At 48.9% G+C, this 69,223-nt stretch overlaps 2 protein-coding genes across 4 annotated transcripts; both read right to left on the bottom strand.

Annotated features, from left to right (window-relative positions):
* Positions 1-22,523: 22,523 nt before the first annotated feature.
* On the bottom strand, positions 22,524-36,464 carry LPAR4 (lysophosphatidic acid receptor 4). Of its 3 annotated transcripts, XM_027690631.1 has the most exons (3): positions 36,151-36,464; positions 29,952-30,639; positions 22,524-25,315 (listed from the first exon to the last, which is right to left on the bottom strand). In XM_027690631.1, exon 3 carries the CDS (start codon positions 25,160-25,162, stop codon positions 24,116-24,118), a length of 1,047 nt encoding a protein of 348 aa, XP_027546432.1. In that variant the 5' UTR covers positions 25,163-25,315; positions 29,952-30,639; positions 36,151-36,464; the 3' UTR covers positions 22,524-24,115. The 3 variants fall into 3 exon arrangements, with proteins under 3 accessions (XP_027546432.1, XP_027546430.1, XP_027546431.1); XM_027690629.1 differs by lacking the exon at positions 29,952-30,639; XM_027690630.1 differs by lacking the exons at positions 29,952-30,639; positions 36,151-36,464 and adding an exon at positions 35,194-35,758.
* A 27,102-nt stretch (positions 36,465-63,566) lies between these two features.
* LOC113971068 lies at positions 63,567-69,024 on the bottom strand. Its single transcript, XM_027690616.1, has 2 exons — positions 68,703-69,024; positions 63,567-64,791 (listed from the first exon to the last, which is right to left on the bottom strand). Exons 1-2 carry the CDS (start codon positions 68,738-68,740, stop codon positions 64,104-64,106), a joined length of 726 nt encoding a protein of 241 aa, XP_027546417.1. The 5' UTR covers positions 68,741-69,024; the 3' UTR covers positions 63,567-64,103.
* Between the last annotated feature and the right edge of the window lie 199 nt (positions 69,025-69,223).

The raw sequence follows: 69,223 nt of genomic DNA, 5'->3' as shown, positions 1-69,223 counted from the left end.
CCTGCCAACGGCAGGGGGTGGAGCGGGATGAGCTTTGAGGTCCCTTCCAACCCAAACCATCCTGGGATTCCATGATTCTGTTGGGCTGCCCCAAAAGCCTCCAGTGTGCCCATGTCCCAGGTGGCACTGCCAGGTGCTGCAGCCTGCACGGGGTGGCTGCAAAGTGAAGGAGAAGCATGTCATGAGAACTGGAACACAAAAAGCAATGGACTCCACGGGGAATTCCCAAGAGACTGGAAAACACCCTCCTAATGAATACCATCAACCCCCAGCTGTGTTCTTCATCACATCTTCTTCACAAGGCTATGCTTCCCCTTTCACTTCATCTGGGCAACAGCAGCAAAGGTTGCAGCAAGGGGAAAACCTAATTACATTTAAAAACTAGGAGAGATTTAGGTGAGATATTGGGAAGAAATTCTTCCCTGTGAGGGTGGGGAGGCCCTGGCACAGGTTGCCCAGAGAAGCTGTGGCTGCCCCATCCCTGGGGGTGTCCAAGGCCAGGTTGCACCTCATTCTTGTCAGGTTATTCGTAGAATCCCAGGATGGTTTGGGTTGGAAGGGACCCTAAAATCATCTGGTTCCACCTCCAGCCACGGGCAAGGACACCTTCCACTAGACCAGGTTGCTCCAAGCCCCATCCAACCTGGCCTTGAACCCAGTCAGGTGCCATGTGGGACAAACAGGGTGTCATAACCATGAACACAGGGCTGGGCCTAGGCCTGGTATCAAGATGTAAACCTGGTCAGAGAGAAAAATGAGTTCAGTGACACCAACAACCAACACCAAGAGATCAACAGCAGCAGCTGCTTCTCAGGTCTGCTCTGGGAAGCTGCTCTGAGGAGGATGATTGATGGGAGAAAACAGCCTCATGAAACATGTTATCATTTCATTAAGATCAGAAACACTGGCAGCACCTACAAATCAAAACATCTGCAGCACAGATTTCACTGTTGGATTGGAATAATGAAAAGACACGAGATGGTTTTATCTTATCACTGCTTTCCATGACTCTAACAGAGCAGGACAAAGGCTTGGGAGCTGGTTTCACTTCCCTGCCCGAGAGCAGAGGTGCAGGGATGGGTGTCCATGAAATAGAGCAGCTTTATTTCAGCTCTTCCCGAGAAACATTAGCTCAGCTTAATCCATTTGGGTTTTTTTTTTTGCTTATAAGGATCTTTTGTGAGCTTTGAGTGCCTGGATGTGCTTGGACTCCACTGAAGCCAAACACCACCAGTCATGAGCCAGGTCTGTGCCTTCCAGACCTACAGTACAACAAGTTCTGGGCAAACAGGCAAAGGGGAGCTGGGGAGGAGCTGTGACATCCCACAGGAAGGTGGATTTGGTCTCCTGAGCCTGGTGGGAGGGAGCAGAGCAGGAGCCAAGCAGGTCCCCGTGCCAGACCTGGAGAACAGTGTCCTTCACTCCACCCCACGAGGGCTGTTAAACCCAGCTGTGTGTAGGGAGGAATGAGTAAGTCTTTACTCTTACCAGCAGTTCGTTTGGATGGAGGATTCAAGATTTCCTTGGCAGCCAGAGTTCCTTGGCCCTGTTGATTTTTTCCTTCTGCTTTCTCCAGTGTCTCTGGGTTTGGGTTCGCTCCTTTTTTCGATTTTCTCTTTCAAATTTGTCTTTCACTCCTCAGTCACCGGTTTCCTCTGACACCTGGGGAGGAAATGCAACACAATAATATTTAAGTCACATCTGCAGCATTCTGCAGGCCTTTTCACAGAAAAAATTAAGTGAAGTTTGGCCACATTTCAGGCAGAAAGAATCCTTCAGATTCTGGAATGACACAATGGTTAAGCTACATCCTATTTTTCTAATTTTTTCCCCTTGTTTTCTCATTTTTTATTTCATTTTCTTTCCATCTGTATAATATATATAATAATCATCTATAATTTTAATTTCATTTTCTATCTATAATGCGGATTTTATCACACTACCAGTTCCTTAGATGGTATTTCTGAAGGTGAGGTATCAGTTACCTGAAGGGATTTGACTCTGAGTCGGTGTTTCTAAGCATATATGATGATATATAGGATTAATGAGCTGGAAGAAGGAATTTGCTGCCTTTGAGTCAGCCTAAATTAATTTCCCCTCTGTATTACAGTTGTACTTGGACAGAGAAAGTACCAGTTGCACTTCCCTTGAACAAGTACCACAACTTCATTAATTCTGAGCTTTAACTGGCAAAATCCCCAGTTTGTGCCAACATTTGGGGCATTTACCATGAACATATCTCACGAATGACTTGCAGTTTAGCTGAGATACCTCCTTAAGGCACTGGATCCCAACAGTCCTCCCCTCCCTTGAAAAAACAAATATCCCACAAAAAATGGGGGTTTAATTTGATTGGAACTTTCAAATCTTGCTGCTTTTAAATGAAAACCTTTGAGAATCTATTTGTGAGATTGAGAAGAAGCTTTTGGGATTGGGATGATGCCTCTGCTTCTGAAATCTGCTGAGAAAATGGAGAGTGTGGGGAGGCTCCACATGTAGAACATCCGAATTAGTAGTGAAAGAGAAAAACAGTTGAGACTTGGCTTCTTAAGAAATCTAATTTTAGACTGAAAGCGATGTTCCTTGCTTCCCTTCCTCCCTGAAATCAGTGGAAGTCACGACAGTCCTGTGCTGCCCCCTGAATCAAGCCATAGATCATCCCAGTTTGCACTGGGCTCTGACTGGGAGGTTATAACTGGCTGTGAATTAGAGCTGGACTTTGCACTTTCTCATTTCAGGCTGTTACTGGGGTTTAGGCTTTTTTGTTTGAGTCTGGTTTGTGTTTTTTTGGCTTGCTGAGTTTACATAAAACACTTTGGGGTTGGTTTTTTGCTGTTTTCTCTTTGTAAGCAGCACCCAGGTGCTTCCCAGATCCGTCAGGAATTCTCACGTTCCTCTTCCACATCGATATCAGCCCCTTCTCTACTTTTCCCAGGATCTCATCATCTTTGTGTCCAGATAAAAACCATTTTTATCCACCATTTTACATGACAAACCCCCTTGTCTGGAATAGCTGCAGCTCATAAAGTCATGGTGCAATCATTTTTTTTTCTGAGAATTATTATGCAGTTGGAGGGGAAAAAAAAGAAACCACTGGTTTGTGGTTGAGACACCAGTGATGTGAAAGTTTTACTGAATTTTTTAATGGTGTCAGGGTGCAAAAATCAGCCATGGATTCCTTTTTCTTCCTTTCTTTCTAGCTGAAAGGAGAACTGATGTCTGGAAGGAGAACTGATGTCTGGAAGGAGCACTGGGCAGTTGTTGTATCAGGCATTTCAAATTAGCTGCATTAACAGGCATTAATTAGATTTCTGCAGAGCAAGAGACATCAGGCTTCATGGAATAATATCCTGCCTTTTGTCAGATGCTTGGGAGGAAAGGAATATGTGCCTTCCCCAGCAGCTCTTGGAGCAGGAGGAAAATTCCAGCCAGAGCACGTGAGGGCTCAGCAGCTTCACCTCTGCAGCTCAGCTGGGCTGGGGGTGCTCAGGGAGCTCAGGAAAGCAAGAAGTGGCTGAGCCCTGGAAGGAGCTGCCATGGGAAAGGTGTAGGAAAAGGGTGAGCACATCCCAAGCTTGCAGGAGGAGGAGGAGGAGAGTGGCCACGTGCAGTCTGGCACTGTCACCACAGACACTCTGAATGTGGCACCTCTGCAGAGCAGGGGGTTGGTTTCTTGTTGAAGTCAGGCTGAAGCTGCAGCAGGAAATGTCCATTATCTGATGTCAGTGCTGATTCCTGTCTTACCAAAACCACTTTTAAGAGTCCCAAGTCCTCTGTCCAGCTTCAGCCTGAGTGTCTGGGAATGTGCTTGCTGATGGAAAGCTGATCACCAGCAAAAGATCTCCCCATGTAGGTCAGCAAAGACAGCTCGGAGGGAAAAAATGCTTTTTTCCAAACAGGAGAGTAACCTTGGGCCAAAGGCTGCTGAGAGTGGCACACTGGGCACATCTGCCTGGCACACAACACCCACTTGGCTGAACTCACCGAGGCCTCACCTTCCTTCCAAACAGGCAAAGGGAGCTGGGAAGGAGCTGTGGCATCCCACGGGAAGGTGGATTTGATCTCCTGAAGAGGAGATTCCCTTTGCAGTGGCAAGTTGGGAACTGTGTCCTTCTGTGTCAATGTGTCCTGTCCCCCCACGGCTCATCCTGCTCTGTTTGACTGAGGTGTGACTCAGGATCCAAACAACCTCTGGAGTGCTGGATAACCCCGTGGGACACAACCCCCTGTGCTGCAGCCGCAGAACCTTCCCCCTCCGAGCATTCAGCCCCGAGCAGGGTGGCTGTGGGAGCACACAGAGCTCTGTGCAGGAGCTGGGGGGATATTTGAGCAGCTCTGTGGGCAGCAGAGCCCACACGGTTTCGTGCAGCTGTGGCTGAACTGTTATTAGTTCCCCAGGCAGCAGGTCTGGAGGCCACCGAGCTGTGAGATGAGTGTTTGTGTATTTATATAACGACCCTGATCAATTATTTGAGAGCCTCGTGGCCTTTGATGTGTTCAGCCCACTGAGACAGCCAGTGGCATTAGCTCTGTTCTGCAGGCAGGACCAAGAAACCACAAGGGCCAAGATATTTCTTATTTCTTCTTCTGATTTCTCATGTTGTCTTGTCCCTTTGTCCCCAGCCCTTCGTGTCACTGTTTATCTGGCTCTGCCTGCCCTGATGGGAGATCACATCCCTGAGCTCTGTGAATGGATGGACCACGCCAGCCAGTCCACAGCCCCCCAAAGAGATCCTCATGGACTGTAGGGTCTTTTAGCCTTCCTAAAGACCACAGCAGTCTCCAATCCCTTCCTTTTGAAAGAGCAGCTGGTTCTCAAGCCATTCCCTGCTCCATCTGGAGAGGGAGGAAGCCACTGTGCCACCGTCACGTGGACTCTGTGTCACAGGACTGAGAGCTCTCCCTATTTCTGTGCTTCCAAACCCAAACTTCCATTCCTGGGGCTGGTTTCCAGGCTGTGCCATCCTCTCCAGTTACCTGCTGGTGTGGCACTTCATCTAGAACCTTTTTCTGAGCAGTCCTGGAAAAGATTCTGAAAGGGGCAACACGGGGAAAGGCAGATGGATGTGGAGCTGCCACAACCCTCCGGGTCTACAGGACCTACAGGATATCCTGGAGAGTTTCAGGAGTTGCTCAGAGCCCCAGTGCAGAAGGAGAGCACATTCCCAGTCCGTGTCCAGCAGTTATGGTTGTGGTGAGGGGAGGAAAAAGGAGAGGGAAGAGGCCTCCACTGTGCAGACAGACACAGGTTTGCTGGAAAGGGAAGGAGGTTTTAGGGGGCTGCTGAAAGGAAGGTTGTGTGAGAGTGACTCAGTGTCTCATTGTAGAAGGTCTGGAGGCTGCAGGGCCCCACAAACCACAAAGTCACAGCAGAGATATCTCACAGAATCCCAGAATATTCTGAGCTGGAGGCAGCTGCCACACCCAGTTACTAAATCCTTGCAAACTCATTACCCCTTAATGGCCCTGAGCAGCCTCACCTGGGGCTCCTCACACCTGCCTCTGGTTCTATTTAAGCTCAGCCTGGAGCTTTTCCCCCTTTCTTGCCCTGGGCTGCCCAGCTCTGACTCTGCCTCCAGCACAGACCTTCACCCTGCAGGTAACTTCCCTCTGGGATGGGCCCTTGGGTTTACACTGGAGTTGGTTTCCAGCTGGGGTTTTGCCCCTGGCTCTGTTTCCCTTTATTCTTATCTGGAATGCCTGGGTGGGCACTGGGCCTGGCTGTTGATGGGATGAGCTGCCTGCCCTGGGGGGTGAGGGCACTGCTTGTGCTGGCACCACCCTTGGCTCCCAGTCCCCTGTTTTTAGGGAGCAGCCACCCTCCTGCTCCCTGGTGTCCTCCTGCTCAGCCTGAGGTTGTACCCAACTTCCTGAGGATGCCTGAATAGTGTTTTCTCCCAAATAAAGGTGTTGGATCAAATAATGGATTTGTAGCCTTCAAGGTCAGTGTTAGAGTGGTTCATTTTAGGGTTCAGAGTGGATGCAGGGCTTGATGAGGTGTTGGTGCTTCCCAGGGAAGAGTGAAGTGTCTTAAAATGGGCTCTGGAGCAGCCACCAACCCGAGCTGAGCTCACTGAGCCCAGGAACCACTTCTTACTTTTTATTATTTAGGAAAATGTCACCTGTGTGGGAGCTCTGCTGGCTCTGGCTCTTTGGAGTGCAGAAACAGGGAATGGCTGGGTTCAGCTTCTCCAGAGGGTCTGTTGGGTCCTGTGCTGGGCCCCTCCTTTGGGTACCCAGGAGAAAGGGGCATGGTCAGGGTGGGCTTGGGTCAGGCACCTGTTGTAGGAGAGCAGAATTCCAGAGCTTGTCTTGCTCCAGTGACCAAAGGAAAGCCAAGTTGACTCCTCAGCACTCAGGCAGGTTGTGTCCTGGATCTGGAGCCACAGAGGGGTTTTGGGATCAGGTTTGCTCCAGAGCTCAGACTCAGAGAATCTGGGGGACATCAACTGGGGATTTAAGCTCCTAAATTTCACTTTAAGTAAGATGCCAAAATGCTTTTTGCATCTAACCTGGCACGAAGGTCAGAGTAGGGGCTTGGCCCCTTGTCCTGCTTTTCCTTCCTTTCAACCACGAAACCCCCACTAACAGGGTGATGTAACCCCCCCTTCTTCCCTGCCAGCCCCTGTCACCTGTTTCTTGCTCTCTGGCAGTGGCTGTGGAGCTCATCTCAATTCCAAGCAATTGTATTTACAGGGGAAATTATTTTTATAGCAATGATTTTTTAGCTTCTTGGGCTGTCTTGCTATTTCAAGCTTATTTTTCAGCCTCAAGCCCTGGCTAAACAGACTTTCCCTGGCTGAAAATTTGCCTTCAGAGCAGGAAGGAACTTGACTTTGTGAAGATTTATGGCCCTTTTAACCTCATTATGTGACTATTTGTAACAATAAGCTTCAGTTCCACTTCAGATAGTAAAATTTCTGTAAGCCATTATTTGCCCCAGGCTGGCAGGTATTTACTACTGAAATGCAATGAAATGAAGGAATTTATACACATAAAACATGGCAAATGTGCTGTTAAAATCTGGATCCTGTCTTGAATTGTTAGTGCAGAAGTCTAAGGATGTGGAGTTGGAAATGGATGTGGAGTAATACGAGAAAATATAATTGCTAAAAAAACCACAAGACAACAAAATAATCACAAAAAATACCCTATTTGAAGCAGTTTTAAATGAACTTTACGTGGTTTCTGGCTGAAATGAAAACAAGAGTGAAAAAATATCTGCAGGTGTAGGGAAAGCAGAAAATCATTTCAGTGCTTTTGAGAAGATCTGGAATGAGGAAAAGATGTTTTGTTGCAACAAAGAACCTGCTGAAATTTTGACATGAAGCACTTTCACCACGTTTGGTCTGACAGATTTTTTTTCACCCAAACTAAATTTATTTTAGCAGTGAATACACACCTGGGGGCTTTAAGCAAAGGTTCCCCTCAACAGGTGGTTCATCTCACTGCTGTTTCATCCCTCCCTTGCTCTTCGCTCTGTGCAGCTGCTGGGTTTTTATCTTTAATTAAAAATATATCCATATGGGCAGTAATAATGGGTTCCCCCCTGTTGCAGGCAGGGTGTCCTGGCTGTGGGGACAGAGGGAGCAGTGACAACGAGTCCCTGTCACTCTATTCCCATCCAGGAGCAGGGCACCATCCTGAGGGTCCCCCCTCAGGCACCCCTGGGTGCTGTGACCATTCCAGGGCCTGTGAGGGGACCTGCAAGTCATTGACTTATTGACATGAATAAATAATTTATCTTTCTCAGGACGTCACTGACAAAAAGCCTTTGGACAGCACTCTTGGGCACAGAGTGGCATTTTGGGGTTGTCCTGGGCAGGGAAAAGAGTTGGACTGATCCCTGTGGGTCCCAACTGAGGAGATTCTGTGACATGAGTTATCTCTCAGGTTTTTATCTTGAACATCCAACTTTGCTACCAAAACAATGGATATTTAGCTTCTCCTTCCCTAGAAACAGCCAAGGCAGCTGATCCAGTCCCTCGAGTTTCCAGTCAACTGGAAAAACACTTGAGCTGGTGGATGAGCAGAACTTCAGGATGGAGGAGAGCTGGGTCAGTGCTCAGGATTGTGCCTGTTCTCCATGAAAACAGGACAAATGACCCCTCTCTCTGTGCCATCGTGGTGGGCCCAGGCAAAGCTCCGGCGCCTCCAATTTGGGATTAAATAACTTGCTAAAAAGTGTGAAAGTGGGGAGCAGAAAGCCCTTTGTTCTTGTAAACCTCAAAGGAGAAATAACTCTGCTTGGCTGACGCTTGAACAGGTGCTTTTGTTGTGTTGTTTTTTCGGTTTTAACCACTTCAGCTGCATCTGCTTTGAAGGTCAGACGGTTTCACATCAGCTTCCCATGGGAAGCTGAAGGTCTTTCAGGTTGTGTGTGACCCACTGTGGGATTATGGAGACATCAGGAGCTTGGGATTCTTGTGTGACAGTTACTCTGTGTCCATCTTGTAGCAATAATTGTTTTAAAAAGTCTCCTGTGATGTCGAAATTCCATCTGAGGGCAGGGACACTCTGGATAAATGGATTGATAAGGAGAATCACTAGAAACACCTGTATTTCAAGAGCCTCACACTGCCAATTCCCAGAATTTCTATACCATTGCCTGTGGAATTGTGGCCCTGCCATCTCAGTACCAAGGGCTTTTATTGCCCAAGGGTGACTCTGAACTGAAGTCTGAGAGAAATCTGACAATCAGTGAACAATTTCTCATGAGAAGGAGGGAAAATGGTGGGAGAAAAGCTGGAAAACAGGCACAGCTGGGGTTTATTTCACACCTGAGCCCCATCCCTGGGCCTGGGTCAAGATGGAAAAGGTAGAAGAGGAGAAGTTCGAGTGATAACTTGGTTGAATAATTTGATTTAGTCAGCTCTGGGTTGTTTTTTTTCCACTCTCACCATCCTCCTGTTGATTCTCTCAGTGCCATTTGAGGGGAGTGTTTGCTCTGTGCCAGTCAGAACCCTGAGGAAGCACCACACTGTTGGGGAGAAATTTTCTTTATGGAAAGGGGTATTTTAGAGCTCATTTGGGCAAATAAGCTGAGCTGCTCAGGGCAGTAAAACAGGACCTAATGCTGGTGCCTGGGAGTAGCTGATGTTCCAGGCTGGTATGGAGGTTTTGCACAGCAGAGCTGTTCTCTCCCCCACAGAGCTGCCAGGAATTCCTTTCCTTGTCCAGTGTGTCCCTCTGAACGCAGGATGGCAGCACAGCCCTTCCCACTGGGTACTTTGGAAAACTGCAAACAAACTCCTGAGCACAAACTTCACCAGGCTGGGAGAGCTGGGGTGGTTCACCCAGAGAAGAAAAGGCTCCAGAGAGACCTGAGAGCCCCTTCCAGGGCCTAAAGGGGCTCCAGGAGAACTGGAGAGGGAATGGGGACAAGGGATGGAGGGACAGGACACAGGGAATGGCTTCCCACTGCCAGAGGGCAGGGTTAGATGGATATTGGGAAGGAATTCTTGGCTGTGAGGGTGGCGAGGTCCTGGAACAGGTTACCCAGAGAAGCTGTGGCTGCCCCTGGATCCCTGGAAGTGTCCAAGGCCAGGCTGGACAGGGCTTGGAGCAACCTGGGCTAGTGGGAGGTGTCCCTGCCCATGGCAGGGGGTGGGACTGGATGAGCTTTAAGATCCCTTCCAACCCAAACCATCCTGGGATTCTATAATTCTGATTCTTTCCTTTTAGAGTCTCCTGTAAGAGATGAAAGAAGAATTTATTCCCCCATGGCTCAATATCTCCCTTTCCTTTATAAAAAATGTGATCCAGCCTTTATTTTTTTTCCCTTTGATTACCTCTGCCCTTATTCCTGACATTGCTGAATTTCCTCCTGGTGATGATCCCGTGGCTTTGAATCCCAATGGGATTAGTGCAAGATGGGGCTTCCCTGGCAACCCAGGTTTGGGGTTTTACTGACAGTCAATCTGTAGCTCAGGGCAGTGCAGCAGGAAAACAACTCCTGGCGTTGGAATAACAAGCATTTCATCAAAGGAACCTGTCAGTGGTGGAATAAAGAAGGCAGATTAGAGGAAAAGGACCAAAAGAAGCAGCTGGAGGGGGAGAAATTCTCGCTGTGAATACATGGCAGGAGGATTTGCAGTGCCTTGGATAAGCAGCTTTCAGATGAGCTGGTTTGGAGGGGTCCTTAGGAATTGTTTTCCCTTATCTTTCCTCTACTTACAGGGGTCGTGTGGGTGACCTGGATGCTTTTCCTCCACAGACACCCTCACTTTTCTGTGTCAGGAGATGAATTTATGGAAGGCAGCTCTTTCTGCTGTATTTTCCTGGTTCCTTTGAGCTGCAGGACATCTCTGGTGTCCCACGGCTGCCCTCTGGTGCTCTCAGCCCTTCTCAGCTCTGAGTGTCACTCAGCAGCTTTTCATACGCAATTCGTAGCCTGGAGCTACTGAGGGTTTTCTTTCATGTTGCTGCATTTGAAAGTATAATCCAGGACCAGTCTTCAATGAACAGCCCCTAATGCAGACACTGTTTTGTGGTTTTTACCCTAAAATGTGATTTCTTATGACTAGATTTGTGTTTACTAAATGCTTCACAATTTCTGCACCTCTTCCCTTGATGCACATTTTGAATTGTTCTCTCTTATTTTTTTATGTCTATAACCCTTTTGTCTGGGATACAATGAACTTCACACTTGAAAACGTGGCTCTTTTCCTTATTCTTGCAGCAATTGAAACCCTATTCCTTTGTGTGAGAACTTGCTTTTAGTTCAGAAAGCCAAGCAATCAAACTAAGTAATTTGGGAGCACCTTGGACTCACTTGCTTTTCTAAACACCAGAGAAGAACTGATTGTGTGGATGGAATCCTTTGCCACTGGAAAATGCTCTCCTTGTACACAGAACCCAAATAATGTGTAAAACTGAGGAGCATCCTTTAGCACCTTCAGGGCTCAGACTTCCACAAAATCTGCCTTTAAAAAGGGAAGGTCAGCCCAGTTCTGAGAGCTGTCCTTTGGGATAAAGAGCAGGGATTTGGACATGCCTTAGGGAGAGTCCTGAAGACCCAGGAATGCTGGAACCCAAGTCTTAGCACAGCACTTTGAACCCTGAAGAGGTTAATTGAAGAGACCCAAGTCCTAATGACAGTGAGGGCAGAATTCCCAGAGTTTCCTATGGAGTGTGTTGACACAGAGTTCCTGCAGGAGGAGGATCAGGAGAGGAGACAAGTCACTTGTGCCTTCTGGGAATTAGGACAAACAAAGCACCAGTGCTCCCATAAAGCTGTCCAAGGCACCAGGGCTCCCACGTAGCCTTGGCCACCTTCCAGCTCTCCTTGGTGGGAAAGAAGGATTGAAACTCGCCAAAAACTCCTTACTGGCACCACTCAAAGGGGTCTCAAAAAGCCTCTGTGATTTCTAAGGCTCAGTATTAATCTTTCACCTCGCTGCAGAGTCAGCAAGTTCAATAGGATGCAGTTCAGAGAACAAGAGTTTGTGGTTTGCAGTGAATCACAAGACACATCCCTGGAAAATCCCGATTTTTTTTCCCAAATCCAGGAGCGGTGAACAGCTCACCTGCAGACTGCAGCACACACAGAGGGAGGGGGGTGAAATCAGAGTCTGAGCTGTCTTTAAATCATGAGTTGTTGCCTCCTGAAGTTTTACTGAGCTGAGAGCAGGAAGAAAGCCTTGGAGATGGGGACTTCCACCTCCGTGAAAACAGCCCTCTGGATGCTGTGAGGTCTTGGATGGCTGCAGGGGGGATGTGCTTTGGGTGGGAGTGGGGGTGCCAGTCACTCACCCCCTGTTGGCATCAAAACTCTCCTGCCAGATCCAGGCTGATGATGAGGAGTTTGCAGCTGGAGCAGGGGCTGTGCTGCTGCACCACAAACAGGTTCAAAAAGTCTCCAGAAAAAGGGGTCTGGGGGTGCTCCCAGTGAGGGCTCAGGTGCTGAGCAAAGCAGGTGCCTCGGCCCTGAGGGGTTTCAGAGGAAATCAGTAGTTGCCTTCCCCAGAAATCTGAGCACCCACCACATGGATTTTGGGGGCTCAATCGGTTTAATGTGAACTTGTAGAAGTTTGGTGATGTTCTGGTCAACAGAAAACTGTGATGGGATCTCACTGTCTTGGGCTTGCTAATTATTTAGGAGTTAATTCACACGTGCACACAGAGGGGAGGAGGTGGTTTTCTGCCCCCTCAGCCCCATATCCTCGTGTGGGGTCCCACAGGAGCAGCTGCCCCTTGCTGGGCTCTCCTGGCACGAACACTGATGTGGTTTTATTTCCTGTCTTGCTACACCAGCCCAGTCATTTCTGTAGAGGAGGACAGGATGGGCTGCTGGTGTGGATGCTGTTTGAGACACTTGTGTGTAGGAGTTGATAACATCAGTGACTCTGGACCTCTGAGCCTCTACCCTTTTCTCTGGGGCAGTTGCAGCCTGTGATAGATGGGGGTGGCTATAAAAATGTGACTCATGCTGCTTTAACTTATCTCTCCATTTTATGCTTTGTTTAGGGTTTTTCTTTCCTATCTGTCCTACATCACCTCCCCCCTCTGCCCCATTACATCTGCTCTGGACCCAGCTCTCTCCTTCCCTCCAGCTCTTACAGGTTTCCTTCTGCTTTCCCTCTTTATTTCCCCAGTCTCATGTTCCTCTCCTTGTCTTTCTGTCAGTTGTTTGCAGGTCCCCTTTTCATCTCTATTTGGTGTTCCTTGAATCCCCCCATTCCCCTGGGATCATGGAAGGACTTTCACTCTGCCTTCTCTATTTTTTAATTAGGTGGAAGTCCCCAGCCCATATGGGCTGATCCCACCCTCAGCTCTGATCCTTTCCCTCAGGGTCACACCATGAACTGGGTAAAATCCAGCTGAGGGGCAGGTGGGGAGATGTGTTTGGGGAGCAGCAGTTGCCAGGAAATACCCAGGTGGATTTCCGAGGGCAGGGAGATGCTGCAAAACCAGAACTAGGGCTGATCTTACCTTCAGGAGTGTCCCAAGGCTCTGTAAGCAGGACCTGCCTAAGGGTGGGTGACACCCCTGTGCCTGCAGTGGGGCAGGGACACAAACACAGGCTGATGAACCTGTTCCTTTTCAGGGTCCTGCTCCAGAGCACAGGCAGAAAGTGTTGGGATGACCCTCAAACCTGATCCTGACTGATCAGTCCTGGAATGTGCCAGGAGCACCATCTGCCCACAGATACCAGCCCTGATGAGGTCCCACATGGTGCTTTTGGAGCAGAGGTAAGGAGCTGGTGTTCCATGCTCATGTTGTTCATGGAAGCTGAAAGAAAGGATGTCTCACAATCTAGAGCCTTATTTTGAGATGGGATAGTTTGCATTTTTGTTTGTTGGGGTGTCTCATGAACCATCCTGGTGACATGAGAGGAGTGGCAAAGGGACACGGGAGTGTGTTTGGAAATGGCCCTGAGCCCTGGACCAGGCAGGAATTCCGACCTCACTTCTCATCTGAAATGGGCACCAGAGCTTCAAAGGCCAAAGAGAAATACTGACATTGCCTAGAGACTAAATTCTTGGTATTTTGAAACAATTCCACAGATGCTTTCTTAAAAACTAACACGAAATCCAATGTGGCCACAGTGGTCTGGCATCACACGGTCATGTTGGACCACTGACCACCTAAAGTGAAACGTGGCACACCTGGATATTCCCAGCCTCCTTCCCACTGCTGGATTTGACTGAAGTGTTGAATTTTTAGAGGGGGAAAAACACTGTTGTCAACCTTGTGGCTGCAGAAGCCTCGTGCACGAGGCCCCGGGCAGGGGGGGTTTTGCTGCTTCAGGTGTCCAAACTGCAGGAGTCTGCAGGCTCTGGCTTTATGGCTTGGTTGGTTGGACTGCACAGTTCAGTGTCTGGGGGGGTGGTTGTTGTTTTAAGGAAAAATTGCCTGTGTCATTTCCACGGTTGCGGAAAAACACCCTGGAAAAGCAGAAATACAGAACGTGGGGAACAGGAGCTCGGTGTGAGCCCTGAGCCAGGGCTTCTCTGACCCTGGCACAGCTCAGGGCCAGCTCAGCACGGCTCTTTGAGCCTGGTTTTAACCCTTTGGGTTTGAGGATGGCTTCAGGAAGGTCTGCACAGTCTCTGAGGGTTGTGTTGGGGTTCAACCTCAGTCCCACCTGTGTCACAGCCCTGAGCTGGAGCCACTCACAGGGTGGGTTTGCTCAGAAACAAATGAATGTGGGCAGCACAGTGGGCTGGGTTTCTTCTTTTCTGTGTATTTCTAAACAAACAGTCCTTCAGCTAATGGAGAAAATCTAGCTTATTTAAAGGGAAATTAGTTTCCATGTCAACAATCTGCTCTGGCTCTTCCTCTGCCCCCTCAGTGTGATTACAAAAGATAAGTGCTCTGACATCAGGGACTACAGGAGGGAAGATTAAATAAGTGTTTCTGTGTGATTCCCCTGAAAATAAACCCTCCTTTGCTCTCTTGCCCTGCATCTTCACCAGAAATCTTTCCATTTCTCCTCTTCCATCAGGAAACACAAGTGTTAAGTGGAGCAGGGATACACAGACCACACAGCAAGAGCAGACCAAGAATTTGCAGATCCTAAAATGAAGGATTTTCACATTGGACTTTCACCTTAGAGGAGTTTTTACTTTTAGATCAGGCTTAAAAATGAGTTTTTGTGTGTTTGGCATCAGATTTGCTGTAGAAGAAATAGGAATTAGGTATTTAAATAGTGCCCTTTCCCCTTTGCCAGCTTTCCCTGCTGAAAACGAGTTGCTATGGGAATTCTAACTTGCCAGGCCATAGTGTTAGAGCTTGACTATGAATCAAGAAACAAAAGGAACTGGATGAAAAGTCTTTTTCTCTGAATAGGCATCTTCAGCAGTGATCACTTGTAATCAAAATTCCTTCCCTGATTTCCTGCAAACCTGGCTGCAGCACAAGCAGAGCTGACACCAGTGATTTTTGGTCACTATGGTGCTGGGAATAAACAGCCTGTTTATTAGGACAGTCTCCAAAATACCACTGGGACTCGCTACCTAACACACAGTTCAACCTCTGAAGTATTTGCATCCCTTTGTGTTTCGATTTATCCTGTGTTTCCTTAGTTAAAATCCTGGTTTCCATACGGGGATGGAGCTTCCTTCCTCTGGCTTTTCAGAATCAGAAACCTGCCCCTGTCACCAGCTTTTTGTCCTGAGAAATTAAGTGGAAACCTCTGAGATCACTTGTTTTTTAGCCAACTGCTCCTTGAGGTCTGAAACCGTGGAATGCTGCGATGCTGAGCTCCATTGTTACAAAAATAACTGGGCAGATGGAGGTTTGGGAAGAACAAACAACAAAAAAACAGTGAAATAACTGAAGTGAGAGGCTTTTTTTTCCCGTGGTGTGAGGCTGCAGTTGGGCTCTGCTCTTCCATGCAGGGTAAGACGTGACCTTGAGCTGCACAATCTGACTCTGTGTGATAAGCCCCTCACAGTTGTGGCTTGGAGGGTGTTATGAAGCTGAGGCCCAGCTTTCAGCAGCTCTGTGAGGTGCCTACAGGCCTCTCACAGGGCCCAGAATTGAGCTGGTTGAATTCTTCCTGTGAACACGTCCTTTAATGTGCCTCAAACTGGGATGTGGCTCAACCCATCCAGTGCAGTGTCAATGATCCAGACAGACACCAGGCCCTGTCCCTGGGCTTTATCCAGAGGTTATTGCAAAAAAGGAAAAGAGAAAGGAGGGGGAGGAAAAAGGAGTAAAAATATGCTTGATATGTTTTCATAAGAGAGCACTCTGGAATACGCTCCTTCACTTCAAACTCTGCAAGGAAAGGAAGTAAATTTGATCTCTGCTCCTTGCCTAGAGCCCTTAGGTTGCTTTCTGTAGCAGTCAAGTGAGACAAAGCCAGTAAAAATATATCCTGTTGTAGCCATTGGGCTCCCCCTGCTCCAGCTGCAACTGCCTGTGCAGCCTCAGCAGAGGAGATTTTCCTGCTGGGGCTGGGGCTGGAAAACTGAGCCAGGTTTATGGGGAGCTGCTTTAAATCTCCTGTGTTACCCATCTCCCCCCAGGGAAATCTGGAGCTGAAGAGCAAGGGGAAGAACAGAGAGAGGTGTGAAAACTCTGCAGCAACAGCTGCTGGAAGAGTCACTGTTTGCTCAGAGCCCTGCGTGGTGCTGACTGGGGTTTCCTGTTTGGAGCAGGGAGATGGGGGGTGTTGATCACTGGGACCAGATAAAGGTCATTTTTAATGATGAGGCAGTGCAGCTAAGAGGCTCTGCAGGAATCAGGGACATTGCATTGCTGGTGCAGAGGCTGCTGCTTCCATGGGGGGAAGCATTGAGAACATCCCTTAGGAGCAGAGGATTTGACCCCCTTATAGGATCACAGAGTGGTTTGGGTTGGAGGGACCTTAAAGCTCATCCAGTTCCAGGGACACCTTCCACCAGACCAGGTTGCTTCAAGCCCCGTCCAACCTGGCCTGCAAAACACCCAGAGAGCCCCTTTTTCTGAGACTGTGACCTCTAAAGCTCCCATTTCCCAATCACAACTCTTGTCAGAACAAGAACTCTGGCCTTGGGTTTTCCCTAAACACACACAGGAAGACGCAAAGATTACACAGAGCTGCTTCTAGGAGCTCCCACACGTGGGACAAGTCATCCTGAACCCAAGGGTAATTCCAGCTTTGCTCGTGCACCACAGGTTTCTTTGCCTGATCAGGAGTTTGTTCCACACATCTGTGACATAGATCTTGTTGTAGCATTTCCCTTCTCCCTGAGATGTCCTGTCTGACCCATGGCACTCACTGTGTACTTTCCTGTCCGTGCTGCCTGGCTGGCAGTCCTGCAGCACGTTTCCCCAGTGCTGGGCCAGGCTCTCTGGAATCCCTGCCAACCCTAATCCGCTGCTCAAGTGACTTGGCACCCGTTCCTCACAAAGCCCCTTGGTATCCTACACCTCCACACACATCCCAGATACTTATATTTATCTCTCCCTGATTAGGGCTCATCTGTTGTGGAGTTTCTGCAGATGTTGCTTTATTTAACCCGTTCTTGATGAAGGGAAGGAAGGACAGGCCCGTGAGGAGGAAGGAGGTGTTTCACAGCATCCCTTACTCTGCAGCAACTCCAGTGCCAGGAAAATGTGTACACTGCTCATAATTCTTCTGGTCTCGTCTGTTCTTCCCTCCTATTCCCCCCCTCAAAAAAAAAAAACCACAACCAAAATCAACAGGAATTCCCTTCTTCCTTCCTTACTAATTAAACCTCTCTGCCTATAACCAGGAAGGTCTATCAATGAGGCAGTATGTGGTCAAATGATGGTTGGAGCGGCTCAGCAGGAAATTTGGGAGGAAAATACGACCTCAGCAGCTTAGCAGGGTTTATTTTTAGGGCTCGTGAGCTTGTTGAACTCTGGGATGCAAAGTGCAGCCTCCTATTGTTGTCAGATGGCTCCTGTCCCGCGGGCAGAGTCAAACCGGTGACTCACAGACAAGGGGGGTGCCTTTGGCACTGGGCCGGGCTTTTCTTCCCTCCTCCAGCCTAAGATGGAGACAAAACCTCCAGTCCAAGGCGATAAAACCCGTTTGCAAAACCATCTTCCAGCTCGTTGTGATTAAAACCCTCCTGTTTGTCATCAAAACCCCGCTGCAGATCTGTTTGGAGAGCACCTGAGGGGCTGAGCTTGGGGCTGTGCAGACACCCGGGGCTGGCCCTGCTCCTGCTCGGGGCTGGCCAGGTGCAAACCAAGCCCCGAATGGAAACCTTGTTCCCTTTCCAGCAATCCCTGCCCAGAGCTGGGATTTATTAAGCCTGGAGCAGGGAGCTGGACCGAGGCAGGGGTTTCAGGTGTGAGCTGCCTGGCGCTCACCCAGCTTGGCAAGGGGATGTAAGTCCTGGGGAAGATTCAAGCCCAAATGTTATTTGGTGAAATTTATGTTCTAATTCCAACACACAGCCCCTCTCCTCTCCCTCAGCCTTCCTCCTTCCAAATCACAGAATTGTTTAGGTTGGAAAAGACATCCAAGGTCGAGTCCAACCCTTAACCCAGCACTGCCAAGTGCACGACCATAAAACATGTCCCCAGATCCTTACCCTCCATTGTAGTACAAGCTACTCCTTCTAGAATTCCCTAAATTAGTTCCTGGAGATGCATTTGGGGTTATCTTGGACTCCTTACTTCTTCCCCTGGCTCAGTCCTCGTGTAGCAGAGCTGTGGTGGTTTTTTAACGTTGTTTCTGCAGAGCACCTTGCAAAGATTTTGGGGGCTCACTCAGTTATTTAGAAAGAATCAGACTTGTGACCTTTTTGCCTTTCTCAGTCACTGTTACCACGTCATTCAGAGCTGGTTCCCTGGCACGTGGGGCTTCTCCTCCACATCACTATGCCCTGGGCATTGTAGTGGGGTAGCTCTTCAGGCCCTGAGGACACAAACTGGTGCTGTCAGTGTGAATTATGCCCCAAAATACCCCTTAAACTGAATAACAAATCTCTGGCTCTAATGCAACACCTTGTTCTGTACCTCTTATCACTGTGGGAAAAGACTGGTGGCCTGAGCAGAAGGTACAACTAAAAATTAGATTAATTAGTAGTAACTAAGGCACTTTTGCTTATAACAGGTTTATGTGGGTTTAATGTTCAGTAGCTTCTGTATTGAGGGGTCTGTTATTTGTTCATAACTAGTAACAATATGAGTTTGCTGGGTTTTTTACTTCTAAACAACTCATGAGTGTTCCACTGTCCTTGGGCCCCTCACTGAAATGTTTGATCACTCAAAGTCCGAGGTTTTGGTGACAGACAAATCCATGTGTGACTTTTAAAATCCCTAGATAGCCCAAAGGTCCAGCCCTGCAGTTTTAACACCAGTCCCAGCCTGGCTCAAGGGCGTTCCAATCTGTCACACACAGACCCCTCAAGCACCCAGGCAGTTGTTCTCACTGTTTTATGGTGGTTATCCTGATTTTCCCCCCTCCCCCCTTTTTGGCCTTGTGACTGATCCACACCCTCAATCTGTCCTGCTTTGTCTAACAGGATATGGTGAGAACTGTCCCTCCTCTGATGCTGCTTCCTTGATAACTGCAAAGGATGTTCTTAGCACTTCTTATTTCTTTGCCAAGGGCACGTTGCTCTATCAGTAGAAGGTGTTCTGAGAGCTGGGATGCAAACCCAAACAGGTTCAGACAACTAAATAAAAATGGAGCATGAGAAAGGCTCTTGGAGTAAGGAAGGTATTGTCTGCTGGGGGATGTCAAAAGGCTGCACAGTGTGAATGAGGTGTGCAGTGGGTTCATTTCTATATTGAACAGTGAAATAGTGTTTTTTCAGTCTTGGTAACTCTGATTTGAACCACAGATATGCTGTCTTGGTGCTGGGCTTCAAGGATGAGATGGCTTTGAGGTGCTGGTCTTATCAGCCAGAGAGTTGAAATGTTCAGGGGTTGTATTTGAGACTTCACAGGGAAATGAAAATCCCCCTTCCCCACACCCCTGCCCTCTGTTCTGAGAAAGGGGCTCTGTGATGCACCAGCCTGAGCTGCAGAGGTGGCTTCGAAGTCCCTGTTGTCCTCCCCCCATGGCCACCCTCCCTTCAGGGGTGCCAGAACAACCATGGATTGGTATCTTGGGGGTTGAGTTATGACCCTTAGGAACAGGTCAGAGGATGAACACCCAGCTCGTGCCCAGATTGGGCTCTGGGGTGAGCTCGAGGTCAGCATTCAGAACCAAAACTTAAAGCTTTCCTGGTATTAGGGGGGAAACAAGGCTTGGGCTGCTAATCCTGAGAGGAAAAACTATGGCTCTTTCTTAAATTAATACTGAGCAACATAATCTGCTTAGTGAAGTGAGGGGGGCTTTGTCCCTGTTCCTAAATCCTGCCCAGAGAACTCTTTGCATCCTGTCCTGGGGGACACAGCAGAGCTTTGGGGTCACCCCGTGCTGAGGGTCCTGGGTGTCCAGCAGGTCACTCCAAAAGCCACTTTCACTGGACCTGCTGCTGTCCCTGTTCTGAGACAGCACTTCTGAGAGGGGAAATCTCTGCCTGTTTGACAGCAAATCCACCCTCTGGGAATGACATGGAGTGTTACTGGGGACTCCTAAGGGACACTGGCCTTTGGGAAGGTCATCAGAGATGTTGTATCATCTCCTCAGTGTGGTGGATCCCGTGTTCCTTCACCAGCTGCTTGTCAGAGCCCTGTCTGGGTCCTACAGGTTTTTGCTGAGTCTCACTCCGTCATCCAGCCCAGGGAGAGCTGCCTAAAATGTCCCAGGGATAGGTATAGAGGGACTTAAAGGCTGAATCCACACAGCAGGTCTGCAGTGAGCAAGGTGAGGAGGAGCAGACAGGAGCCTTTTGTCTCCCTGACTCACCCAAGGGCCGGTCCTTACTTTCATAAGTGGCTTGTGCTGCCCCTTTGCCCTTGGTTTTGTGGACATGCCCTGAAGGTTTGCAGTGACTGTACAAAGCTGGTGGAGTTGATGCTGTCCCAGGAGCTCTTGGTACCTTTCACCTGGTGTGGAGCCTGCGGTGTCACTCAGAGGAGCTCATGGTGGATGGATGCCATGGGAAGGGCTGGGGAGTGGGAACAGGGAGCTGGCTGGGAGCAAGGAAATCCAGGATTTATGTTGTATGTTTAACAGCTGAGCATTGCTGGGTCCTGTCTCAGCTTCAGCTAAAGGCATCAGCTTCTAATTAACTGGATTTTTGTTTTTCAACTCATAATTGTGGCATCTGCCTTTGCTGACAACAGCCCTTTGTCAGGGGAGGAGGAACACTCAGCTGCCCCTCAGCCAGAAAAACTGTGAATCCACTTTTCTACCACCCTCTCCTCCCAGCTTGGCTTTCCTGACATCTGAAAAATTACTTTTCCTCTCTCTGAATGCATAACTGGTTATTTATACACAAACCATGGAGTGTTTACTCCGTTTACCTGACCTAGAAAAAAAGATCAGTCAAGACCTCTCCCACCAGATGTGTCAGTCAACATGTGATCTCCATATAATTTATAAGGTCTTAAATTACAAAATAATGGCTCTTTTCAGTTAGCATTTGGCACATGATGATAGTGTTACATTTTATGTGAGAATATCAACCACAGCTCTTGCCCCATAAAACTGCAAACAGAAATTTGTAACCATTGGCACTGGTTTGGCTTCAAAAAAGACACCCATTATACTGGGATTACAGTCCAGCCATGGATGTAGAGGCTGGAGCTTGTCCAGTCCCACACAGTTTCCCCCCCCTCTTTTAACATTTCCTTAACAAGCCCAGACAGTGGTTTCTAGGCTGGATTTTTCTCTCTTCCCTTGGATTTAACTAGAGGAAGGTCTGTGGAGCACAAGGTCTTGCAGGACTCTTGCAAATGAATCTGCAGCCACCACATGTGAGAACAGCCCTGTCCCACAAAGCTCCCAAACCCCACAGAATTCAGGAATCTCATCTGGCTGCTTCTTGCCTGCAAGTGGGAAGAAGCAGCTTTAAAATAAGATTTACGAGGTGACAGTTGGATGTTGCCCACTGAGACCAGGCTGTGTGTAAACAGGTCCCTCATCTCTCTGTAAAACTGAATTAATCAGGGTTTTGCCTTGGAGAGGAACCTTTATTCATGTACCACATATTTTTCTTGCAAATAGGGAGATGGGTTTTTAGACACGTGGGGGGATTGTTGGGGTGAGCAGTGCAGGGCCAGGAGTTGGACTTCCATAATCCTGGTGGGTCCCTTCCCACTCAGGATTCTGTGATTCTAAATGCACCCTCAATTTTTAGTGAATCCTTCTCACTCTCATTCCTTCTCTCACTCAGCCCCCAAAAAATAGGGCTTGTTAGTGAATTCTTTCCACCCTCATTCCTTCTCCCATCCCTAAAAACGCAGCTCTTGTCTCATTAAACACAATTTTAACAACCATTTATTGGTGGGGTGGTGGAGGAGGGTGTCCCATCTCTCACCCAGTTTGGGATGTGTCACAGTTGTTGGTGGCTCCACAACCCTCCTCCCAGGCTGAAGGATGGTTTTTGCTGCACCTGGAACACCCTCCCGGGGCGGGAGCCTGAAAAATCCCTCTGGCCTCACTTTGCCTTTTGATGTGAAGTCACAGAAACTACAGAAACTGCTCCTCTGCAATGCAGACACTTCATGGGGGGTGTTGGAATGGGCTCACCAGCCAAAGGAAATATGGATTTGAAAAATCCCCCCGAAGGGTTTGGGTCAGGCAGGAAAGGGGCAGGGCACTGCTTGACACTTTGCCTTGGTTAAATGGCAAATATTGCTGCTTCTTAAAGTCCAGCTCCTTCTTCTGCTTGAAGCAAACCCTTCCCAGCTGCTGAGAAATTCCCTTGTCCTGCCACATCGACCTCATTCACCAACTTGTGTGAAAGATCTCTCCTTGTTTTCACATTTTTCTGCTCCAAAGTGCTCGTCTCAGCAAATCCCTCCCCAGCCAGTCTTGTGTGCAAGTTTCCAGTAAATCTCACTGTGACTTAGAACTGAGAGATGTGTAATGATACAGAATATTTTGGCTGCTCTCACACTCTCTATATATAAGGAGTTGATCAAACACTCTTTTCCAGTAAGAGCCAATAAGTGACACTTCGGGGCTGAAATAGGATTATTTCTGGGGTCTGTCAGCCTTGGTAAGCAACTGACTTCTTTATTCAAAGTGAATGCAGTGCTAAATAAATATTCCCTTCAAAGCATTAACATATTTTACAGCTGAATTCTTTTCACACTTAAACCTCTGCTGCTTTGAGTAGTGATCACATTGGACGTGCAGCTCTCACATCTCACGAGGCTTCAGCACAGACACTTAAAACACAGTTGAGTGGAAAACATCTGTTCAATTAATACTTTGTCTCTCTTTTTTTTGGCAGCATAGTCCTAGAAGTAGCTTTATGCTGTCCCATGGAAAAGGTAGATTGCTGATCTAACAAGTTGTAACTTTATACCTTGTCCAATTTAAATTGTTTTCCTCATTTGTGCATCTTACACTTAAGAATGAATCAGCCTGTGAAGGTCAGCAGAGCTTCAGCTATGAATCAATAGCTGCAGAAATGAACCATCTGATCAAATGGAATGATTGCAGACAGTTCACTTTCCATATTTTTCTGTCATCTATAAAAGGAAATGGAATACATGAATTGGAAAACAAGACAATGTTGCTGTAACCAACTAAGAAAAGAGTGCAGCAAATTAATTTACTGTTTTTGGGGAGTTACTTTGAGCCCTTTTAATTAATTGACTGTATAGCAAAACCCATTAAGCAATCACTCACAAGATTTTCGCCTAATTGGCTGCTGTGACACCAGTTGTCCATAATCCAGTGAGGTCAGTGCTCCGTGGTCCTTCAGCTGCTCTTGGTTTCCACACAAGAGCTTTGCCCTTGGAAGAATTCTGGGGTTCAGGCCCTTTTCCAGCTGACTTTATATAGCCCAGCCCTTCTCAGAAATAATCATATATAATCCCTGGAATACAAAACCCCAGGTGTAACAGAACTTTTCACTCTTTCCTTCTCCCTTGAGGTGGCATTTAAATTTAAAATAAATTAAAAGGCAGCTTAATCTTGCGAAAATGAAACTTATTTCAACACTGCATTATTAATTATGTTTTCTCTTATTATTTTTCTTTTCTGTCACCAAGCAACTCTTTTGCCTACTTTCAAAACAGTTATTTACACTTCAAAATTCTCCATACAGTAAATTCCTGTCTCTAGGAAAACCAGGCTGCACACTCTTGCAGTGGAATAAGGAAAAGCCACAAGCTTTTATTATGCCTTTTTAAGCAAACATACATATTGTGTGAAAGTTACTGAGTTAACATATGATGATGCACCTCCAAAAGCCATGAAATATTGGCAGGAATCTCCAGGAAAATGAAATTTTACTATTTCCCAACTGGTCCCACGTCAACTGCTGGAGGGGAAAGAATGCCACATGTCGGCGTTTTGGGATTCGAGTTGTTCTGTTTCCTCCTTGGTTGGTGCATGTGTTGTTGCCTATCCACGATCTCCAGAGGGAGATCCCCTGGGATTTTTGTGTTTCGTGTTCAGCCGTTGAGTCTGACGGGACCATCCCTGGGTGAGGATCTGTCTGGGGGTGCAGTTGTCCCCCAGCAGCTTTTCTTCATCAACACCCCGTGTGAACCCACGTACTGTGGAGCAGCTCTCCCACATGGGGTGTCAACCAAGAGTTAACGGGGGATAACTCCACGTGTAAACATCTCTCTAAAAATGGGATTCAGAGGTGGGGTCTCCCCCGTTGGTGATGGCCTGGTCGCTCAGCTCGTCCTGCGGCGCCGGCAGCGCCGTCTTTGTCAGAGGCGTCTCCGTCTTGAAAAGAGAATCCATTTTGATCTGGGTTTTGATGTTGAACGACTTCTGGAAGGACTCTGATGTGAAGTAGTAGATGAAGGGGTCGAAGCAGCAGTTCAGGGTGGCGATGCACAACGTGATGGGGTACATGGTCCGTGCAAACCTCTCCAGGGAGCAGTTGGCGATGGCCTGGGACCGGACCAGGGCGTAGAGGAACAGGATGGAATTGTAGGGCACGAAGCACACGACAAAAATGGCCACGTGCACAACTATCATCTTCAGTACTTTCTCTTTGTTTGTCCCAATCTGGGACAAGGTGGCGGGTTTCCGCAGAGTCCGGAGAACTAGCGAGGAGCACGTGAGGTTGAGGAGCAAGGGAATGATGAACCCCACCACCTCAATAAATATGGTGATCTTGGACAGGTAGGTTTTCCAGATACGTTTGGAGAAACCCTCGAAACAGGTTGTGCTGGTGTTGGAAACGTTGGTGGTGGAGAACAGCGAAGCTGAAATCCCCCCGCTGAGGACCAGAATCCAGACCCCAGCACAGACTATGGCAGAGTTCCTCCTGGTCCTGATGGTGCGGGAGCGGAACGGGTACACGATGGCGAGGAACCGGTCGACGCTGATGCAGGTGAGGAACAACATGCTCCCGTAGATGTTGGTGAGAAAGGCCGTGCCAGAAATCTTGCACAGGCTGTCTCCGAAGGGCCAGTGCCTGTTGAAGTTATAGAAGATTTTAAAGGGCAGGGTGAACACGAAGAGCAGGTCGGACACCGCCAGGTTGGTCATGAAGATGGCGGTCTCGCTCCTCATCCTCATGCGGAAGCAGAAGACGAAGAGGGAGGCACAGTTTGTGATCAGGCCGAGGATGAAAACCACGCTGTACACGGCTCCATACAGGTTGTACTTGAAGGAATCATCTGTCAGACAGGTATGGTTGTTGCTGTGGTTTCCCATGCCAAGTTTGGGATGTGCTTCCGAAGGCCTTCAAAGTCTACTGCAGGGACATCCATAAAATAAGGCCGTGAGCTCGTCCCTTCCCCAAGGAACGCATTCCAGGGAGGCTGATGGACACTCTGCTACCACGGCTCCATCACGGATCCTTTCATCCTAAAGGAGAGAGAGAGAGAGAGATTTGCCATCAGTCATCCCAGGTAGTTGTGCAGGAGAACACGTTCTCCTCCCTTTCCAAATTAATGGATGTGCAAACCAGACCAGGAATTAATTTTCAGGGTAGCCTTTACAGATTCCACTGTCATTGGGATTTTTTGAAGCTGAACACAGCACTTGCTGCACTCAGCCTTTCCTTTCCTTTCATCCCTCATCCTCCTACTGGAAGGAAAGTGATCCCTAATTCCAGCTTGCTGCTTAGAAACATATTTATTTAAAATCTGGGGTGGAATTGGCCCAGTGTGTTTGGAAAGAAATTGAATTGTGGACCCACGATATTGCCCAATCAAAGAGTCTGAAATATTCACCTAAACTTGTAAAAAGAGGTGAGAGAAGCTGGAAGTTTTAGAGTTTGCTTTAAAAACTGTGCAGAAAGGGAAGTTCTGTGGATTTTCAGCATTTTCTGAAACAAAAATATTAAAAGAAAACCCCAAACCTATAATAACCAAGACCTGCTTTGCCTCTTTTCTGCTTGAAAGTGGGAGCATCCTTACACATGTTTTTCAAAGTGAAAAATTGCCATGTTGTGCCTCAGAAATGTTTCTCAAAAACACTTCCCAAAGTCGTATTTGCTGCTTTTGGAAATGGCTGCCCTTTTTTGTTTTCCTTAAAAATGTCTGCAAAAATGGTATTACTTCCAAAGGGACTCTTTTTGCAAGGGTAAAATGCTTCCCAAAAAGGGATTCCTTAACATGTACTGACAGCTGCATTTCTTTTTCACTCTTTGTCGAGGTTTGGAACCTGAAATTCGGGAAATCTCGTGTTGTAAACCTTTGTCCCAGCTCAGCAAGCTTTAGAGATACGCAGGGTTGATGTAACCACATTGTTTGTTAGAAAAAAAGTGCTCTCTGAACTGTCTTGATCTTCCCTTCTTGCTATTCTAAGTACTTTTAATGCCTGTGAGGATAAACCCTTGGAAAGTCTCCCTGGTTGGAGCAGGAAGGGTTTGTGAGCTCAGGGAGGGTCTGGGAGTTGGATCGTGGGCACGGCACGTCTTGGAAACGTGGAGCAAAGCTGGATCACTGAGGGAGAGACCTTTGCCTTGTAAACCACAGCCAAGCAAATACTAAACAAAGTTTGTAATCTCCTTGTAATCTAAGAAACCTCTTAGTAGCTACAACTTTGAGTGACTTAGAGCCAAAACCCTTGTGAGGAGAAGGATCCTCTCCAGAGGGTGACCCCCTGACAGCACAGTTTCAACAGCAAACGTGTCACTGAGTTGTGCTAAAGGTTGAAATGGCAACATATAAACAAATAAACTGGGGAAGAAAGCATGGATTTGGGACAATTTGGGATGCAAATGATCAAAATCAGATGTTTTCCATATGTTTTCCTCCCAGGAGAGCTCAGGCTGAGTGTTGTTGTTGCGTTTGAGCTGGCGGAGAATCAGCTGGTGGGATGTCAAGTGCTGGGGAAGATGGAACAGCCACGGCTTTGCCAGGTGGAAGGTGCCAGTTCTGCCCTCACCTGGGAATGCCTGGAGAACCACAGGCTTCCCAAACCCAGTGCTGTGACCCAGAGATGAGGCAGCACCTCCTCTTCACACCCTGTAGGTTAGTTGGACATAAAGCCAAGCAGCAGGAAGGGAGGGTGAGCAGATCTCCCTTCCCAGCTGGCTTTCAAGTGACCTGAACCTTTGGACACCCAAAAAGATGAGTTGGAGCCCTGTGGGAGGGTTGGACTCAAAGATCTCGGAGGTCTTTTCCCATCTGAAGGATTCCCTGGCTCTCTGCAGGCTGGGGAGGGAAGGGGTGCTTTGGGTGGGTTTGCTGTGCTCTGAGCTCCAGAACACCCCGTGGCCTTTGAGGGTGTCTCTGTGCACACACTGCACCCCCCTGAATCAATTCTTCCTTTTGGTGTCATTTTGAGTTGCACACTTGTGATGACATCCAGCACTAGCAGATGGTCAGACCAAGGGCAGATCTGTCCTTGTTTGGTTGATGTTGAGTGTGTGGCAATGGCAGAGGAGACCAATCCCACCCTGGGGCTTTTTCTACAGCAGGGACTTCATTGTGCAACTGCACAAGGACAGGTAGGGAGTAAACTGTTCCTTGCACCCCTTTGGCTTGTGCTCATCTAGGAGTTTTTCCTACTAAATTCACGACCAAATGAACTTTGTTGTGAAGCAGCCTAAAAAAAGACATCAAACATTTAAATTATGGAAAGTATAGCAGTAAAATCTCAAATGTGCGCTTTCTTTGGATCTGTGGCAGTCTAAATAAGGAAAGGTCTTGCCTGAAAGTTAAAATGCCTTTAAGCAAGAACTTATTGGATTGAAAAGTGCACATGAGCTCCAACAGGAATAGCTGTGCCTTGGCTTAACCCTCAGCCTAAAGCATTAAATTCTTGGCTTGTACCTCCCCTTCGGTACAGAACTGCCTGTTATCTCCATCAGGAACAGTTTTTGTTTATGCTGAAATGTGACCCCTGTAAGTGTGTGAAAACCAGGTGTGCCAGACTCTCCTGGTCCAGGCTTCGCATCTGGGTCCTGACTGGGGAGGTTTGAGAGGGACTGGGTGTTCTTTGAAACCTTACATAGATGGAAAACCCCGCCTTCCAATCTGTCCAGGGCTTTGGCAGCTCCTCAAGACACAGCCTGGCACAGCAGGTTTGAAACTCTCCCCTTTCCCACTGGCAAAGGGCTCCTTGCCTGACCCAGCTGCTCCTCACACAGGAGAAAAGATGCTGCCTCGCTTTAATCTTTGCTCCCTGCTCTGCACCAGACAACCTCAAGGTCTTATCCCAGTTTTTTCTAGTGGGTAATCTCTGGGAATTGCCTGCCAGCAATTGTCTAGTTAACTTATGGGCTTTAAAATACAGCCTGGCTTGTTTACCTATGGAACCCTGAGGGGTTGAAACAAGCTGACAAGTGGCTTTGAAACCCAGCCATGTGCTTTAAATTCTGCAGTATGACTCTACAGATTGAGGTTTTGGAGTGTAAAATTCACTTTCCTCCCTTTTCACTAGGGATTAAAGCAGTAGGATGCTCCTCATGTGCACCACGGGCACCACTGCTATTGTCTTGCTGGGAAAGAGTAAAGCAATATATTTTAAAAAGCTGAGTTAAGTAAATATCAAGAAGACCACTTTACCACTCTGTGTTTCAGGCAGGGCAAAGCTTTAAATCCTATACTTAAACTGGGAGGGCAGTAAAGGAGGGCAGGGATGTGTTTGGAATAAATACCCTTTTCATTGTGATAATATTCAGAATATTCTCTCTCACAGCAGGGATGGTACAAGCAAACCTACAGCAACCATCACTTACTCATGTCACCCTGTTATTCAGAGTTATGGCTCAGCAGAGTAGCTCCAGGATTTGCTCCCACTTGTAGAAATATCCAATCCTCCATGTACTGGAAAGAAAGGAAAACTTGTCCCTGTGACTTCCTATGGTGCCTGAGTATCCTGTTTACAATTCTTGTGTTTCCTCCTCCTGGCACCTTAAGAAACCTTCCAAACAGCCATGCTGCAGCTCAACTCAGATCAACAGCTATCTGTGAGGACAGGACTGACTGCAGGTAAAAGGCACACTTCAAAATGAAACTCTGTAATTCCATTGAGCCCATTCCCACAGATCCCATTCTCCACATGTCCAGCAAACTGAGGTCAGGAAAAACAGGGTAAAGGTTAGGACAGACATTTTTTGCATCACCACATTTTCTTTTTCTCCTGTGAGATGTCAGATGAGCAGAACTTTATCAGTGTGAATCTGCAGGACATCCCATGTGTTCATTTAAGTAACTAAACACTGCAAAGCCTTTCCTTGTGAGGTTGCTACAGCCCTGATGTGAAAACCTTCCAAATCTGAGGGATCTCTTGCCAGATTATCCCTGTGTGTGCTCAGGTTATCTCTTAAATCTTGAGAAACAAAGGGTTTATAGGTACAGAAACCAAAAACTGAAGTATTCCAGGTGGGGATATTGGGAATTTGGGGGTTTCTCTGGGGTTTGTCCCCAAGTGTCTCAAGGTCACGGCAGCACTTGTGTTGTCTCAGCCCCTGACCTTGGCAATAAACAGGTATTTACCTCGGGCACAGCATGTGCTTTGTGCCTTCTCTTGACAAGAACTACATTCATTGGAGGGTTTGCCCTTCCCTGGTACTCACCCCGTTGCTACAATCAGTGTGTGGTGTGTAACTCACTCTCACCACTGAGCCCAGGTTACGGCTCTGCAACCACAAACTCCTTCCTGCAACTTCTTGGGGTTTATTTCCCTCCTTCATTCCACTTCAGTTAGGTAGAAGGCTCAAAAAAAAAAGGTTTTGTTGGGGGGGATGTTTGATTTTTTGGAAGATTTTTGCAGAGATGATAATTCTCTATAAGGTTGTAGGACTCGAGTTCTTCCAGGGAGGAGAACCATAGGAAAGGTGAGATAAACTGCAGCTGTTTAAGTAGATAAAATGGAAGCTGTGTGATGAAAAAGAAACTTTTTCTACCTGAAAAATTATTTGTAACTCAGTTCCTGCAATGAGATCTCCACTGACTTGTATTTTTGCTTTTTGATAAAAGTTTCATTGGACATTTTTGGTTGTAGAGAACTCTGAGAGAATCAACTGAAAATGGATATAAGGACAAACCTCTAGTTTGGGGCAATCTGATGGCTGATCTTCCCCTGTTTGAGGCTGTCAGGGCAGTAACCGGTTCTGTACAGCTCTGTTTTCTCAGTGCCAGCAGAGTGGGTTTATGGAAAACTGGACCAGCCCGAGCAAGTGATGCTGGATCCAGAGAAAGGTCTGGGGATGAGAAATGGTTTGGGACACCAGTTTGGGCTTGGCTCTTAAACCGATCCGTCTGTGAGCTCTCCATCCTCCCCAGAGCCTCCTGCAGTTTCCCAGTAACCTCCCCTGGTGTGGTGGGAGCAGGGAAAGGGTGGGATTGCGGGGTGGGAAGCGGAGCAGCTGCCTGTAAACAAAGCTCTATTGACGATCCGAAGCGATGGGAAGGAGAGAAATGCTTTAATCTCTTTCATTTCCTAATCCCGAGTGATGTATTCGAGAACAGTAGGACAGGAGCAGACAGAAGTGTGACTTTGAAGTCTGGGGAAGGTTTGTGGAGCTTCAAAGAGCCATTTTTGCCTGGTTTATCGAGTGAATGCCCGGCCGGTGTGCTGGGGAAAGGGGACGTTTTCGGGTGATTAGCATAAAAGACAAGGCAGGAAGGCTCTTATTCATGGCTTTGACACTTATTGTGCTGAGGTCCTTCAGTGCCATCCGACCTGACACTCCCCGGGATTTGCTGTGGGTGGAACAAGGTCTCCTGTACCTGCTGGGAAGGTGGAATTGTGAGTTACTCGCTTCAGTCAGGATTCACCAGCTGCTTTTCAAATGCTCTTTAATAGGAAAAAAAACCCAAAACACGGGACCCCGAGGCGTGTCCTTTCATCCAGCTACCACGGGAGAGAGCCCCAGGACCCGCTGGGATGAGGTGGGAGAGCACCGGCCGCTCCCTTCTCCTGGGGTGGTTTTGGCTCTTGGGGAACCTCGCATACCCCAAGTTCAGCACAACCTTCTGTTGTGAACGAATTGCAGCAGGACCCCAATTTAATTCTCCTCCGGGATGGAGCAGGGAGGAGGAAACCTGAGCCTCTCCCGGAGCGAACCCTAAAGGCGCTTTGCTTTTTTTCTTTACTTTTTTTTTTTCGGTTTTTAATTGCTCAGCACCGCCGTTGTCTCCTCACTGTCCTCTGAGACTTACAAAGCATTTCCTGCTCGTGGTGCCTTCTCTGGGCTGTATCTGTTTTGTATTGAGCTAATTAAAATGTTTCCTTCAGAAGAGAATAGTGAACTGCCTTACCCCACACTCAGCCACTGATCCTCAGGGCATGACTCTCTTTTTGTTTTCACTGAGAATGTCTCTCTCCATTTACATCACCCCTTTAACCCTTGACGTGCTCGGCTTTCCCCATCCACTGCAGCTTCCAGAGGGGCTGGTCCACAGCCCCGAAATGATGGAACTCACCCCAAACTTCCCGGCAAAGTTTACATAATTTTCCACTTGTAAGAGGGACTTTTTTCTTTGCCTCTGGGGGTGGAGGGCAGCAGGAATGCTGCTTGTTTTGACCCCCGGGGCTCTCACCGAGGGGGGATTGCTGTACAATGGCATGGCTTGATCCACTGGAGAAGATTTAGATGCAAAGAAAAGCTGATGAACTGATGAAAAGCGGAGTTACTCTGTCTGACCAGGTCGTTTTCACCCAGGAATAATGTTTGTGGTGGAGGTTGCCGTGTCTTTGATGTAGCCCTGTTTATTTACAAAGCGTGGTTAAGAAAAAAACATAAAAAATAAGCGAGTCTTGTTTCCCTGAACCACTGGGGACTCCAACAACAGGCCAAGGTTTATTTGCTTACAGTTCCAAAGGCTTTCCAGTCAGGGGCCTGCCCAACAAGCTTCCTTTCTTCGCTTTCCCTGACACAATTTCCAGTGGTTCCTTGGTGATTGCTTGGCTTTTTGGCTCCTTGGTGCCTTTTCTCAGCCACATGAAACCCTCCTTTCACCCGGCCTTGTCTGACCCAGAGGGATCCTCTGCAGCCCCTTTGCTGAAGCAGGAGAGCTGAACTTTCACCTCTTTATCCCAAATTTATGGGCTTTTCTTCCCTTCCCTGCATCCATTAGCACCAACAAGCTGCCAGCCCAGCAGCACAAACACCTATTTCACCTTGGCCAGCTGAGCTGGGTGTGAGGGGCCGTGCTTGGTTTTCTTGGGGGGTGCTGGGGACAGTCTTTCCATGGGGTTGGACACGATCCGTGTTTAGGACCTCGAGGGATCTGTGCCCTGCATTTATTGGCTGCAGGGAGTTTATAAAATAGGGCTTTATTCTCTTAAGTTGGTTTATTCTGTGGGGAAAAGGGAAGGTTTGAGACTCATAAAATGGTTTGTGTTGGAAAGGGATCTTAAAGCTCATCCAGTCCCACCCTCTGCCACGGGCAGGGACACCTTCCACCAGCCCTGGTTGCTCCAAGCCCCATCCAACCTGGCCTTGGACAGAACTCCCTCTGACAGAGCATCACCAGCCTTGGTTTCATCTGCTCCATGGTCTGTCCTTGCACCTTGGAGATCCCCAATCCCTTCCTAGAGCTGCTGGATTCCCTGTTCCCCTCAGGACATGTTCCTCAGCAAGGAATTTGGAGCATGACTGGGGTTTCCATGTCATCTCCCTCACCTCACCTGTGTGGAAAAGCATTCAGGTCCTAAAAAATATCCTGTGGTGTCTGATGGAAGGGTGTGTGAGGGAGCACAGGAAGAACCACAGACAGGGAATCTGCACTAAAGTGTTAAAATAAGTAAGAAATGACTCCACACTGCAAAAATATCAAATCCCAACCAACAATAGATGTTTCAGCAATGAAGTTTCTCAGAAATCAGATTGCTAACCATGAGTTGAGAGCAGGGGAATGACATTTTGTGCAAGGGATGGATGCTGCTTTTACTGCTAAATATGGTGATTTCCACTTGCAAAATGCAGGCTGGGGTGGAAGAGGGTGCCTTATCTGCAGGTTCAAGACATGAAAATGGGAATATTATTAGATGAAAATATGAGGTGTGATGTGGCTGTCTGTTCACAGCCATAACAGGGGCTCCAAGTACGATGAGATGGTGTTTTGCCCAGAGAAAGAACCTGCTCTGCTGCCAGCACCCACCTTTGTCTCGGGGCTCAGGGACTGATGAATGTCCCTTAATTCCACTTGCCAAGATAAAGAGACTTTCCTTTTTCTGCAAACCCAACCCATTACAAATAATTCAGCAAACTTTCCTGCAGCTGGGGTCAGCTAAGGCTGGGTTGGCTCTGGAGCTGGGTGGATCTTTACCCCCTTTTATGGGGCTGAACTGGGAAGCTGGTGCAGGAGGAAGCCTTGCAGAGCCACTGTCTGCTCTGGGAATAAAGAACTCCTCTTTTCAGGGAGAGAATTTCCCTTTTGTGAAAGGTGGTGGCTCCTCTTCCCTGAGACTAAATCGGATCCTTATTTAGGGAGGAGGAGCAGAGTGAGCCTCTGCACACACACACTTGACCTGGAAAGACCTCCTGAGGGTGGCTGTGTACTCCAGGAGCCAACCCAACCCATCCCAGGCTGTGATGGGATGGCTCACCGTGTCTTGTTCGGGATCCTGGAGCACTGTGAGCCACCAGGCTGGGACCACCACACCCTCCACCAACACTCAGGCACCAGGAAAGAGCCCCAGATCCCAAACATGCTTTAAACAGACCCAGGGACAGCTGGCACAGCTGGATCCCGGACACTGGAATCGATCTCCATGGCTGCAATGGCCACGCTCCAAGTGCCAAGGCAGCACCAGCAGAACAGAGCCCAAATTGCTTTGCCACGTCCCCTCCCAAGTGCACCCTTTCCTCGGGATCCGACCCAAGGTCTGGCTCAAATTGCCTCAATTCCTGCCCTGGTGCTCCAGCCATGAGGTCACAGCTGGAGGGGGGAACCATCTTACAGCTGGGAGCGCATCCTCTCCCTGCACAGGGAATGTTTCCATCCCAGCTCCTCAGGAGTCTGAGCTGCAGGTTTGCACGTTTTTGTGCCTCCTTAGGATGCTCTGAATGGGAGTTGAGGCGACTTGAGGAGTCACTTGTGTCTGTGCAGAGCTCCCCACTCCAGGATTTGAAAGGCACTGATTTTTATCAACCGAGGAGGATTCTCATTTTCAGTCATTTAGAAATGTGTGTTCAGCCTCCCCTCCCACCCCTTCCCTCCCTTCCTCCCATGGGTTTCAGGATTTTTTTTTTTAAATCCAGAGGCTTTGAACCCCCCCAAAGTACCAAGGTTTCCTGCCTGGTTTGTTTTCAGCTTTGGGAATCCTCCGAAGGGAAAGAAGATGGAAAAGTGCTCTGAGGGGGGAATATCCTTATCACCAAGCTGTGAACTTTGCACTTCCCATCCTCTGGATTTTACTGTTCTGCTCATGTAGGGCAGCAATACAAAAACCACACACAACTGTCTCCTCTCAAACAAAGATTAGAGAATGTCATTAAAATCCTAAACTTTTCCTGCAAATTCTTCTGCAGTGGGCTTATATTGTGTTAAATCCCCTTTCTTCTAAACAGCTGAATCTTTAAGTCATGTGTTCATCATTCATTTTACTTCTGACACCAGTTTTTCTATCTGCTTAGAGCTGTATTTGATTTTTTTCTCATTGAATTTTGCAGCTTAAAAGGAGTAGATTTTAGCCATAAATGAAAGCCAAGGTGATATATTTTTTTTTTCAGTTTTTCAGTCTAAAAATTTATAACTTAATTCCTGATTTTAACACATCTTACAGGAACCAGCTCTCCATTACATGAAACTGAAAACATCTATCATTGTAAGCTGAAAGTCTACGCTTATGCCACATTTGCATACAACCCCTTTTTTAAGCTTCAAGTGTCTTTATGATACTGAGTTCAAGTACAAAAGAAAGCTGGAACCAAGGGCTATTTTTCACAAACGCGAAAGAAGCAACAGCACAGAAAAGTCCTTAACTTGTCATCTGCGGTGCCACAGCGAGAGTTACGGGGGGAGCGGTAACGATGCCCCTGCCAGGCTGGGGAGCAGCTCACACAGCAATCACTTCCCAAAACTTGGAGCTCATCTTTCCCCCTTTCGGCAGAGCCGGCCGCCCTTCCCGTCCCAGCCGCAGGGAGAGATCTGCCAGCGCAGGACAAACCTCGCTAATCCCGGCTCCAGGACAGACCTCGCTAATCCCGGCTCCAGCCCATCCCGGCTGCTCTCACCCCCCAGATCCATCCGAGTCTCAGCTTTAGGAGCCACCGCGACCCTGCCCTGAAATCCGGCTGCTTTTCCCTGTCTTGGGAAGGGTTGGGAGCAGGGACTTACCGGGGCAGCACCATTCCCAGGGCTCGGTGGTTCAGCGGGATCCCGCCCCGACAGCCCCCATGGATCCTTTGTGGAACGCGGGCCGCGTTATTCCCACGCGGAAAACCTCCGGGATCGCCCGAGTTCAGCCCTTCATCCCTAAGCCCCGCGGTGGGTGGCAGCTGCTTCCCGGCCTTTGTTCCGACAGGGATCGGCCCTGCCGAGCTCTGCCATCGTGTCTTGGGAAAACGGGACGCAGGAATGGCCCCGATGTCTGGGCAGGGGGAACTCTTGGGGGTCTCCATAGGAAGCGCTTTCCATTGGGCAGGGATGTGTTATTAGCGCTGAGCCCGCCCCCGGCGCGGCTCTGTGGGTCCCTCTCGCGGGGCACTAGCCCTGGATTCCCTTCCAGAGCCTCTCCCTGTTCGGAATTAGTAGTTTAAGGACAGCCCGACAATGAGCAGCGCGGATTTCCTGAGCAATTAGCTGGTGGACCCGGCCTGGGAGAGCGTGCCCGGTGGGAAAAGCGCTTTAGAGCTCGGATTTTCCTTTCCACGGCTGCAATTGTTTTGCCTTCCAATTAAAAAAGTGAGCAGGAGAGGGGGGAGCTGGGAATCGGGAAAGCAGTGGGTAAGACTGGGAAGCTGCAGAGCAGAGCTGGCCATAAAAATAAAGTATCTTTCTGAAGAGATTTAGAAAGCGGTTGGTTGTTAGGTTGGGGTTTGTTGTGTGGGTGTGGGTGTTAGATCTTCTCAAAGGAGCTGACTAAAAGTCTGGGCTCTTTTTCCCCAGCAGCTTGCTCTGAAAGCGCTGGATTCCTGCTGGAAAACCGGTCAGCTTTCCGCTTCCAGGGTCATCATTCCAAATGTTCCAGGGAAGCGTGGCTGTGTCCTTCCTTGAGCTCCCCCGGGAGCCGCTCGGTGAATCTGCCCCCCCAGCACAGCCCCCGCCTGAAAGCTGTTTATTTTTCTCTCTTACCTTCAATATCAGCCCTTCCACTGGGCACGAGGATCTTCTGGCAGCAGGAACAGCTCAGCGGCTTCATTTGCTGCAGTCGGTGCCCCTTTATTTCATTTCCAGCCTCTCTGGTTCCATAGGTCTGCGATCCCGGGGCTGCTGCTAAAGCCCAGCCTCCCACCTAACGCGTCTCGCTCGCATTGTGTTTGTCTCTCCTCTTCCTCCGCTCTCCTTGGCTGTTCCCACAGGCAGCCAAGGCCAGTAAACAACTCATTGTGAAGCTGGAGCTGATGTTATTCCTTGGGCTGGTGGCCGCGGACTCGCCTCTGCAGCACCAGCTGCTGCTACAGGCTTTTATCCAGCCATGCAAATAACTTCCTGAATATCTCATGTAACAGCCCAACTGCAGGCTGCAAAACCTCGGCCTCGGATAGCTCACGGTTTAACCAAACCTAAAAACGGGAGCGTGGATTCGGATTGAAAATGGTGTCGGGGCAGATGTTTCCTGCTCCTCAGGGTCAAAGGTCCATTTTACTTGTTCAGCTGCCGAAGAGACAAAAAAAATGTGGGTGAACGGTGAAGGGGTGGCCAAAGGCATCGGGTGTCACTGGTTACAGCTGAGTGTGGGGGCTGACAGAGGGCTCGGGATGCAAAATCCACCGGTATCATCAGTAAATTTGCATGCAGAAATCCAGTCTCGTGGCTTTGGGCATTTTCGAGCTGGTTTTGTGGAAATCCCGGTCCCCGGGGAGACGAGACTTTCACACCCATTCTTATGCGAGGCTGAGAGCTCTCAGTGGGGACCGATTAACCAACACCTCGGCGATTGAAATCGCCCTTTCTGGGGCAAAGAAGGACGTGGGAGGCCGGGGGTGCTGACACAGATTAGAACGAGCTCACCGAAACCCTTTGCAGATTAACATCTTCTGTCTGAGCTTCCAAACTACCAGAGCTGGGCAAACCCATTAGAGGCGACTGGTGATTCCCAGAAGATTAAATACAACATAAATCTTAAAACAAAACTTGTGTGCCTCTCACAGCATTTGGGCAGAACGTGGTGCCTGTGCCAGCTCTGCTGCTGGAAGGGACCCAGGCAGCTGTGCCTGGTTGGGATGTTTGCTTCTCTCTGCAGTTATTGGTTTAATTAAAGACTCCTAACAAAAGTCTTCAGCTGTTGGGAACTTCAAGGGCTGGGAGAACTCCTAATAATGTTACCTCTAATCTGTCAGGAGACTGGGAGTGGTATTTCTGCCGTTTGTGGAGTCCATCCTTCTAAACCATTGCAGTGGTTTCTGCTTCATATCCATCTGTGGTTGCCATTGAATCCAAAAGCATTTCTCGTGAGCAGGTTATTCAGTCACCACTAATGTTGGGGGTTGTTTGGATTTTTTTCTTTAGAAAGGAGCATTTTTTTCTGCTAGCTATAGCTAAAACTGGAAGCTGGAAAAGTGGAATCTCTAAGTTGACCCATGATGCCACTCTCCAATCTCTAGAGATCACAAAAAAAAAAAAAAAAGGTAAAATCTCAACCTTTTTCCCCATGGAACATAAAATTTTTAGTGTTGATGAGAAAGAAAACATCCCCAGAGCAATATATTCCTGCTGCCCTCCAAGGCCCATTTCTCAAAGCAATGCACACACAGGGCTTTATCCTTCCCCACACCAGCTCAAACAGGCCAAAAGTTGTGCTATCAACCCACTCTGTGTCTTTTTTTCAAAAATAAATAAAGTACAAACATTTCCAACGAAGTGCCCTTAACATGGGGTTTATTTGCCAAACACGAAGAAAGGAGAGGCTGCCTCTCTTCTTGGTTACAGTTACAGGCAAGTGTTTTCTTTAAGATGGAAAAACAATGAATCGACTCCTGGGCTCTTCATCTCTGCTCAACCCGTTTGGGGTCCCCACCCTGATCCCATGGTGCTCGTCCCAGACTGGGGACAGGGTGGGATGGGGTGAACTCTCCTTGTTAAAATATTGGCAGCACATCAATAATCTCGGGTTATTTTGGAAAACAAGGGAAACTGGGCTGTTATCTTATTGGAACCCGAGGCTGCTGAGGAGGCACAACGTGTTTGAGCAGCAGTTTTCCCCCGTTTGCAGGATTTTCTGATACCCCACTGCTATGATGCTTCTGGGATGTCTCTGGTTGTGTCAGTGCTTGGGTGGCTTTGGGACTGGCATATGCACTTTCCATGGATTTCAGCCACACAGGCATACCTGAATTTTAGAAATAATTTTGCATTTCCCATCTTAATTCTTCTGCTGTCAAACCCAGCAAATGTTTTCAGTAAAATGATCCATTGTTGTGCCAATTTTCCTACTTCAGGGCCCTTGGGAGCACTCAAAGGAGCCAGAAAGCAGAACCCAAATCAAAATGGCATTTAAAGGCCACTAGAATATATGTGACAGAGGCATTAACTCGTCCCTTCCCTCCTCTATTCATTGGCAGGAATCGTTTCCTTCCTGTGCTTTCCTGCAACAGCAGAATTCATTTGTCATTGGGGAGGTAAATATTTCATGGCTTTGGTTCATCCTGAGGCTTCCCTGGAACCTTCCATCCAGAGAGTCCATGAACAAGCTAAAAAGGGTGCCAGGAGTGGCCCCATGGCACCAGGGGGGTTTAGGGGCCCTGCCTGGGGAAGGAGGTACCCCCATGATGCCAAAATACCAACTCTTTGTGCTTCAAACTGTTGGATTTAGGAATTTTGCCTGTCTGCAAGACATCTATGATATCTTGTATCATTCATCCAGCTTCCCAAGCTTTCACACTTTTAAAACATCAGCTTTAGGACCACAAGTCCTGTGGGATAATGTTTAATGTCTGGGTGATCCCAAAGGGTCGTTATTGGGATGATTAAACCAACAGCTTCAAATCTGCTTGAATGGGCCTTTTCACTGAGGTGTTTCCCAGCAAAACTAAAGGAAAAAAAATTAGTAATACTGGCATTTTTTTAGGGGGAAAAAAGGAAAAAAATTACAGAAACCACAGTTGGTGCTGGAAGAGATTTTAAAGGAAAATTCCTGAGCAGATGTAGCAGAATCAGGTTGGAGCAACCTGGTCTAGTGGAAGGTGTCCCTGCCCATGGCAGGGGGTGGGATGAGATGAGGCTTTAAGGGCCCTTCCAACACAAACCATTCCATGATCTTATGATTCTGTAACCCTCCAGGAGCTCCCAAATGCTGTGGTGTTCACCAATTCTCAATGGTTTGTCAGGGCTTCCATCTGAAATCTTTTTTGAAGAGTTTTATAACACAGCAATCAAAAATCACTTTGGTAGCAAATGGAAGTGCAAAGCCTCATCCTGTTCAGTTTTTGGTTTTTTTTTTTAAGGAGCTTTTTAAGAATTTTAAATGCTGTAGAGAGATGGCAGAAAAGAAAAATGAAAGCAAGTGCCCATTTGAAGCAGTCCCGTTGCAATTTTTAAAAGGCTTCATTTAAAAATCCTGGTTTGTTATTTATCAGCACTTAACATTCCATTACTTCCCTATCCAACAGGACTTTTTTGCTAACAGATGCCAGGATATTTCTCCTCCAAATGTTTAGGCCTTTCTGTATTAAATGCACTTAAGCAAAGGCAGTAGATCGTGAGCTGCTGAAATGTGTTTCAGTGTAGGAAAAGTAAACCAAAAATTCGTGTTGTTTGCTGGCTCAGGCAAATTCAAAGCTCGGATGGCACCAGGGCCTGAACCTGAATATCCCTCCAGACCTTGTGTTTTGTCCTCAACCTTTGCTTTTATTTGCCAGGGGACTGTCACCCTCTGGCCAGAGTGCTGTGTTTGTGCCCTGCCTCTCTCCCCTGCTTTCCATGTCCTGCAGTAATTAAATCCGTCTCTTCCAAGGTTGTCTCAGCCATTTCAGAGCCTTTAATTTCTCTTGTTGATGGAGAAGGGATTCACTTTGCAGACTCATTCTTCACCTTCCCCATAACCTGGAGTGATTTCCAATTTGCATGACCAAATCCAGTCCCCAGTGTCTCCCTCCAGAAACCACATCCAGGAATCACTCCTGGCCAGAAAGACATTCCTGATTATTCTCTCCTCCAGAACAAGCTCAGACACTCACTGTGTCCTAATTTGCTGTGGGATCTGGGTCTGTTGGTCCTTTTTCCCCAGACAAAGGGGCAGTTTCCCAGCCCTGCAGCCCCAGAGCCGGCGGGAGTGGGCACCGTTGTTTTGAAAGAGGCACCAGTGATCCCGGAATCCCACCCCTGGGAGAGGGAGCAGGTGTTTCCCAGCAGAGCCTCTGCCAGCACCAGCTGAGCAGAGCCTGATTCCCGAGCTGTGACACCCCTCCTGTGGTGTCTGACCGTGTCCAAGGGGACAATGAAAGGTTTCTCTTTGTGCTGGGGAGCAGAGCAGGTTCGAGTGAGAATTGGGTGAAATAAAGTTGGTTTCTTCTTTTTGTCTGAATCCCAGTGATATCCAAGCAGTGGCTCCTATTCCAGGCATGTTGGAGCCTGGTTTTTTAGCAGGGATAGTGGAACATGATCCTGCCCACGGCCGGGGGGTTGGAACTGGATGATCTCTAAGGTCCCTCCCAACCCAAGCTGGCAGTGCCAGCAGGAGGTCCCATGCCCATATTCCATCCCTCCCAGCCTGCCTGGGCTGATGCCAAGGGGTGCCTGCAGTCAGACTGGAACAGGACATCAGCAAGTGCTGGTCTTTACTGGAGTAACCTGAGTAACCAGGAGGATTGGGAAGCATGAAGAGCCACTGCAGGGCAGTAAATGAAGAGAAGCCCGACAGGAGATGTCCAGGCAGAGCAGGGGCAGCGCCTGGGAGCAGTGGAAGGATATTAAATTTCAACAAACCCAAAGGCCACGAGGAGTCAGTGAATATATTCTGTGTTCTGACAGCAAAAAATCCGGGTTTGGAAGGGCTGGAGCACCCAAACAATTGGAGGCACAGCCGGGCAGGAGCACAATCCTGCTGGGATGAATAGAAGGAAGAAGCAGCTGAATATCAGGAAGTTTTCTAACAATGAGGAGTGTTGAGCCTCAGTGGAGGCTCCCAAGGGAAGTGGGAAAAGCCCACATGGGCTGAATAATGGAAAACTAGACAAAACCATGGTGTGCATATGATGGAAAGAAATCCTTCAGCACAGTGATGGGCAATTCTTAATGAGCAGAGCATGGATGTTGTTGTTAATAATGTCTTTAGGTGCATTTTTCAGTCACAGGTTTAGAAGAGCCTTGGAAAGCAGGGAGCTGGGATGGGAGGTCTCTGTGCAGGTCCTCTCCCCACGAGGTGGAGAAGGAGGAGAGGTGAGGACACGCTGCCCATCACAGCCCTGCATTTCCCAACAACACAAAGCATTTGCCTTGCCTGTCCCTGGCCCTGTTTTCTGCATTTTTATAAGAAATCTCAACCCAGGTCCTGCCCTCTCTGGAGGGCTCCTGCTTCCCTAGGGACACTTGGGGGGGACATTTCCCCCCCAGCATGTTCTGGTTCCCACTTTGCAGTGTTTTTTGGGGACAGGGTGATGCTGGGGGATTCACAGCCCCAGGGGGGTCCCTCCCCTCAGCTCTGCACCAGTCACACCTTAACCAGTCACACCATAAACAACACCAATGACACAAAAGACATCCCCAAACTCATCAACCATCCCCATCCTACCACAGAGCCAACACCAACCCAACCACTGCATAGTAAAGAGAAGGATTAGAAGCAACTGCCAACCCACCTAAACCAAAATAAACACTTTAAAAAAGCGTAAAAGATGTCATAACAATTCCTGCTTGGCTTCTCTCCAAGACTTATGGCCTGAAAAACCACCTTATGGCTCTGTCACTGATGGAGAATGAAAACAGGGCTGAACTGGTCAAACTCATCATGTTCTGTGCCTTGACTGTCCAGGGGGCCTCTTGCAGCATCACAATATAGAGCAGCATGGCTGTGATCAGAGAAGTTATTGGTGAAAGGAACATGGAGAAGGGACGAACAGCTAAATATTCCCAATTTTCATTAGCACCCATGTTATTGTATTACCTAGGAGCTGGTACAGCCTGTGTTTCCCCCCCCATCTTCTCCATGGATGCCCCTTTTGAGTGTTGAAGAAATTCTTTGCTGTGGCTTCATGCTGCCGGAGGGCAGGGTTGGGTGGGATATGGGGAAGGAATTGTTGGCTGGGAGGGTGGGGAGGCCCTGGCACAGGTTGGCAAGAGAAGCTGTGGTTGCCCCTGGATCCCTGGGTGTGTCCAAGGCCAGGTTGGATGGGGCTTGGAGCAACCTGGGCTGGTGGAACCTGTGGCAGGGGGTGGCACTGGATGAGGTTTAAGGTCCCTTCCAACCCAAACCACTCCATGATTCCCTCTTAACCCAAAAGACTGTTTGGAGCACGACCAGTGTCCAGCTCACAGGATGTGTTTGCAGCTCCCCTCGAGGTCCAAACCTCTGGGCTGTGCCTCTCTCAGGGCCCGGCACTAAAGCTCATTAACGCGGCTAATCCGGAGCTAATCGTGCCCCGCCCGTGCTTTTCTGTTGCACAAACTCTCCCAGTGTTATGCAAATCAAAGCGTTATTATTCCTGCTGCACCCCCCTGAGCTCCTGCTCTCCCCAGCCCGTGGCTGGTGGGACTTTGGCCTCGCCTCTATCTCGTTGCAATTAAGCTTCGGTCGCTCCTGCTCTGGAAGGTTCCCCATCGTGGATGTTTAGGGGAATATCCGACCAGCACTGTCTGTAATGCCCTTGTCTGACAGCTTTGAGAATCCTTCTGTGACTCATGGACGTTATTTTGGTCTTAATTTGTTTGTTTTTCTGACTGAAAAGCGGTTTCTGAGGGGACAAATATCCATATTTAATGCTTTAGGGTTATGCCTTTTTTTTTCCAAAGCTTTTTCTATCCATTATCTATTATTTTTCTATAATTTCTTAAAGTTTCTTCTACCAGAGACTCAAAAAAATGCCCTTGTTCCTACAGAAAGTAGGATGTTATGTGGAAAAGAGCAGTAAAGAGGCAAGATTCTGCTAACGAGGCCTAAGTGTGTTGCCACCTAACCCAGAGATGATAGGAAAAAGATATTTCTTTAGTGTTTAACTGTTTGACTGAGCTCAGGAATTGCCTAATCCTAGCCTATGTGATGAAAACGTTTTTATTCCTGAGGGAAGAGGAGTCTGGAGAGGCAGCTCACCATGCCAGGGGAAAGGTCACCTTGTCCAGGAGCTTCCTAGATAAGAATGGAAATCCTTGTATAACATTTCCCTTTGTTACCAGAGGAGAGGAATCCCTTTTAAAAGGGTTGTTTTAAAGAGGGAAGCAGCACCAACAGGGCCAGGACTATATTTTTTCCTTTTGCCTGTTGACTCCTGATCTCCTTCCAAGCCTCAGGAAGGCACCACTGCCCCCCGTGCTGCTCCAGGGAACAGCTCTCCATGAAACCTGAGCCCCTCACTCATAATTCATGGGCTTCCCATTTGATCAGCACTAAGGCAACAGGGAAGAGCAAATGCATCTCCCAAGATTTACTCCCGGTTTCGTGTCTTCCCTCCTTTACTGTCTTGCTCCTCCTGTGGGAGAGGATTTACTTGAAGCAAGGGTTTTACTTCACATTTAATAGTGGTTGTATTGACTGAAGGGAAAAGACCAAAGCAAATCGACCTCTCTAGATTTACATGCTCTGATTAATGTCTTTCCCTCTGGTTTTTTGTTTCTTGCACTAATTATTAATCATGATGGGCTCCCCCAGGGCAAACTGGCTGTGGAATGGGGGGAAATAGGATGCTTTTCTTGTTTATAATACACCTGAGTGCCTCCTGCCCAAGCTCCATGGGCTGGAATATCGTTGTATAATCCAAGTCCTTGGTTTCCAGTGAGGCAGCGCCTTCAGCAGCTCTCAGCTCCATCCTGTGGTTTCCAGCTCCAGCTGCCATTCGGGACAGGAAGCAGAGACCAGCACACCCGAAGGGAAGCACTGGGGGAATTCAGGGAGACAGAAAGCAATTAAACAGCCTGGAGTTTGTCCAGGTCCTTGGGGTTGTCACCCCACCTCCTGCAGAACTGTGACGGCCACGCATGGCCGGGTCCCTGCGCTGGGTCCCCTCGGAGAGGGGCAGTGAGACCAGCCCTGGGAGGGGTCTCTGGGTGCTGGGCCAGACCCAGCTCCGTGTCCAGCCCTTCCAGGGCAGTTTCCCACAGCGGCACTGGGAGGTTTTGCCTCGGGAGCTGTGGCTGTGGCAGTGCCCTGGCTGTGCTCGGCTGCAGCTCACGGTGAATATTCCCATGAGGATTCGAGGTGACCTGTGGGACCATTACTAGCAGATCCTATATTTATCCTAACACTGACACATCTTTAAATAGCACAGTTACATGGCAGGTCCCTGTTTAAAGAGTTCACCACTCTCACTTTTGCTGAGTGTGGTTCACTGAAGCAGTTTGAAAGGGAGCAGATCCTCCCTAAATGCTGCTTTGATCCTACATTTTTCTGACCAGCAGGAGTTGCCACAGCCTCTCCCTTCTCTGCTGAGTCGTTGTTACACCTCTTCTGTAAACATTAGTTCCTCTCTTTTTGTTTTCTTTGGTTTTCCCAAACCACCTCTCCTACCATCTTCCAAAATCCTACTGAATCTCTTCCAAATTCTCAGAATCCCAGAATCACTGAGGTTGGAAAAGCCCTCCCAGCCCATCGAGTCCAGCCTGTGCCTGCTCTTCACCTCATCCCCCAGCCCAGAGCACTGAGAGCCACATCCAGTCCTTCCTTGGACACCTCCAGGGATGGGGACTCCACCTCCTTCCAATGTTGGAATATTCCCTCATCCCCAGCCCTTCGGCTGCCAAGCACGAGCTCCTCCCCTTCACCTTGGAGTAAACGACTTAATCCTAAGGATCCTTTGGGAATTAGGGTTTCACTCCTTTGCCTGGGGTGTCCTTCAACTTGGGTGACATCTGTCTGGAATGAGAGTGACAGGAAACTGTAACCTCTTTTTTTTAACTTTTTGTTGGCTCTTCCCGCTCCAACTTGGCTCCCGTCGACTTGTGGTGCTGCTGATGCATCTCTGGTGACAGGAGCACTTGGCAGGTGCCTCGAGCAGCTGCTGCCCCTGATGCTGTGCCCACTCCTGGGGAGCTACTGGCCTGGGTGGTGGGGAGCACAGCCCAGGGACCAGCGTCTCGTGTTTCCCAATCTTCCTTTTTTATGCGCTTTTCTTTATTTTTGACTGGGTTATGTTTTAATGGGGACAGTGACATCAAGCAACGGCTTTTCAACAGCAACCAAATACCATCCTTGGGATGATGAACTAGAATTAAGGCTGTTTTGGGTGGTGAGCAGTGGGAGCAGCAGCTTTAACACCATTTTTGTGTTTATTTTAAATAATGTGCCTTTACCTGGAGAGAGAAGGGAGGAAGAATCTTTATAAAACCACCTGACGGAAGGGAAAATTTCCCCAGTGCATGAGCTCACTTTTGCTTCCTCTACATGTTGTTTGGGCTGCATGGGGGTCACTTGGGATCATTAAGGTTGGAAAAGCCCCCTGAGATCATCAAGTCCAACCATTCCCCCAGCACTGCCAATGCCACCACTGATCCATGTCCCCAGCTGCCACATCCACATGTTTATTGAACTCTTCCAAGGATGGTGACTCCACCACTGCCCTGGGCACACTTTCCATGAAGAAATTCTTCCTGATGTCCAACCTGACCCTCCCCTGGCACAGCTTGAGGCCGTTCCCTCTCCTCCTGTCCCTTGTTCCCTGGGAGCAGAGCCCGACCCCCCCCGGCTCCCCCCTCCTGTCAGGGAGTTGCAGAGAGCGAGAAGGTCCCCCCGAGCCTCCTTTTGTCCAGCTCACTCTTTGCCCAGCCCTGGAGTTACATTTTCCCCTTGTTCCAGAGGAACACATGGTTTTGCTTAGCACTGGGAAGGAATTACAGCCCAATGTCTTGAATGTGGACGTGCCAAGGTAAGTAACCTCTGCTGTGAGCTCAGCAATCAGAGCTCACGGGTATTTGTTTTCCTATGTATAGATTTACCAGCTGCTGCTCTCTGACAGCTCGGGATGTTTTCTCTTTTCCAGTCCAGACGTCACTGCCATGTTTCCCTGGGTGGTTTGTCACCCCACGGGCAGGGGGGAGCTGGGCATCCCACCAGGCTTCTCCTCCACCCAGGGCACGATCCAGCAAGGAATCCCAATTTACTGTTTCTACCAAGTTTACTGGGAGGGCAACAGGTACAAAGAGGTTTTTAAACATCCAGCCACCAGAAAAGAACTTGCAGAAGTTCTTAATACAGGCTGTTCAAAATATCAGGGGATCCTGAAATCCAGGGATGGATATTTTGTATTAACTTTTCTGAAATATGCAGTGTATGTTTGCTTAGAGAAATATACATTTATTTAGAGAAATACACGTTTGCTTAGAGAAATATACATTTGTTTAGAGAAATATATGTTTGCTTAGAGAAATATACATTTGTTTAGAGAAGTACGTGTTTGCTTAGAGAAATATACGTTTGTTTAGAGAAATATATGCTTGCTTACAGAAATATTTTTGCTTAGGGACCTGTATGTTTGATTAGAGAGAACAAGGGAAAACCTGACTGTAAAGATGTGTATTTTCTCTTGTGACATTCCTGAATACCCTTTGGGATTCGCTTTGATTTGTGTTTGTTGGATTCTGAAGGAAAGCTTTGCAGAAAGGGCATGTCCTGGGGCTGCCACAACGAGATCTTGAATTTTGTTGTTGGCAGGTGGACATCTGTGTTCCCGAAGCTGTGGTAACTCTCAAAGGCCTCCTGGTTTGCTGTGGCCCTGCCAGTGGGTGGTGTAGCTTTATCTACATCAATATTCATGGGTTAAACGGGCTGGATGAGGACAACTGGCAACTCTTTGTGCTGTTTGTGGTTCAAAGCAACAGTTCTCCACACGGCTGACAGTGAAAAACTGTGGTTTGAGCCACAACTGTCAGATTTACCCAGCCTGGGCAAGAGGTTCAGGTGCGGTAAAAACTCCTGGGTAAAGGAGGAGGAAGGTTTTAATACACAAAATAATTGTGTTTTGCAGAACTGCCTTGGCAGCACTGACAGAAACAAGGGTTTGAGACCATTTTGTTGGCTCGTTTGAGTTGCTTCTACAAATAACAATGATTTCACACACTGGGGTTAAGAATTTGCTTCCTACTTGGTGTCTGAACATCAGCCATGTGTGGAGAGAGCAGTGGAACTGATTCAGGCTGCAAACAGAGCCCTCCAAAGCTGAGAAATCTGCATGGTTTTTGCACCAGAAGGTATATCTTCTGTATATTTTCTTCATATTGTTTTCTCCACGAGCTGCCACTCCATTTTGGTGCACAGGACAATAAAACAGGACTTGAAAAACTGGCCAAGTCTTACAAGGAAGAGTTTATCTAGTTCAGAGGGGTTTTTCCTGCCCAGTTTTCAAGTGGTGCCTCAAACAACAGCAGTGGAGATTCTCAGGACAGGTTCAGAAAATGCAATTTAAATGCAATTTGGGACCTTTATGGTGCAGAGAAAAAGAGGTTGGAGATGTGGCTCCCAGCTTATAATCTGCTGCCTTCAATGGCTGTTTGCTTCCCTCCTGGAGCTGTTTGCCATGGATAGAGCCATGGAGCAGGTTCAAGATCTGTGTAGGGATCTGGCTCCAGGCAGAGCTCTCTTCAGCCTGGCAGAGGCACAGAGGATGATACTTGTGTGTCCCTGCCCTCTAAAGGGAGGTTGGAAGCTGGGAGGGAGAAAGGAAGGCGAGTCTCTGGTCCCTTCTCCCTCAGGGAGCAGCTGGTGCTCCCAGGGAATGTTACACAAAGCAGGACAAATGATATCAACCCCCTCAAAAGAAGCCTTGGAACACAAACAGAGCAAAATCTCTTCTCACCAAAGCTCTGTGAGAACAAGCTGGCAGGGGTCTGGTGTCTGGGCTGTCCCTCAGCCCGTGCACCTTTGGGTTGGTGTGTTTGGGTGAGTTTTCCTCAGTCTGGGAGGATTTGTGGAGTTGCCTCGACTCCGAGGCTGCTCCGAGCTCTCTGTTTGGAGCACTGAGGTTGCTCTCAGCTGAGCAGGTCTCCACAAACACTCAGGGCACAGAGAAGTGACCCAGCCCTGGAACCTGCCGGGTAAAAATAGCCTGGCCGGGGCCGGGAGATGAAAGGAGCCACAGCACGTCCCCCAAACACAAACCCTTTAATGAGGCCGAGGCACCGGGGCTGGACCAACAACTCTGGGAGATCTGGTAGCCAGGTCAGATGAATGGAGCACTTGTGGAAGGGGGGACGTGCCATTTGCACAAGCGGGAGACGGCGCAGGGGAAACAACAGTCAATGAAATCCTTTAAAAAGCTCTGCTTTTCCAGGCCACGTTCAACATTTAAACTGCTGCGAACTCGATACCTCCACCTTCAAACTCACTCCATGACAGAAGTGCACAGAAAGGGGGAGGGAAACTTGTTTGGCTTGATTTTCAGGTAAACTTAGACTTCTCCAGGAGCTCTTTTCCTGGCTTTTCATAGTAGTGGAAAGCAGGTAATTTAACACATTCTTAGAGCCTCACAACAGTATCGGGGCCCCTCATGATGAGAAAGACATTGAGGGGCTGGAGTGTGGCCAGGGAAGGGAACAGAGCTGGGGAAGGGTCTGGAGCACCAGGAGTGGCTGAGGGAGCTGGGGGGGCTCAGCCTGGAGAAAAGGAGGCTCAGGGGGGACTTTCTTGCTCTTCACAACTCCCTGACAGGAGGGGGGAGCCGAGGGGTTATTCTCTTCTCCCAGGTAACAAGTGACAGATAAGAGGAAACGGCCTCAAGTTGTGCCAGGGGAGGTTTAAATTGGGTAATAGAGAAAATTTCTTCCTGGAAAGGGTTGTCAAGCCCTGGCACAGGCTGCCCAGGGCAGGGGTGCAGTGACCATCACTGGAAACATTCAAAAAACTCGTAGGTGTGGCACTTGGGGATGTGGTTTAGCGGTGAAGGCAGCAGTCTGAGGTTGGCAGTTGGACTCGATGATCTTAGAGGGCTTCTCCAACCATAATGAATTCCATGATTCCTCATGGATTTGTGTGAGTTTGCGTGTTTGCACTTACAAACATGGCCCTGTGTTAGCACCAAGCACTGCAGGCACTCCCTGTGCTGTGCGGGGGGTCCTGGCTGTGTCCGAGGGCTCCTGTCCCTGCAGGGCTGGAGCTGCTGCTCGGCCTGTGCTCATTAACTGTGCCCAGAAACGAAGCCAGGGAGGCTCATTCAGTGAGAGCCCCACTCTGTTCTCACACTGAGGGCTCTGTTCAGCTCAGGGGTCCCACACCAAGCAGGGTGAGCTGTGGGCACTGGCCGAGCTCGCACAAACCCGGGTCACGTCGAGCAGCCCAGTGCAGCCCCCAGAGCTCTGGCAGCCACCCCGTTCCCAGAGTTTGCCAGGGGTTGCCATGGAGAGCAGCAGCTCTGCCTGCCCTGCCTCTGGTTGCTTTTCCAGCCTCAGTGCTGTGGGCAGGGAGCTCACAGCCCATGTGGGCAGACACAACCACACCAAGTGCCAGCAGAGAGAACTGCCCGTCCCCCTCCAACGTCTGAGCCACGAGGGTCTGTCACCCTCCCCCAGCCCACGGATGCATTGGGAAAAATAAACCGACCCTGATAATTTTCCTGACCGAGTGGTGAAGGTGTCCAAGTGTCTCAGAGCTTTGAGGAGCAGCGTGGAGCCCGTGGGTGAACAGGGCACTTGAATTCAAGGTGCTTTGAGTTCCGTAAACTGTTGTTACCTGAGAAGAAAGGGAGGTTCAGGTTGGACGTCAGGAGGAATTTCGTCATGGAAAGGGTGGTTACAGATCAAAACGTGCTGCCCAGGGAGGTGGTGGAGTCACCACCCCTAGAGGTGTCCAAGGAATATGCCTGGATGTGGCACTCAGTGCTCTGGGCTGGGGGACAAGGTGGGGAAGGGTCAGGGGCTGGACTCAATGATCTTAGAGGTCTTTTCCAACCTTAGTGATTCTGTGAAAGACTGATAGGGCCCACAATGTCATGTTGATGCCCAGATAAAATCCCTCCTTGCTGGGGCCAGGGGTAGTGCAGATGTCACCCACTCGTTCTCGTGAGCGTGGAAGTTTCAGCTGCCACAACAGGCAGGTGGAATGAGTGAGAAACACTCCCTGCAGAGCTGCCAGAGGGTTCTGCTGGGTTATTTCAGTCCTTGCACAAGCAGGAGTTTGGCTAAGGAAGGGCTAAGCCGGGTGTAACTGCAGCACCACAGGAACACCCCTGAGCCTGGCGCTGTAGGGACTGAGATGGACCCTGGCAGGTGCAGGTCTGCAGCCATGGGGGGCAATTTGGGGATGACTGAGGCAGGAGGTGATGGGCTGGTGGGGGGACAGCCCTTCCCTGACCTTGCTCCAGTGAAAATCCAAGCTTAAATGAACCTGGTCTAGTGAACAGTTCCCTGCCCACGGCAGGGCGTTGGGATGAGATGGTCTGTAAGGTCCCTTCCAACCCCAGAGATCTTGAGCAGGGTGTGGGGGAGCAGGATCCAGCCCTGGCTCCCTCATCCCAGCCCGAGGAGCTCCTGCTGCTGTTGGCAGCTCCCGGCCCTGCTGGGTTTTTATGAAGTGCTGGATCAGCTCGGTTGGGGCTCACCTGGGCTGTGGAAATACCTGTTCTCTGCCAGAGCAGGACCTGGGCTCTGAGTCAGCAAAACACTTCAGCACGTGCTCAATCATCCCCAGCCCATCACAGAAGTTGAGCATCTGCTTATTTTTATGCTTGCTCTTCCATATTGGGGGGGGTGGAGTGGAATTGCCGTGGGATGGCTCCTGCTGCCTACCTGGAGCTCCAGGTGAGCCCTGCACACGCTACCTTCAGCTCTAACACCTCTAAAGAAGGAAAACCAGTCCAAAACTGTCAATATGGGAATAAACATTCCCACCAGTCATCTGCTGTTAATTTACTGTTGAGTCAATTCATTTTCATCCAAAACCAGCAGAGCAGCTTTGAGCCTCTGAAGACCATTGAATATTACACTTGATACCATAAGCAAAAGGATTGCAGGGCATGTTTTATTTCACCAAGAGCATTTAGTGCTTTGCCAAATTCTGTCTCTTGAGGGTCACTGCAAATGTGTTCTCCTTCTGCTTTTCATACAGTGCTGCAAAGTGAGCTGTGGTTGTGCAACTTGGTAACTATTCCTGCAATTTTAGCTCGGAGGCTTCTCTTTTTTAATGCAAACGTATCGTTCAGTCTCACGGATTAATCTCCCCCTAAAAAAATAAGTGAATGAGCAACCTTCCTTCCTGTGCCTGAAGGGGCTTCACAAGAGCTGGGGAGGGATGTTGGACAAGTGCCTGGAGTGACAGAACAAGGCAGAATGGCTTTAAACTGAAGAAGGGTAGATACAGGTCGGATATTAGGAAGAAACTCTTCCCTGTGAGGGTGGGGAGGCCCTGGCACAGGTTGCCCAGAGCAGCTGTGGCTGCCCCATCCCTGGCAGTGTCCAAGGCCAGGTTGGACGGGGCTTGGAGCAACCTGGGCTAGTGGAAGGTGTCCCTGCCCATGGCAGGGGGTGGAACAAGATGATCTTTGTGATCCCTCTCGACCCAAACCATTCTGTGATTCTATATCCTAACCTGTGCAGTGCTGGCACAGGAGATTGTTACCTGGAATAATGGGAATTCTTTCCCTTGGAAGCCAGAGTGAACAAAAGAGATTCTTTGATGTTTTGATTTGAGAGGCTGCTCGTGGCTCACAGTTGCCTCCCAGCTGTCATCATGGCCAGCTTGAAACCAGAAACCTCTTTTCCTGATCACCTTCTGCTATTTGCCTTCCTGCCTGCAGGATCTGGGGCTGCAGGTGATCATTTCTCTGTGTCAACAATGGAACAGTTGCTTCACAGCAGAGAAGATGCAAAGTGATGAGCTCACCCAAATCACTCAGACAAGCTGGGCTGTGCAAGGCCATGTTAAATTAAATCAGGAAACAGCAAATGGACATTGCTTGATTAATATCTTCATTTACCTCTTCTTCTGCCTAATGTCGAGGGAAGGCCTTGGTAGGAATCAGTAACGTGCAGCTGCCTGTGAGCACTTGGGGTCTGTGCAGTGTTTGATTCCTTGCAGCTGCTCAGGGTTGGTTAATTATCTCCTTAAAAGAGGAATTCCTATTTTAGGGGATCATTACAAGGCTGATGGAAACATGCAGGAGAGCACAAACCCAAATATTTAGGCAAACCCATAAAGTGCTTCCCAGAGGAGGCACCGCAGCTGCAGCTCATGCCGAGCGCTCTTGGTTCTCCAGGGGATCCATTTTTCCTAAGGGATAAATTGCTGGAAGAGCCTGAAGGGAGCATCATTTTGTGCTTGCACAGTCAGTGTGCAGGGCAGAGCTGCACTGACAACCAGCAAGGGGAAGGTTTGGCTTGTTCCCATCAGTTGTTGTCTGGGTGCTGGGTGAGGTCAGCTTGTCATTCCTGTGGCCTTGGGTCCCGTTGGAATGACAGATTCCATGGGTGCCTGTCCTTACACAACAGTACAGCAGCTGGGCTGGGACAAGGGACACCTTTCTGGGTGCAGAGAGCTGACAGAGTTTCATGGAATCACACACTGTGCTGGGTTGGGAGGGACTCACAGGGACTTCCAAGTCCAGCTCTTCAGCGAGTGGGACTGAACCCACAGCCTTGGCATTATCAGCCCCAGGCTCTGACCAACTGAGCCATCTCAGGGCTAAGTTTGGGTGGCTGTAGGTGTCCCCCCAGCTTTCCTTGCTCCACGAACACACTGCAGGGCTGGGGAGGTTTTGGATGCTCCACAGCCCCGCGCTGAGCGGCATGAGGCTGGAGCAGGTGCCAGCACAGCTCAGGCCCTCAGGATTTAATAAAGATCTGTAGTGTTGTTGCTGAAAAGCGTGAATCAGTCCAGCCTCTTGATCTTTGCCTCCCTTGCAGCCCTGTCAGGCAGTAACAGGCACATGGAAGTGATTAGTGCAGCCTCGTGCGACAGGGTCTCGTTGTTTGGGAAACCCTCACCATGTGCTTTATCTCCCCAGCACGAGGGGGACGTGTTTGGCACGTTGTCCCCGGGACTTTGTCACACCAGTGCAGCTGTGGGGAGAGCACCAGGACCCTCCCCGCACCCCTGGGCTGGGAATGGCTTGTTTTATCCTGGGAATAAATACCTTTTTAATTTGTGGCCTTTATAATCAAGATAAGCTCGTTCTTTGCCTGTGCTGAGCAGTCTTTGTGCTGCTTTTCCTTCACCAGGCGAGGCCTGACAGCTGCTGGGGTGGGTTTTGTCTTGGACGTGTTCTTCTGACCCTCCATGTCCCTGCCATCCATCAGCAAGTCCTGCTGGATCCATGGCAGGTGCCAAAACTGAGGACAGAGGGGAAAATCGATTAAAATCTTAGGAAAACTTTCCACATCCCTTAAGAAATCTTGTTTTCTTTGACAAACAGTTACTAGAAAGTTGGACCTCGGTTCCACGTTCTGTCCAGCTGGCAGCCAGTTCACAAAGTCATCCAAAGATTGTTTTGAAACCATGTTACTGACAACAGTAAGCATTTAACACACCCAGTGAGCTAAAAATTAATGCAGATATTGCAGAAAATAAATGCAGAGCATGTGTACATTTTATGGAAATTAAGGGAAATTAAGAGTCATCCAAAGCCCTGGGTTGGAAGAAACTTAAAGGTCATCCCATTCCACCCCCTGCCATGGGCAGGGACACCTCCCACTAGACCAGGTTGCTCCAAGCCCTGTCCAACTTGGCCTTGTAAGGTTGAAAATGAGGAATTATGAAGATGGTGAGAAATGCTGCTGGGGGCTCAGATGGATTTCACCCATTTTCTAGTCCTGAATAACGACAAGGGTCTTTTTAACCCAACCTACCCCAAACACTTGTCTGTTAAGGCCCTCTGAGGCTCAGCAGAGCCCCTGCAAGGGCTGCTGGTATTTGTGGGTCTCCTGGGGTTGTTTGCATAACTTTGGCTGTGCTCTCTAGGTTTGGAGTGCTTGTTTTGATCTTTGTTTGAATAATACTTGGAGTGTTGATCCATGACGTGGTTTCCTACAGCCTCCTAAGAGGTACAGGGTAATAAAAAAAATATTGTTGGGTTTAGGGGTTTCTTTAATTAATTCTTTAATTTCTTTCATTAGCTCAGCACTGCCAAGGCCACCACTAAACCATGTCCCCAAGAACCACATCTACACGTCTTTTAAATATACAAAGGGCATTTAGTGGAAATTATAATATAACTTAAATGATTTGGTTTATCTTTCTGTGTGGCTGAAAGTCTGGAACCTTTTTGGCCAAAATTCACTGAGTGATTGGGACCTGGGGAAGATCCTCTCAATGTGCAAAAACTGTGGCCAAAACTAAACACAGAGACTGAAGCAAAGGGTCTTGTGCTGGCAAACTAAGGTGGTCATTGTTCCCTTTCTAATTCCTGGGTCTCTGGGAAATAAGGAAGCAGTTGACAGTCCATAATGCATAAAAAGGCAGGTAAGGGGTAGCAGAGGTTAAAGCACAGGGTACCCTGAGCCCTCACATCTGTGCTCTCACCCTGTTCTGGGCTTTCCAACTTGGAGAAACCCCCATTTCCTTGCAGTTTGACCCAAAACACAACTGCACTCTGCTTCCCTGGGTCTGTGGTGTGGGTTCCCTCTCTGGGAATGCACCTGCTAAGCAACACAAGGAATTCTAGCAGGGCCCATAATATGGGAAAAAGAAGTCACACAACTTCTCAGCACTGAGGAGAGACACACGTTACACCCCCAGCTACAGGGGTGTGTGAGGACAAATGGGATCTCCCCACCTAAAAGCCCCTCTTCCTGTCTGTTGGACCACAAAAACCATGTAGAAGAAACACCTGGTGCTCCAGGGGCTGTTTTTCAGGTTGACAGAAGAAGAAAGGAACAGTTCTGACACACAGACAACATATCCCTGCAGCACTCAGGTGGCCCCATGTATTGAATTGCAATCTTGGTACAAAAGAAGCCTTAAAATGTGCTGAAGTTGAAGAGATGTGCAGTGAAAATGCAAAGTAGAGGCAGCTGCTGTTCAGTGGCAGAACAACACAGTGATGGGGGAACACCAGACTGAGTCGTTTGTGCCCGAAATCTGGAGAACAGGGTGACATGAGCCCTCTTCTCCCACCTCCCCCCACAGCCAGGTGACCCTGTGGTGCCCAGTTTAACTGACCAGGGAAGTGGCTTTCAGCTCCTCTTGGACAATTATATTCCCTCTTTGGCATGGTCGTGGCTGGAAACCACAGAGGATAAATGAGACTTGTCATCCATTCCCCAGAGCCCTGCCCAGGCCATGCACTGCTGCTGGTCCCCCAGAGCATGTTGGCAGTGCCAGGATCTCTGGTCTCCTCCTCTGGGCTTCCCCACATGACCTGCCCTCATCCAGCAAGTACAGGAGTCTATGCCTTGGAATATTCCCTTGGGATTGCCTTGAGGGGTCTTGTCCAAGGCAGACCCACAGCTCATGTCCTCCTCCAGCTGGACCTGCTGTAAACACAATGAACCACAAAGATCCTTTTCAGGAATAACAAAAATTCCCACTTGTTCATCAGGCTGAGATTTAGTCACTGTCCTTGCTCTGAGCAACTGCTCGACTCCTTGGAATGAAGCGATCAGGGATTCTGAAAATTCAATTTATTCCCAAATACATGCAGTGTCATAGAGCAGTTCTAAGACAAGGAGCTAAACTTGTTTCCTTTTCCTTTGTTTTTAAGCTCATTTTCATTGTGTCCAGAGCACAGCTGAGATAAGCTTTGCAGTAAACACACATTAGGACCAGATTCTGCAAGGAAACATGTTTTTGTCCTTTTTTTTTTTTTTCCCCTTAAACTATGGCTTTAACTGGATCCTTGTATAATTCTCAAGGTCATTGTTAAATATTTTAAATAGTTGGTCAAATGCCAAACTATTTTCATTGCTTGAATTCTTCTCCCTGGAGAATTCTTGCAGACAATGAAATGTGGCATCTTCAACATTTGTGTTGAAGAGAAACCTGCCATGACAAGCAGATTTGGGACTCAGGAACTTGACTTCTTTATAGTTTTATATTTTATTGAGAAGGGCCAAGAGCCTCATGGTGTGTTTAATCACCAGGTCTCTGCAGTATCCTGTACTGTGATTATTATAAGTTTTATTTATTAGGGAAAAAAGGCCTTATTGCTGTGTTTTGTATTAAGTTTGGGTTGAAACCCTCTGCAGTCCTTAGGAATGGCTGGATTTCCTGGGCTGGGAAGGCCTGGTGGCCCCTTGTGCTTTCAGTGGCAGAACACACTCACTCTGCAGCACCATCCACGGGGCTGGGGAAGGCAAATTGGCCAAACTGGAAGAAAAGTGGATTTTTCCTTTCCTCAGTTCCAAGTGTGGTGAATCCCTTTGCAGTGAAAGCCTTTCCAGGACAGTGGGAGAGCTCCTTGGGAGGTTGGGTCAAGCCTTGGCCTTGATCTCCCTGTAAAACTTGTTTGGTTTTTTTTTTCAATTTTATACTGTGAAAAAAACCCTCATTAATGTCTTTTTCATACACTTTTACCACCCTTTTCCCTGTGGAAAGAACTGGAGGGGGCTCAAATGGTGTTGGAGCTTGTACCAGGCAGTGCTGGGGGAACAGTTGGCTCGATGATCTCAGAGGGCTTTTCCAACATAAGAGACTCTGGGAGCCTGGGCAGGGTTTTAGGGCACAACATGCCCCGTGCTAGTGGGCTGCTGGCCACAGGGACAATGTGGGGACAGTGTGGGGACAATGTGGGGACAATTTTCTCACGAGTGTGGACGCTCCTCCTCGGCCCTGGCACGGGCAGGAGGGCACTGCCCAGTGGCCTTGCAGCAGGGCATGGCACAGCTCTGACATCTGCACCATCCCCACCAGAGTGGCCCCTGCTGATGGGGAGGGCAGGGCTGTACAGAGGTGACTGTTCATGATTAATTAACAACTGCAATAATCTCGAAGGATTTCACGAAGACGATTACCAAGCCTGGTTTACCTTGTAGGGGAAACAAAGATCTTTTATTTTGCAGCTCATTAATCCTTTCTTTCCCCCCTCTGTTGCTTTTTTTCCCCTTTTAAGGGAAGGGGAGAGCAGGAGTTGTGATTAATTTCTTCTTTCATTTCTTTGTTCTTAATGAAAATTCAAGGAGACCATAACTCACATAAGCACATCCCAGGGAGTGAGGGGAGAAGAGTGAAGGGAGAGGGTGAGGTTCACCAGGTTTATCAGGAGGTTGTGTGGAGCCATCACCCAGCCCCAGGGGAGACTGGAGTGATGCTTTTTGGGGCAGTTTTGGGGGATCAGGAGGGGCTACAAACTGGCACAGCTTTAGCAGGGAGCCCACAGGTGGGGGTGGCAAACGGGGCTTAACATCTGGCTGCCTAAAAACCTGGCTGGCTAAAAAACCTGTCTGCTCTAACCAGCAACACAGAGATGTTCTGGAGGAGCACATCACTAGGGATGTTATTTCTTTAGGATCTCTTTTCTGGCCTCCTCAATATTTGTTTTATGCAGCTGCCTCCAACACCTGCTTTTCATCTGGGCTCTTTATCCATGGAGGTATTCAAAAATGCCTTTCTTCTTTCAGCTGCTTTATGTGTCTCCTGCCTTGTCAATGAAACATGCAGATAACTGAATTCAAAAATCACTTTAAAATAGATTATTGAGTGGTTTACATACGAATAATTAAGGGAGTAATGTCAGTGTTTTCCACATATAGGAAGACGGGGAAAAACAGTGAGATGAGGCTGAAATTTCTCAGGGATCTGAAGGTGACTGAGCCCGTTCTGCAGCTTCAATTTTGAGGTGTTTTCCCACTTTTCCACCTGATGGCTTCGAAGCTGCTTCTCCAGCCCCCAACCCCTCCTTTCCGCACTTGGGGCGATCAGAGCTCAAGCTGCGCTTTCAGGATCCACCTCCAGAGCATTGAGCATCCCGGGTGAGCAGCTCCTCGCGGGTAAGATCTATTCTTAGTGGCAGGAGTCGCCGATTCTTTGGCTTTTGGCCCCGGCTGGCACGAAAACCCTGCAGCTCTGCCTCCCCCGCCTCGGAGGGGGGATTTGCACGAGTGGGGGCTGTGGTTGAGCTGTTATTCCATCCCACTTTGAGCCCGCAGTCGCCTCCCCGCTCCCTCCTCCCCGAGACACGCGGGGTTGTTGCTCTTGGATAAAGGAGTTGAGGCATTTCTCAAAGAGCAAATACAACTTTTGACCTCGGCAAGAGGCAGATTCTGCCTGGATTGAAGGTCAGCAGCTCCATGAGCTGCACGGGCTCCTGGTGCCTCCCCCCTCTGATTCTCCTCAGAGAAAAGCCCTTTTTATTCTCAGAAAATCCCCCTCCTTTTGATGTTTTTTTTCCATTCTTTGTTATTTATCTCCTTGGACAAAGGCCACCCTTGGAATGACACCTCTCCACGCTGCAGCATCTCTGTCTTGCTGGGGCTGAGCTTCTCCTCCATCTTGGATCAGCCACAGGACTGGCAAACCTGCATTTTCTCATGTAGATGATCAACAGGGAGGTTTGGAGCCCCACGAGTGACCTTTGTTAGGCAGAAAGCACCCCCACACGCAGGTGAGGGAGTCCAAAGCATAACCCACCCTTCCAGCTTGAAGGGCAAATGGGGTTTGCATCCCTTTCTCCTCCTCCTCTCCTTCCTCTGAGCTACCTAGGCTAACAGCCCATCCTATGGAAAGGAGACTGGAAAAAAGCTGCCAGGTCGTGGCTCTGATGTCCACAAGGCACAGGGGATTTCAAGGAGGGAAACACAGAACTGGGGCCAGGTGGGATCAGGGTCTGCCAGCCCTGGAGGCCCCCAAACCAGCCCTCAGGCAGCACCAGGGTCGGTGTCCACCTGGATTCACATCCCCTGCTTTTCTTTAGCAGGCAAAGGGAAATCTCATGTGTTTGTGTGTGTTCCTCGATCTGAAAATGTAAAACTGTGGTAAAGTATCTGCTTATGGTGTGACCTCCTAACCCGAGGGTGGTTCTGTTCTGGGGTGAATTCCAGCAAACCACTGGGCTGCTGTGTTTACAAGGAAAATGCCTGTTTTCCATGTTCTCGAGGCCGTGGAGCATCTCATTAACAATCCTCTGGGGAAAAGCAGGCAAGTTAACAAGGAAAAGTCACAGGGAATGTATATTTCTACTCCACTATTCAAAAGAGACAAAAAGAAATGAACTAAAATCAGATTTAAGTCATTGTTTGGCAGCTCCTGTGGTGATGAATCTGCCCTGGTTTAAACCATTGAGGTGCTCAATTTTCCACCCAAACTCAGCGCCAGGACTCAGAGCAGTAGCAGGGTGAGTGCCCCAGGTCATCCTCTTTAAACTGCAGGGAGGATTTAGCCCACCCTGGGGACTGGATTTGTGCTGGAGCCCGGACAGACAAACCCTTCCCGAAGGATGTTGGCTCCCCACCGTGGTGACAGCACGAGTCTGGCAGGGGAACGTGTCAGAGGAGGCAGCCAAAGGGAGTAAGGCTGCAGCAGGATGGGAAGGTGATGGATGGTGCTCTGAGCAGCCTGGTGTAGTGGAAGGTGTCCCTGCCCATGGAGGGGGTTGGATTAGGTGGCCTTTAAAGGTCCTTTCCAGCCCAAACCATTCTGTGCAGGCTGGTGAGGGCCGTCCATGGGGTGCTGGCACCCCCAGCCCCTGGGAGCTCCATCCCCCCCTTCAGCAGCTGCTGTTCCAGGAGCTGTTTCAGCGAAGGGCCAGGGGGAAATGACAGTTCCTGAAGTGACAGGCAGGGTCCCACAGTTCCCCACAGTCACCCTGCTCTGTAAACAGCTCCCGTGTGCCTGGCGCGGGATCAGAGCCCCGGCTGCGTCCGCAGAGCAGCCAAAACCAATAGATTTATGGAATCCAAACATCCCAAATGCACTTTATTTACACTGCTGACACTGAAAGGAGAAACAGATGCTTCTGGTTGGGTGCCTGTCCAGCCTAATTTCAGGAAAACGTGGGGATCAGGGGGAGGGGAGAAAGGGAATCAAAATGTGCCATGTGTCATCTCGGTCCGTCCCCATCCCTGTCGCACCCTCGCCCCCGTGTGTGTCTGAACTCAGCTGTCTGGGTCTCCCAGAGCCACACCTGCACCTCTAATCCCATTTCCCTCTGATTATCCTGTCAGATATGTGTCTGGGAGGCCGGAGTGTGGCCCATGCAGCTGGAATCCAGCACTGCTTTTTGCAAACATCATCTTGCCAGGTGACTTCCAAGTCATGGAGTCACCTGATCTCCCCATAAGCTCCTGTTAAATTTCAAACCATATGTCACCAAGGAGCTTTCCATGGGTTGTGGCCTGGCCGTGGGACCCAAGGGGTCACTCCCAGCTGTACCCTCGGGGCTCTGGGGTGCAGGCAGGACCCTTCTCTGCCCCCTCCTGCACCCAGAAATTCCCTTTTGAGGTGTGACACACCATCACACTGCTCTGACAAACAGAAAGCTCCCACCTGGCCACAGGCACCTCCAGAGCCTGAGCTGGAGGGTTGCAGACAGTGCAGGACTGTGTGTGGCAATGTCATTGCTTGTGCTACCTCAAATAATCCTGGGGGCAAAGGAGTGGATGTTCAGCCCCCGGGGGATTTATTTGGCACAGTTGCAGCTTGCAAGGGAGAGGTCACAAAGCCAGGCTGGAATAAATAGGGGTCGTGTGGCAGAGGGCTGAGGTGGAAAGGGGGAAAGGGGCCATCGGGTGACCAGGTGTGGAGCTGTCACCTCCCATCTCCCATGTGCCACAGCATGGGGTCACAGACTGCTTTGGGTGGGAAGGGACCTTAAAGCTCATCCAGTCCCACCCCTGCCACGGGCAGGGACACCTTCCACTAGCCCAGGTTGCTCCAAACCCCGTCCAACCTGGCCTTGGACACTTCCAGGGATGGGGCAGCCACAGCTTCTCTGGGCAACCTGTGCCAGGGCCTCCCCACCCTCACAGCCGAGAATTCCTTCCCAATATCTCATCTAAGTCTCCCTTCCTTCAGCTCAAAGCCATTCCCCCTTGCCCTGTCACTCCATGCCCTTGGCACAAGTCTCTGGCATCTGCCAGGACGAAAGAGGAGGGTTTTCCTTCGGGCTGGGCTAAATCATCCCTCTCCCAGCAGAGGGCACGATGTGCAAAGGAGAGCAGCGATCGCCGCCGCCGGGAGTGGTTCCAGAAATGATGCAGCAAAGAGGAACAAGGGTGCAGAGCCAGAACCCTCGGCAGGACGTGTCGGACACGGCGTGTCCTCGGTGCGGCCGGGGCTGCTCAGCACCACGTGCCGTTCACACATTCCCAGCTGGAGCCACCGCCGCCAAACATCTCCTTGTGCTTTCGAGAGCACTCGGTGTCATTCTAAAACACCCTGTGAGTTAAAGGAAATGGAGCCAGCAAGTGTCAGAAGAAACCCAGTTTCTCGTAATTTTCCAGAATTTTGAGGCACTGATAACAGAACACCAACATTTCCCAAGAACTCTCAATCTCTTCTATCAACGTGATTTACTGCAGGGAGCAAACCCATCTCTTCAGTTCAGTCTGCTCATGTGGCTTGTGGGAGATCTGAATTCAAGCCCTTTGTTTGGATTATCAGTGCTTCAGAAAATAGATCTCTGAAAGATGACCCAGTTGTAGAAACATATTTTCCTGTCTGACTCTTTCCTTCTCAGAAACAGCTCCGTGGACTATTATCAAACTTTTTTGAATTATTATCAAACTTTCTTTGAATGAGTCTTCCCAGGAAAAGTAGGAGAACGGTTCCCTTCTTGCCTTAATGATTTAAGTGAGGCAAACACACTGTGTAGCCTCAGCTATGTAATTTAACAATTTCGGTCATTCCCATGACATGGGAATTCCCCTTTTTGTCCATCATCACGTTTTTATTCCAAACTTTCTTTGGTTTCAACCTTCTGCTCATACAGTGCTACTGCAGTGATGCAATTCCTGGCGCCGACACACACTTGAAAGAGTTGAAATCTAAACCAGTTTTCTCCCAAGAGGCAAAGTTTATACACTTCCAGTGTCCTGTGAGAGCAGGACGCAGATTTTGTGAGAGGCACATGCCTTCCCCATACCAGCTGTGTCCTGCCCATCCGTGCCTTCCACTGGAATTCCCAACTGCAGAGGGATGGGTGCCTCTCCCTGCACCCCAGAAAAGCTTCTGTGGTGCTGGAGAGGATGGATTGGGGTTTTGGTGCAGGAAATAGCTCCAAGCTGAACACTGGCACAGGTTGCCCAGAGAAGCTGTGGCTGCCCCTGGATCCCTGGAAGTGTCCAAGGCCAGGTTGGATGGGGCTTGGAGCAACCTGGGCTAGTGGAAGGTGTCCCTGCCCATGGCAGGGAGTGGAACAGGATGAGGATCCCTTCCCACCCAAACCATTCCATGATTCTATGATTCTGAGCTCTTGGCAAAGGCAGATTTTGAGCTCTTTGGCAGAGAGTGACCTGACATCAGAGCCACAGCTACATCAACAATGGGATGTGCTGGTTCATGAACCAACCAAAAACACTCAGGGAATCGTATTCAAGTGGCAAATAAAAACATCTCGTGTCTGTTGGTCCAGCTGTAGAGGAATCTGCTTTCTTTCAGGGATTTGGAAACTTGAGATGAGGATGTCAACAAAGGGAATAAAGGGTCTGTCACTGACTGCAAGGTGCTTTGGGTGTTCCAGTCATGCAGATCCCTCATAGCCTGGTGTGCTGTCCCAGAAATTCCTTGTGGAGCATCTCCTTCCCTTTCAGCCTGACCTCGACTCAGACACACTTAGCCTTTGCTTTCATTAATTTCTTGAGGAAAGCATTGTCCTGAGGGCAGAAACATTCACCAGGATGATCAGGCAGGAAAAATTCCCAAGCCAAGTGGTGAATCCAGAGATTAAAATCCCCATGTTCCTTGTGCACCAAACAGGGCTCCAGTGGGACCGTACCCTCTCAGCCTCAGCTTCTGCAGGAGGAGCTGAAACTGCAGCAGAACCTCAGAAAAAATGCTCATTTGTAAGAAATAACGCACAGGCTTTAACAAAACCAATTTTTATTAATTACAGCACTTCAAGTAGCATTTCATCCCTCTTGAGAGTGTCTCATTTCAAGACTAAGAGCAGTTTATCACAGTGCACCAGGACATCCCTCCTGCCCAGGGGATTGGCTTTGTTCAGCAACACTCATTAAAGGGCTTTAATTCACTCGAGTGCATTTCTACTCTGCCTTTTGTGGTTGCCCAGCCCTCAGCAGAGCTTCCTTTCAGGTCTCCTGAGAAGCCCTGTCAGCACCCAGCACTCACTGCTGGCTCCACAGCCACGGTCTGGGGGTGGCAGAACAAATCGAGAGGTTCAGTCTCCCAACAGCACCATCTGGAGTTGGATCTGGGGGTGTCTCCCAGGCAAAGGGCAGGAGTGGGTGGAAGTGTCTATGGCCACTTGTGCACTGGGGAGTGTCACAGAATCAATCACAGAATGTGCTGCGTTGGAAGGGACCCACAAGGATCATCCAGTCCAACCCTCAGCCCCGCACAGGCCCATCCCCAAGAGTCACACCCTGTGCCCCAGGGGATCATCCAAACCCTCCTGGAGCTCTGGCAGCCTTGGTGCTGTGCCCACTGCCCTAGGAAACCTGTTCAGTGCCCAACCAACCCAGCTTGGTGCTCACCTTGTCTCTCCATCCCACCTGCTGAGTCTGGTGGGTCACCTGGGTTACAGATATTTTAGGACATAGATCATGTCTTTAGTAAACAACTACATATTGGCTCAACAGATCCCTGAGTAATCCTCTAAGCACCCTTTTGATATAAAAAATATTGGGGTTGCTTTACAACCCTCCCTGAAATGTCATTTTTTCCACCTGTACGGTGAATAAAGTCTAACCAAAGACACAGCCGGTGGTGGTGGCTCAGTGCCCAGGGGCTCCTCAGCCCCAGCTCCTCTCCATAACCACAGCACCAGGAAACAGGAGGGTTTAAACTCCAGGGGGAGCCCAAACACGAGCCTTGGTCCTGCTTATTGAACAGTTTCCAAACCAATGGTTTGAAACTGGTTTGAAGAACCTTCTGTTGGCTGTCATAGCGCTGCATCCCCCGCGAACAGGCTCTACTTTGATTTTAGCCTAGACCTGTTAGACACGCTGAAAAATATCTTGTAGTAGATGTAGACATTGAAAATCCTCAAGAGAATGCCCAGGATGTAGCTGAGGGACCTGAGGAGGGCCGCAGCCGTGCTGGGGAGGGGAGACAAGAGAGCCCAGGGGCCGTGGGTGGGAGCAGAGGCGCCGCCGGCCGTCAGGAGATCGTCCGCCTGGAACAGGGCACACTCTGCGGCCACCAGGATCCAGATGAGCCTGGATGCCCTCCTGGCGTTCCTCACGGTCCGTAGGTGCCGTGACTCCGTGGGCAGGAAGGTGATCAGATAGGCCTCCAGGGCCACACAGCTGAGCAGGACGCAGCTCACGTGGGCGTTCGCCGTCAGCAGGTTCCGCGCCAGAGCTGCCGCGGGCGAGACGCCGGCACTAGAAGTCCATAAACCCACCTGCAAAAGCAGGCTCACCAAAACCAGGATGTCTGCCTTGGCCAGGCTGGAGATGAGGACTGCAGTGGACTTGGAGGAAACCTTGGCAGACTGCAGGGTGATCATGGTGTACAGGCTGCCCAGCAGGCCCAGCAGGGTGCTGAGGGCGTGGGAAGAAGACAGGACAAGGTATTGGATGTATTTAAGCGCCAGGTATCTCCTGAGGTCTTTCATGTGGTCTCTCTCCATCAAAATGCCAGTTAGGGAAGAATACCTGGAATGCATTAGAAAAAAAAGGGTGATTAAATGTAAAATTAGTGGGATAGATTCCAGGCAAAGTGCACGAACACATTCCGGTGTCAAGAACTGGTTGGAGATGACTCAGAGCTCAGGACCTGAGCTGGTGTTTACACACTCATATCTTGAACAGGAATGAAGTTTGTAAAGTGCCTGGATATTTTTAGGTAGCAGCATAATTGGTGTGATATTGCATTGAAAGGGAGCGACTGGGAACTATCCCTGTGTGAGTTAAGGTTACAAAGACCACCAAGAGGTTAATTGGGTTAAATTATTAGTTCTTATGATCTCAAAAGGAAAGAAAGATGCTTACAAAAGATGGAGTGAGGATTAGATGATGAGTGAGGATTATATGATGAAGATCAGTGTAAAAGATTAGCATAAATGTATAAGAATTATGATGGAAAGACCAAGCCATCAGATGAAGAGCCATGAAACAAGGATGGGAAGGTAAGGAAGGTGAGGTGGGAGATGGAAGTAAGGGGGAATCCCTCCATGGTTATCACCGAGAAGTTTTAACTGGTAGAAATCCCTGAAAATTTGAAATAGCAAAGATGGGGCCTGTGTTTGAAAGGGAGGAGCTGGACAAGAGGAGCCAGAAAATGGAAGACTTCAGCTGCCAGAAAATACTAAAAGAATCTGCTAATTCAGTTCTACTAAAATAAACAAGGAAATTGTTATCTAAATGGTAGAGAGGAGATAAGGAAGAACAATGTGAGTGTCTCACATTGTTAAATTTATTGGGCCCAGCTTCCTTCCACAGCAGGACCATCAATCTCATGGGTGAGAACCAGCGTCACATTGCTTGAATTTCATTAAGAGTGCAAACATTGTTTCATGAGGCATTTTTATAGAGGAACAAGGTAAGAAATGTGGACTAGATGAAACTGTGATTAAGCCATGCATAGGGATGGGATAGTAAGGGAAGGTTCATTGTCAGGAATTAGAGGAATAGTGTGTCAGGTGCAGAGATCTCACATTTTGGGCATTTTCATTAACTGTAATAAGGAATTGACAGAATTTGGGTCTTGGCTGAAGCCTGTGACCAGTTTTGAGGCCAACAACTCAAGAAAGGTGTCAGTCACTGAAGAAGTTTCCAGGAGGCTGAGCCCCAGAGATTTAAGAGTAACAATCCCATTTCTTTCATACTGAGCAATTATCTCCTTATATGAGTTCTCAGAATTCCCAATGGGAGTGCCTTGGAGCTGGTGCTGCTGAGCTTTTCCAGTGCAGTTACCCAACAGGTCTGGCTGGTTGCTTTAGTCATTGCCTGGTTTCAATTGTGATTGGATGATGATAATCCTGAGTGATTCCTTTGAAAGCCAACTTTGTTAAGACTGGGATTCCCGTTGCCTGTAGAGACTCGGATTTGTACCAGGTTGACTCATCTGAGATTCACATGTGCCTATTCTCCTTTGTCTTTTAAGTATCTGATCCAACTTGCTACAGGAATGCTCTGGGGAAGGGGGAGGGAAAATTTCTCCCTGTACTTCAGCTGAAGTCAATTTGGTTCATCCTGCCCTCGTTTGCCACAGTGATTAAGTAGAAAAATGACTGCGCATTTTGTGGCAAAAATCTTTCCAAAATCAGTGGTCCGTGCTCTCCCCATTAAGTCCAGGTGCTTTGAGCCCAGTCCTGGTGCAGCCCCTTTGGTGTTCCCTGTCTGCCCAAGATGGGCTTTGCTTCTCCACTGAGGAAAGGGGAAGGGTTAATCTCTGACCATTGGTGTCTGAGCACTGGTTGGGCTTAGAGGTCTCCTCCAACCTTAATGACTCTGTGATTGGTTTGATCATTTGTTTTGATAGAGCACCAATAAAATTGAGATCTATTGGATCAAACCCACGTGGATCCTCAGTGTGAAAGCTCATACAACTCCCTGGCTACAAGTGGAGGAGAACAAACTTGTGATAAGTACAGGTAAATCCTGATTTATCTTGTTGCTCAAGCAAGTTACTCCTTTGGAAAGGTACATTAAGAATGTTCTGTCATTATTTTTTTTCTTGCAACCTATCTCTGTGTATATTTTCATTAAGATATTTTTGAGGAGATAAATCATATGCCCTTATGAAGTTCTCTTTTTATTTTACAGCCTCCAATGGATGGATTTACAGGAGATCTTGTCCCTGTGGAGCATTTTAACTCTGAGTTTCTGGACATTGGGTCCTATCTTACACCCAGGGCTTGGTGATCAGCTCTTCTAAGGAGGAGTGTTAGGAATGAGAAGCAGCTGGTACAGCTGGAGGAGGTGCCCAAAGCAGCCAGTCCAGTGACTGAGGAGCTCAGAGTGTTTCTCACCTCCTCCCTTCTTGATAAATTCAGCATTTTATATAACACTGCCAGCATTTTCCTTAACACCTCAGTGTCCTTTGGAAAAGAACTGGAGTTCCTGGATGGAAAATGCCTTCCCACTTTCTGTTAGAGACATGGCAGAGGTGTCCTGCCTGCCAAGCCACAGCTGGCCCAGGAGTCAGGATCATTGTCACGGGATCATTGTCACGGGATCATTGTCACGGGATCATTGTCAGGGCTCCCTCCTGCCTCCCTCCACCTCTCTCACACTGTGATTTAGTGCTTAGAACTGCATCCAGAATGTAGCAGAACGAGGTTTGGAGGTTGGATTTCCTCCTTGGCCGCAGGGGATTTAGATGTTTATCTCTCCTGGGTGTCCCAGCCAGCAGGTCACAGGTTGTCCCCGGGCGGGGACACTTTTCATACCTCCCAAGGAATCTGGGCACAGGGTAAGGAAACAGGTGACACCCTGGGCCAAGGGACAGGAACAGGCCCGTGTGTCACCACACAGGCAGTTGGGGATGTTTGATGGGGAAAAGAACACCCTAATTTCCAATTCTTGCTCCAAATGCAGTTTGGATACGTCTGCTCTGGTGTATTAAGCAGAGCTGGGTGCTCTCTCATGGTGTCTCTCATGGAGAGCTCCAGTGGCCTCCAGCAGAGTTTTGGCACCTGCCAACACACACCCTCTGGAACACTGTGTGGGCACGGGCTGGGCTGTGGCAGGAGGCAGGGAATGGTGGCAGGAGTCAGGGAATGCTGCCTGGGGGCCACGGGGATGGTGAGAGGGCACAGTCCTTGCTGCTCTACCCAAGCTCGGTGCCAGAGATCTACCCGGGGCACAGCACTGGTCAGACACAGCCCTTACAGAGGTGAGGCTGAGGAGGCACTGGATGAAGAACAGACTGTGCAGGGAGCACAAGGAGGGGCTGAAGGCACAGGCTCCTCCTGCATGGCTTCCCTGAGTCCCACTGCCAATGTCCCCATCCACAGCCAACCCAGAGCTGGGAAATCCCGCCAGCCCACCAAGGGCCCTGGGGAGGGGGAGCAGATGCACCCCACCAGCAGACCCTCCCCTCTGCCTTCACCTGGGCAGGTGGGATCATGCCTGGGATGGGGCCAGCTGGGAACAGAAATGGGGGGACCTGTTTCCTCAGTGTTTCCAGAATGGGTGAAGGAGGAAACCTGAGCCAATTCATCTGTTTCTTTACAGTTTTCAAAGCAGCCTCCTGCTGTCTGTGGATCCCTGCATGTGGACAGTGACACCTGGACAGTTTTTGGGAGGATGGAACCTCAGTTCAAGCTCACGGGAGGTTTCCTGAACCAACACTTTGCGTTTTCAGAGGTACAGGTTTTATTTCCACAGAACTCTCTCTCCTGACACACTTCCCAAATCCCAATTAATAGTAACTTCTGTTGTTGTAATCTGACAGAAAATCACCTCCCACCCTTAAACAAATACTTCCTTTCAAAGCTCCTCCTGGAATGGTGTCAAAGAATATACAGAAGAGGAGAAAAAAATTTAGGAACGCAGATTCCCATGGAATATCCTGACTGTAATGAAGTGCTACCATTTAGTTTAAGAGGAAAAATACTTACATTTGCTGGAAGAAGCAGCCAGGAATAGTTTTCTGCATCCCTGTGCCCCGTGTCTGGCCTGCAGCAGAGCCGAAATGTGCCGTTTCCCTTGGATTGTTTCCTGGTTTTTATATATAGTGCTGCACGTTCAGCACCACGTCAGAGCACGGAGCCACGGTGACAGAATTTGTTTGGCTGGGCAACTTCCCCGGCGCTGGTTTCACAAGGATTACTCACTGGGCTCATAGTAGCCAGTAACTTTCAGCTGTCTGGAAAAACTGATGCCCTGCGTGGAAGGGGAGCCCCAGACACTTCCTGGGAATCAGGCTGGAGCTGGGGCAGGTTACAGGGTGTAACCCTACACTCGTCTGGCTGAGCCAGCACAGGTTATCCATGAGTAAAAAACTTATTCTGAGCGAAGAAAGGATGTCGCCTGGCATGAGAAGCTGGACTGGGCTCTCCTGGGGAGTGTTTGTGTTGGTGTTTCCTGGGATACCCAGGCTGGATGGGGATGGCGTTGAACTGGCGCCCCTTGTTGTTCT

Source organism: Neopelma chrysocephalum, unplaced genomic scaffold (genome assembly GCF_003984885.1).
Source record: "Neopelma chrysocephalum unplaced genomic scaffold, ASM398488v2 Primary Assembly neopelma1_81, whole genome shotgun sequence".
Taxonomy (NCBI): domain Eukaryota; kingdom Metazoa; phylum Chordata; class Aves; order Passeriformes; family Pipridae; genus Neopelma; species Neopelma chrysocephalum.
The sequence above is the reverse complement of the archived record's forward strand: the minus strand, read 5'-3'. Positions and strand labels throughout refer to the sequence as shown.

Excerpts from the sequence above, each read along its gene's own strand:
- LPAR4 (XM_027690631.1), bottom strand. The coding sequence starts at position 25,162 with ATGGGAAACCACAGCAACAACCATACCTGTCTGACAGATGATTCCTTC.
- LOC113971068 (XM_027690616.1), bottom strand. The coding sequence starts at position 68,740 with ATGCAGAAAACTATTCCTGGCTGCTTCTTCCAGCAAAT. Across the intron at positions 64,792-68,702 it reads GGCTGCTTCTTCCAGCAAAT|GTATTCTTCCCTAACTGGCA; the intron begins GTAAGTATTTTT and ends AATGCATTCCAG.